The 72,089-nt window shown below is 40.4% G+C and overlaps 1 long non-coding RNA gene across 1 annotated transcript; it reads right to left on the bottom strand.

The window, feature by feature from the left end:
• Positions 1–22,103: 22,103 nt before the first annotated feature.
• Positions 22,104–43,909, bottom strand: LOC132682697 (uncharacterized). The gene is made up of 3 exons (XR_009611815.1): positions 43,825–43,909; positions 40,275–40,492; positions 22,104–22,172 (listed from the first exon to the last, which is right to left on the bottom strand). It is a non-coding gene; the product is annotated as an uncharacterized LOC132682697 (long non-coding RNA).
• Between the last annotated feature and the right edge of the window lie 28,180 nt (positions 43,910–72,089).

The following is a 72,089-nucleotide window of genomic DNA, read 5'->3' as shown; positions in this document are numbered from 1 at the left end:
AAGCGTTTCATAAGGGTGAAGAAAGTGCGTACTGTTCTTTACTCATAGGGATGCTCTGCTAACCCTAGAAAATGTGGAGTAAGCTGAGAAGCGAACAAGAGCTGGAGCCCCGCCAGCCCTTGGTGCTGCTTCCTGATGGCTGCACCAGATGTCTGAATCGACCTCAGCAGAAGGGCCAGGTGTTCTTTTAAATTTGAAATTGCAAGCAGAAACATAAGACCTTTTTTTGTCTTCTTTGAAGGGAAGGGAATTAAGAAGGAAGGCGTTTAGAGGATAAAAAAGCCGTGGTCATTGACCTGACTTGGTTGGAGGCTTCTCAGCCAAATCTCTGATAGAATACCATTTCCCTTTCCTACTCGGAGATAGCGGGGGCCTTATGGTCTCCGACATCTGCCCTCTCTTCCTGACCACAGAGAAGTTCTCAGCCGATCAAAGAGGACAAATGCTCCAAGGAGACAGCTTTGCTTCTCTGACTGGAGGACACACACACCTCCCCGGGGGATTTCCTCTGGACTTTCTCTAGTGGCATGACAGCATCTTAAAAAATGTCTGGACTTAAAAAGGCAAAAAGTCAACATTCAGGCTATGTTAAGGAGGAGAGAAGACAGGCTGGTCAAAATTATATCCACTAGACATGCAGTCAGTGAGCTAGCAGGCTCTTCATAAGCCAACAAACATAAAAAAAAAAAACAAAAAACAAAAAACAGGACGTGATGGTCTCCATTGGCCGGATTAGAAACAAGGACACTGCAAAAGGATTTTCCAAAGGTAGCTCTGAGTGGGTCTACTCTCCTTCCAATAGACTGTTCTGCCTGTTAAATAAATCCTTCAGAGGATCAGGTATTCTAAGTTTTTTATTTTAATGGCCCTTAGCCAGAGACATTCTTGTGGCCCCGATGAATGTTCTGTAGCTAAAATACTTCAGGGATTGGCAAAAAGCCTGCAATATACACCTCCTGGAAGTGTTACTTCATCATGCACTTGCCTGGACTGCAAGCCTGCTTCTCTAAAGAATTTCTGTAACCTTATTGCATTCACCTCCAAGAAGACACGATCAGCAGGGAGGAGACGTGCAGAACGGCTGCTTCGTGCCTCAGACTCCAGACCTCAGAATGAAGTCACCGAAGAAGTTAACATTAGCCTTGGCCCTAGATTTCTCGTTCTCTAGATCAGCACAGTGCCCTTAACTCCCCCATCCTCATGCATAGGCTTGTCCTCAAACACCACACGTAGAGCCTTCTGTCTGTATCTCACGTGCTGCCTCGAGACCCACCTGTCATTTGTTATTTGTCCCGTACTCTTGTCTGGGTTTTAGAATCATTCTTGCCTTCAGTCCGTTTCAGTTCAGACATGACCTTTTAGAATCTATCTCCCTTGCCTTGGCTGTCCATCGGCAGGGTTGTAGAAATGAGTTTTTCTTTTCTCCACCAGCCACACAGGAGAGCGGCTATTTCTGCGTGTTGGAGCAGACTGTGGTACTGGGGAGACAGTATTTGCTTTGGAAAGAGGTGATGGCTATCTTCTACCATGCCAGTTCCTGATAGTCTTTCTTTCCTGAAGAAGGACTAGGTCACTGGTTTGGGTGATTACAACAGGACAGAGCTGAACATGGGGTCCTGAGGCCCAGGAGAAGAGAGTAGAATCCTATCTGCGGTTCGATGCTGGTGTGGCTGAGAGAACCATTTCAAGTCAGAAACTTGAGAAAAACAAAAGAGAGTAGAGCCGTGGGGAGATCAAACAGAAATAGAGGAGGGTACACACCCGAGGAGTGTCTACGGCTTTATTGGCAGGGAAAACCCAGGGCAGTGGTGCATAGGATTCCTTTGGATTAGGAGTTGGAAAGTATAGTTTGTGTCTATGGAGGCGAAGAGCCAGGACAAACCTAGACCGCTCACAATTAGAGCCCGTTTCTATTCTCAGATACAAAATTAGCTAATTTGTCATTTATTTGCTTTTCTCCCAGCCATGTGATGGCCAATTATCACCCATTTTGTATGACTGGGTGGTAATTTGAACATAAATTTAGGGAGGCCCAACGAAAGGAGTTAAGAGTATTCTAGTTATTGGAGCCAACTTGGCACCCCTAATGCCTCTCTTTCCACTCATGGGTTAGTATCTGTTCCAAGATGACTTTCAAAAGTTTACTTTACCTCTCTAAGCCTCAGTTTTATCTTCTGTAATATGCAGATGGTAATGTGTATGTTGCAAGGTTGTTTAAGGTTGAGCGATAGAATGAGTACAAAGCACTGAGCCCCAGTGATGGATACAAAGTACGTAGCGTTCAATACTCCAGCTCTGGGGACTTGTTCTGGCTTCTGCTTCTTATCCTCACATCCTGAGCTGACAGCTCTGCTCCAATGCCTCAGGTTCTGTTAATTTGAACTTAGTTTCTGGGTCAGCCTAGACCTTGACTGTACTCTGTGCTTCCATCTGTCCTATGTCTGGCTTATCCTTAACTTCCCAGGAGTACTCATTCAGCTCTATATTTAGAACTCCCTGGACACAATTTCACCTGTTTATGGCTTCATCGCCCAGATCCTACACAGATGTGGCATCTTGGGGATGCACAATAGCTGGGTTGGGTATGGTCTGGTAGGGCAGCATGACAGCTTTGGCTATGGGTGACACAGAATGAGCCAAATGAAAATGCTCATTGCACAGGCTTGTGAGTAAGATGACAGTCCGAAAGCTGGATGGTCAATTCTGAAAGCACAGAGTTCCTGCCAGAACCTCTTAGGAAGATAGATCATGAGGTATGTGCACTATATACCAGTTTTTCTGATGCTGTTTGGGATTTCTTGATTTTTTAATATACTTCCCTCAGTAAAGGGAAGAGGCTGAAGCCTCTCTTGGACATGGAAAGCACTGGGTTTGTAAATTGGGTAACAGATCTGTGCTCTTGCATTAAACCTTTAGGCTAGCTCCTAGGCCATATGCATATCAGCATGGTGGTGGCAACGGCATCTCATTTTGGTTAATAGTAATCAATAATCCTGTCAAATGCAGGGTGGGATTCTTATTTTTAAGATAGCCTATTGTGGGAGGCTAAAAAATGTGTTCTTGAGTTTTCAGCTTCTAATCCTTGAAATCTGTAAATGTTACCTTATACAGAAAAAGGGTGTTTGCAGCTGGGATTCAGTTAATGATCTTGAGAAAGGGAGAGTATTCTGGATTATCTCGATGGACTCTAAATGTAATCACAAATATCTATATAAGAGAGGGAAGGAGATTATTACTATAGACAGAACAGGAGTAAGTGGTGGGACCTTGGAAGCAGGGATGTGGCCCTAGGCCAAGGCGTGCTGGCAGCCCCCAGAAGCTGGAAGAGGCAAGATATGAATTCCCCTTCAGAACTTTAGGAAGGAGTGGAGGTCTCCAGACACCTTGAATTCGACCCAGCGGTAGTCATTTTGGACCTCTGGCTTCTGAAACTGTGAAAGAATAAGTTTCTGTTTTAAGCCACTAAATTTGTGGTAATCTGTTCCAACAACCAAAGAAAACCAATGCACACGCTATTTCTCGACTTACGACACATGTAAAGCCTTGGGATCAACCTTCTTAATCCATACGAGACATCCGAGCATATCATATATTCAAATGTCTTCCTCACTATAAAACAACTGTGGGCAAAGTATGTCCACATGGCAGAAGAAAATACATACGGACTTCCTGCTTCAGAAAACAGTACTGATTATAAATGACATGCATGGGAGGTTATACAGACAATATGAAATAAAGATGAAAATAAAAATAAGACATGATCCCATCACCCAGAAATAATCTCCAGTTTTTGGAATGTGACCTACATCCTTTCAAACTTCTTTCTCCAGCTACGCACACACGTGCTTGCACACCTACTCACATATAATCATGCTGCATTCTGAAAATTGGATCAATACTATATATTTTATACTGTTTTTTTCTACTGAATGTTTGTGGAGTTAATTTCTAGTTAGCATATGCATACATCAGCATGTTTTTAAAAATCTTTTTCAATGTTTATTTATTTTTGAGAGACAGAGCATGAGTGAGGGAGGGGCAGAGAAAGAGGGAGACACAGAATCCAAAGCAGGCTCCAGGCCCTGAGCTATCGGCACAGAGCCCAAAGCAGGGTTCGAACCAACGAACCGTGAGATCATGACCGAAGCCAAAGTCGGACGCTTAACCGACTTAGCCACCCAGGCGCCCCGCATACATCAGCATTTTTAATGGTTGTATAATTATATTGCTATATCCTATTCTTTTTCAGTGAATGATCATTTTCTCAGACGTTTAGTTTCCAGTTTTTATTTTGATAAGCATCCTCTGTATATGTTTCTCTGAACTGGTCTGAACATTTTTTTCTGGTACAGATTGCTAGAAGCGATACTGCTGAGTCAAATCTATGCATGTTTGTGATACTGACCTATAGTGTCATAGCACGATCTCCAGGTTTGTATCACTTTATTCCCCAAACAATAGCACAGCCTTTCCAACAGTGATTTTTTTTTTAATGTTTTTATTTATTTTTGAGACAGAGAGAGACAGAGCATGAGCCGGGAAGGGGCAGAGAGAGAGGGAGACACAGAATCGGAAGCAGGCTCCAGGCTCTGAGCCATCAGCTCAGAGCCCGACGCGGGGCTCGAACTCACGGACCGCGAGATCGTGACCTGAGATGAAGTCGGACGCTTAACCGACTGAGCCACCCAGGCGCCCCATCCAACAGTGATTTATAAATTAAGGTTCTTTGGTTGCAAGCAGCCAAAAAGAGTGCTATCTAAAGGAGAAAAGGATATAGTAAAAGTGGGACTGAGGTATCTCATAGTTACCCAATGGCCAATGGACCCATGACCAAGGGGGGAAGGGGCTATTCTTTTCTCTAGAGATCTCCCAGAAGGAGATGCTGACCCATCCCCCTTTTATATCTTTGTGATTTAAATTCCCAGAAGGCCTGGCCCCTTGCTCACTCCCTGGACCCAACACTGCCTGCAGGGCAATGCAGTAGTGTATTTTGATTGCCCATTTCCCACCAGAGGCTAGAGCAAAGAAGAAATAGATGAAGAAATAGATGGCTTCCACAGTGTGCACATCAAAGAGAGGCCATCTGGGGGATGAATTCTACTTTATGTCCAACCTTCCCATGGTCCGTTCTGAAACCAAATTAATAACTGGAGCTAAATCTACAGAAAGAGAGCAGTGAGGCATTTACTGCTCTTCTTGGAGCATGAATCACCTGCGGAGATAAAGAATGGCATCGAGACTCCTGAGAATACCAGCCAATAATGTAGACGCTAAGAGTAAAGAATGGTGACCAAATTTCCCTCAGTCATGCCTGCTTGTGGTTTCCCAAATCATGTTCTGTATCCTGTGTAGTCTCCTGTTTGTGATCATGCTTATGTTAGACACCAAATCAGCTATGTGGACTAGAGAAAAAGCACCTCTTACAGAACAAAAGGCATATTTCTTTCTAGATGATCTTCATACTACACTTCATAGGGGATACAAATTGACACAAACATTATACTAAACCTCAACTCCATTGCAAATACTGATAAAAAAAAAAAAAAAAGGCACCTGGGGCGCCTGGGTGGCTCAATCGGTTAAGCATTTGACTTTGGCTCAGGTCATGATCTCACAGTTCGTGAGTTCGAGTCCCATATCAGGCTCTCTGCTGTCAGCATGAACCTGTTTCGGATCCTCTGTCTCCCTTTCTCTCTGCCCCCCCTCCCTGTCTCTCCAAAAAATAAACATTTTTTTAAAAGGCACCTCAAATTTTACTGACCCCACCATTTCCAGACCTATCCTTTTATCTCATTGGATATCAATGCCCTTTACCAAGTAACCTAAGCCCACATTCTGATTTCTTGATCTTTTCTTCACCACCACAACCCATCCATCTCTAGATTCTACTTACCAGTAATGGATAACACATTGATAGCATTTACTATATGTTGACTAGGCCTCTATGCTTGTTGCAAACATTAACTTATTTACTTCTCACCACACTTCTAGAAATTACTATGATTATCTTCACTTTGCAGATAAGAGAACTGAGACACAGCATCCCAAGTCACAGAGCTAGAAAGCGTTTAGAGCAAGTTGTCGCCTTTAGGCAGTCTGGCTCCAGAATCCACACTCTTAACTATTAGAGTTTATGTTCCAGCGATTTTTTTTTTTTAATCTCTCCTCTTTTCTTCATTTTTCTTTGCTCAAGTCTTTATAAAAACTGACTCAGCTTTGATCTTGATTGCGGTGGCCGTGGTAGGAGTCTATATATGCGACAAAAGTTTCATAAAACTATAGACATGAAAAAGCTGATAAAATTTGAGTAAGGTCTGTTGTCTGGTCAATAGTATTGTGCAATGTCAATTGCCTGGTTTTGTTAATGCATTATTGTTAAGTAAGTTGCTACCATTAGGGGAAGCTGGTTTAAGGATATATGGGATTTCTGTATTATTTTTGCCACTTATTGTGTACATATGATCATTTCAAAGTAAAAAAAAATCTTTTAAAGTTTAAAAAAATAGAAGCCTTCCTGTTTTTCATCTCTGTGTCCCGTTCTCCCTATCTTTTCTCGCTGTGGCCAGATGTAGCTTTCCGATTTCATCCCATCATTTCTACCCCTGGTTCTTCCACATGGCCCATTGCTCTGAAGGATGAAATATTCATTCCTTAAGTTTTTAATTTTTTTATTTAAAAAAAATTTTTTGATGTTTATTCTTGAAATAGAGAGACAGAGGGGCACCTGGGTGGCTCAGTCGGTTAAGCGTCCGACTTCAGCTCAGGTCACGATCTCGCGGTCCGTGAGTTCGAGCCCCGCGTCGGGCTCTGGGCTGATGGCTCAGAGCCTGGAGCCTGCTTCCGATTCTGTGTTTCCCTCTCTCTCTGCCCCTCCTCCATTCATACTCTGTCTCTCTCTGTCTCAAAAATAAAAATAATCGTTAAAAAAAAATTAAAAAAAAAAAAAAGGAAATAGAGAGACAGACTGTGAGTGGAGGAGGGGTAGAGAGAGAGGGAGACACAGAGTCCAAAGCAGGCTCCAGGCTCCGAGCTGTCAGCACAGAACCCAAAGCAGGGCTCAAACACCTGAATCGTGAGATCATGACCTGAGCTGAAGTCAGACACTTAACCAGCTGAGCCACCCAGGCGCCCCTCATTCCTTAAGTTTTTAAAGTTTTAAAGACCTGGCCCCAGGCTAGATTTCTAATTCCATCCCCTTGCCAAGCCCTGCATTTAATACTGAATTCTCATACTGCACTTCCTGCAGAAGTAATTTTTTCTTTCCTGAATGTATCCTGGAATCACTGCTCTGGGACTTTGCTCCTTTGCTTTTCCTCATGCCTGGAGACCTTTCCCAAGACTCTCCTTCCCTCTGCTGGTGCTGCTTCCTCCTTCAAGCTGAGTGGGAGTTCAGAATTGCCTTCTCTGGGATTCTTTTCCAGACCACCTTTCTTTCTCACCTGAGTTGAGTTCGACCCCTCCGAGGTCCCCGTGGCACCTGATAAGTGCCTCCAGCCTGGCATTTCCTAAGCTGTGTCACGTCTACCGGTTAGTCATCTGCCTCCCGGCACATTCCCTGGGGACTAAAATAAAGCTACCTCACATATAAAACCCTACCACATAGTGGGTCCAGAAAAAGTATGCTTCCCGAGTGAAAGAAAAATAAATAGATCCCGGATTGACCACTTCCTACCTTGTCAAAGGTCTTCATTCACATGATACTAACTCAAATTCCTTTTTTTTTTTCCATCACAAAATAATTAATGTACTTCTATGCTGCCATCCTCAGAGCCACCTTTTAATTATTCTTTTTTAAACATTTTAAATGATGTTTGGGAGAATTCATAAACATACAGAAATAATTGCAAGGGCTATCAGTTGATGGGAATATAAAAAGTGTATGGTATTCAGCTTTGATTTTGAATTTTTCTATAGGGCAATACGTCACATTCACATTCATTCGATCACCCCAGGCCTGATTGCTTTATAACATTTCCTCCGTTATGTAGGCTGCCTTTTATGCCAAACAAAATATACGCATAGTTTCAGGATCTTTAAATCCCAACGTAAACTTTTTTTTTTTTTTAATTTTTTTTTTTTCAACGTTTTTTATTTATTTTTGGGACAGAGAGAGACAGAGCTTGAACGGGGGAGGGGCAGAGAGAGAGGGAGACACAGAATCGGAAACAGGCTCCAGGCTCCGAGCCATCAGCCCAGAGCCTGACGCGGGGCTCGAACTCACGGACCGTGAGATCGTGACCTGGCTGAAGTCGGACGCTTAACCGACTGCGCCACCCAGGTGCCCCGATCCCAATGTAAACTTAATTTTTTGTTCGCTTTAACTACTTGGAATTTTCAGTTTATTTTGTCATGTTTACATTCTACAGAAATTTAAGGTAGCTTCAACCTTCAATATGTTCTCATTTTAATCTTTCGGGTATCATGTGGCACGGACTCTGTCCAGGAAAAAAGAACTCACCGATTTGAGGTTTGTCTTCTTTTTGATACACAAAGCATTACTCTTAGGTGGTTGGATGTGACCAAAAGTCACTTACAATTATTTGTATTTGTTCACCGTCTGAGATCCTTCAGTATACAGAGGAAATGATAATTAATGGTAGATTAGTCCAGCCAGACACCTTTCATTCTCAGCAAGTGTCTCCAGTTAGTTTGAGAATGTGGCCTCTTTCAGAACATCCCAAGCACAGTTAGATCACCCTCCTTTACTTGGAAGCCCAGGTACAGTCAGGGAGATTTAGGACACATGTTCCAGATGGGTTACGCTGAAATACGTTTGGTAATTATGGTTACAAATACTTTCTCCAAAGTGAGGATCACGCGTGAAGGAATTCTGAGATGATTTTGTGGCATTTGTTCAAAATAGAAAAGAATGATTTCTTTAAAGAGTAAGGAAAAGAACTCAAAGCCAAGAGTGTTAGGTTGAAACTTAGAACCTACATATAGCTCTCATGAGTCAGTGCTCTGCAACCTGGAAATGCCTTCTGGGGTTGTCAAGATATTGAAAGAGAAGTCTATGCTTTCTACACCGGTGTGCTCTTAATGGTGAAGTTCTAATGCTAGGTTTCCTGAAAAGTCTGCGTAGGTTTAGTCTTCCATTCCTCTGAACTCCTATGGCATTGGTAATAAGACAAACCCTACTACATGTAGGTACTTGCCTAAGCACATTACATATATTATTTCATTTAATCATCCAAACCACCCTTCGAGGTGGATACAATATTGCCATTAACTGCATTTTTCAGACCAGGATGCTGAGGCCCAGAGAGGGTAAATAACTCGTCCAAGGTCACACAGCTAGTAAGTGACAGAGCACTAGACTCAGGCAGCTTGGCTACAGATCATCAGTTCTTAGCCGCCCTGTTCTGTCACTTTCCATTCCACTTGTGCCTCTGTCAGAGCACTGACCCTGCTAGAAAACACTTCATGTCTGAGGATGTCATGCACAGTCTCCTTTGGTGATGTAAAGCCTTTGTCTTATTCATTCCTATATTCCAAATGTCAAAAAAGTACTGCCCATTGTTGGCTACGTAAATAGTTGTTGAATTAGTAAATGCCACTTTTATTGATTCAATCCTTTGGTTTAACAGTAAGACTTAAATACAGGTACAAGAACAGAAATAATGAAAAGGTGAACTCGTTATTGTGTGCAATAGGGAACGGCATACTCAAAGACCCTATGGCAGGAAGGAACATGGACAGCAAGAAGAAAAGAGCAAATGAAGGATTCAGATGATCATGGAATCTCACTGGCTCTGTCCTCTCTCTTGCCAGTGTTCATGGGTAGTGTGGAATTAATGGCAATTGACAGGTTCCTGATCAAATGTGTTCTTTGGAATAAATTACATTGCATTCTCTTCAAGAGAATGAAATCATGTTTCAAATGATTCCCAATTTCTGTCTCCCAAAAGAGACCAGTCTACACAAGCAGGCAATGGAGAGAGTTTGAACAGTCTAATGTCCTTTTTTTAAAAAAAATTTTTTTAACCAAAACATTCTGACTTGAAAACTCCAAAAATTAAGGAACCTTGGGAAAATAGTGGCCTTACTTTTGTACTCAAGTCCAAGGTCTAACAGATGCTATCACTGTGCTACCAAAAAGAGATAGCTGCTGAGAAGTAAAGAGCAATGACAGTCCTTTCTTTTGGAAATTTAAAAAGCTGAAATTCCCTTCCAGGAACAGCGAGGGCTACTTTGTGTTCTACATTACTGCCGCACTGAGAGAATTCTAGGAGGAAGAACAGATCTTGTTCTTTCCTTAGCTTTTAAAAATAGGTCAGGATATCAGAGCTGAAGTACATGTTTATCTTGCTCTCCCAATTTATCCTATTCTATTTTATAGGCTTCCTGTTTGTGTGCGTCTCTCTCGGGGAACCACACGGAAAGCAAATGTCTAGTGAGCAGTTTTTCCTCAGAAATAAAAATGTAAAGGCAGTATGCATTCCTCGGTAAACCTCCCGCCAGGGGACATGGGGTAGGAATGGCAACTTTCAAACAGGTTTTTCCAGAAACCTAGATAAACCGTGAGAATCGCTGGAGTTGTCTCTTGAGGGAAGCCATAAAACGCCATGATGTTGAAATGAGTAAAGGATTTAAGAGACTGTGCAGAGGGGCACAGTCATTTCCCCAGCACATTAACGTACAATGCCACGTTTGCAGTGCAGATGGCTTTGTTCTCCCGGGAGAGGTATGAATGGATAGCAGTGCTGCGGGTGGTGGATGCCTGGTGGGTTTCCTAGAGACCACTGAGATACCTAAAAGGCCCAGTAACTGGAAGAGAAAACAAAACCCAAAAAACATTGATCCTAAGTCTGACACGGATGAGGTTGCCAGCGTATGGCTCGCAAATTGGGTTGCTTTTCTTTGGTATATGCTTTGGTAATGGTAAGCAAGGATATTTAATATTGGCTGGAATTGTGTTCGAAGCAAAATATGACTGAAAGCCTTCGTATTTTATTTTATTTTGTATTTCATCTTATTTTATTTTGCTGGTGATGACTTAGAAGACTAGCGTTGGATTTTTGAAATCATCTAGATTAAAAAAAAATGTTTTTACTGTATATTTATTTTTTGAGAGCGAGACAGTGTGAGCAAGGGAGAGGCAGAGAGAAAGGGAGGCAGAGAATCCAAAGCAGGCTTCACTCTGTCAGTGCAGAGTCTGATGTGGGGCTCAAACTCACAAACTGTGAGACCGTGACCTGAGTGGAAATCAAGAGTCAGATGCTTAACTGACTGAGCCACGTAGGTGCCCCCCGAAGTTATTTATATCTTAACCAGGATTTCCTAAGCTGAGCTGAAAGTCTTTAAAGATGACTTCAGCTTTGGCGTAGGATGTTATCTAATGGCTTCATACCGTGTACTTTACCTGTGAGTTTCATAAATTACCCCCATTCTGTAAACTCACACTAAATAGTCACCATCCTTAAATGGTCATGGGTCTTCATTATTTAAAATCTTATCTGGCATTATCTTTTAAAACTTTTAAATTTTGAACTAACTTCAGACTAACAGCAAGATATCAGTAACGGTACACAGAATTCCTGTTTACTTTCTGCTAAGGTTCGTGCAAATGTCAACCTTTATCACCTTTATTACTTATTTCCTCTCTTTCTCTTTTTGAATTGGACACTCTCCATTGATATCTCCTACCATTTTAATATTAGCTTGTTAAGTTGCTGCTTAAAATCTTAGTTCCCATGTAATTTGCATCGTCTAAAATGTCATGCCAAGAGCGAGGTAATTTATCAATTCTCAGCGAACTGAATATAACGCACCCATCATTTTCTTATCCAGCATATGTAAATAAAACATAGATGTAAACCAAAGAATGTCAGGAGTGGGTCTGATGAGAAATAAGGGTAGGAAAAAAATGGGCCTAATTCCTGCTTCTTTGTATTTGGGTTTCAGAGACATCTTATTTCAAAGAACGCTGAGCATATCTGTGGTTACAGATCTGTATGTACCCTTAGGCCAGGGAAGTGAGAAGCAGTAGGAGGCAGGCAGTTGAAGAGGCAGAATATAAATTTGGTAAATGTAGGTGAAATCAATACCGATGCAGAAGAATAAATAGACTTTTGATTAATGTAATTATTTTTTGAAATCCATCTGCAACATAACTGCTTGTGAAGCTAGGGCTGCAGTATAACGTACCAGCCCCACACCCTCTCACCTCTGCATTCTGTGTGCTCTGACATCTTCACACAAGCAGTGTGTGTGTGTGTGTGTGTGTGTGTGTGTGCGCGCGCATGTGTGTGTGTGTGTGAAACAAACTTCTTCACTGCATGGGGAAAAAATGAAGATACGATGAAATACATGTTTAAATAGGTGCAGTTGTAATATTGGCTCATTCGTGTAAGTCAGGGGGACATCGCTATGGGCATAGTCTATATCCCTTCCTAGACTGAGGGCATTTTGCATTTTTATGATCAGTTGATATCTAGGTCACTTCATGAATAGGAACAATTTGTTATATCTTTTGGTATTGTCAAAGATCAGCCAAGAGTTGCAAGTCATTAAGTTGTCATTATTATTTGTGCATAGTTAAGTATTCAAGAAAATGTTTTAACTTCATTAATTTGACATGTTGATATATTGCCACCAATTGTTAGAGTTGCATGCAGCAAGGAAATCCATGTGGTTTTACTCAGGTCAAGATAAGCATCCTTCCTTTAAACAAGGCTCCTTATTAAATCCTACCATAAAACAAAACAAAACAAAACAAAACAAAAAACAAAAAACTAAACAATATAGCAGTAACGTGATTTATGGAGCACCTACTCTGTACCAAAAAGTGTACCAGGCACAATACGGACCTCATTTTATTGAATCCTTACAACAAACTACTAATGAAGACACTATCATTTTGATATTGTGGTTGAAGTGATCCAGGCTGAGAGGAGAGTAGAAAGCCACTGAATTCTTGGGTGATAAATACAGGTTTTATCCTGTAGTTCTCACTCATGTCAAAGCCCAAGTCTTTATCCATTCTGTTGAAGTGGCTCTCATGCTAATTAAAAGAAAACAAACACAGAAAGAAAGTATCAAAGTCCAATAGGGACCTTTCCCGTCAAAGTTCATCAATTTATTTTGTATCTTGCTAAAACCAGAAGCAGGGCTGCAGCTTATAGTTAGTTGTATGGTTTGTGCACTGCACAAAGGCACTCGCCCAAGAGGGAGAGTGGGAGCTGACCCGCAGCCCTTGCTTGGCCTCTCTCTGGATCCTTCCTTGTCCACTCACAGGGAGCACTTTTACTAATAGGGAGCAGTCAGCTGGAACGAAGGCTGGCACTCAGAGTTCACCCATCTTGTCCACTTCTTCTCTAGACCTCTATTAGAATCTCTTGGCAACTCATTTTGATGTTTTAGACTGACTATCTTTTCTAACTTTCAGGCTAGCTGAACTCAAAAATAGCCTACCCATAACATCCCTCTCTGTCTTCAGCTAACCGGAAGTCCTGCTGTAATGTGCTGTTTGCTCAATCCGGGCTTTTCTTTTCCATTTTCACCTCCAAAGGAAGCCCAAGTATTCAGTCTGCGGTCTCTTAAGTGACCTTCGTGGTCATATGTGTCACTACAAATGATTTTTCTAGCCCACGGCAGCATTTACTTTTTCCTCTGCATTTCAAAGAAGCACCTAGAATCTATCTGCTGGCCACTGTGTTATTTGAAATGAGTATGGAATGACTCTTTAAGCATATGCAAATAATTAATCACAATCACCTTTGATGGCCTGGATGTGAACAAGGACAGCAAAGATTTTAGCACTTGTTCTGAAAGAGCTTCTGTCCCTATAGGTGTTAATAAGATTTAACCAAATTTGAAAACTTGGAATAATTTAAAGTGGTTCTTCCACAATCACAAAAATGAGTGACTTAATTCTTTCAGTTACAGAGCATTTAAATAATAAGTACATGATAAAGAAATTAAAATTCACACTTGGGGTTGAGGAGCAAGAGAAGAAAGTAAGGTGTTTCGGGAGCACATGATATTGAGGCCCAGAACTGTATGGAAACACAAAATTAGAATTTCTCCTGCATTCGCCTTCCCTGCTCCCCTTGTGAGTCTACCATTTGCTCATTTAGTAAATATTTACTAAGTATCTACTATGTTCAGTGAATGAATTGAATTTTGAGCAAGCAATGAACAAGAAAGACATTTAGCATACACACCGTTCTGAGGAGACATCGAATAATTTTTTTTTAAATGATTAATTACCAGGACACTGTCAATAGGGAAAGTATGGGATGTGTGGCAGGTAGAAAGTTGCAGATGGAGTTCAGTCTTCAATACAGTAGAGGCTTCCTCTTCTCTTATATCCTCACCGGGCTTTGGGGATATCAGCAGTTGTGTTTCAGAAGCAGTAGGAAAATGTCATTTGTGAATGTGGAATACTGTATATGAAAATTATAAAATTGGAATACGTTTGTAGTCATTAGGATATACCCACACATGCACACGCACTCTTCACTTCTGTAAACTATTTAAAGACAGACAAGTGCACTGGCTGAAAATGCTAAGCATAAGTTGGGCTGACAGTGTGCCTAGAGGCATCATCACTAACAGCAAGGAGCCCAGCGCTCAGAGCTGCGTGGGGAGACCCCACAGATGGGCAGGACTGATAATCTGCCTGGATGGAGTAGTTTCATGGACCACTTCCCTGCCGTGTGTTCACGAGCACCTTCCTCGTGTTGCTCCCAGAGTAGCTCAGGAAAGCTGTTGGATTTGTTGGCTCATCTGTGACAGCCTCCATCCTTGGAGCCCTTGCCTTTTCAGTTCCTGTTTCCTTGACTTTGTCCTCTGGGAAACTAGCAGAGGGAAAAGGGCACAACTAGCATTTAAGGAATCCACATGTGCCTGCTCTTCTGCTCTTTATTCTTGGTGCCCACTAGTCTTGAGACAAAACTGTCTAATACTAAGGGAACAACTGTAAAAGTTCGTTTTAGAAATTTACACCTAAAATACATGGCTCTTTGAAGCCACTCACACGGGGGTCAGGAGGAAATGCTATTTAGGCAGGAACTTAGGAGCTAGTGAGAGTTCACCAGGTAAAGGAGAGGAAGAGGAGAACATTCTAGGGAGGAGGAATAGATACGCAAACACATTTTGTATAAAGGAGCAGGAAGCATGGTACATTCATCAGAGCAACGGAAGGAGAATGTGGCAGGAGCATGGGAGGAATGTGGGAAGAGTGACAGGAGATGGGGCCCCGGAGTTCGGGCAAAGCTAGAATCCACAGGTCCTTCAGGGCAACCTTTAGCAATTTAGATTGTATTCTAGAGTAACTGAACGCTGAAAAGTAATCAGAAGAAAAGGAATCAGGCCTGTTGGACATGATCAGCAGTGCAAGGTAGGAGGTTCATGCCTTCCATTATCATACAAAATAAACGTTGACCTCCAAACTAATGTTCTAGCACCTTTAGCACTTGAACTTAGTCCACACACAATACAGATAAGCCTTAGGTATCATCCTTAGATTACTTTTGTCTCTTCAGGACTCACCCACACGTCATGGCATTTGTGGAAGAGAGTTTTCAATCCGTTGAGAAAAGGACAAGAAATAGCAACTCGCGTTTCAGAGCCATGCATAATTGGGCAAGATACTCAGTAATTTCAGCCAAAATAATGATGTGCTTATTTTTTTTTTTGTGGGACAAAATATAAAATTCAATTAGAATTTCAAAATCAGTGTCTATTTAGGGAAAAGTCTTTAACATCATTACAAATCTATTTTAGAAAGGTAAATGTAAATTGTCATTTAGATTTAAGTGCTTTTCCATCAACATATATAATGAGCTTGGCTGAGGTTATTTCCTAACATCAGTGTGAACATAATTAATACATGGAAATGTATGAAGAATGATCATGAGAAAAACAGAATTAAATAATGGGAATTCATAATGCAGAGCGAGTTGCAAGGGCTTAACATTCATAATATTCCTCATTTTTAAGGCAACGCTATTATCGAATATGAAAACGATTTAACATAACCTTGCAACTTTAGGCCAACAAAATTGATAAAATGTCACTCATCTGCACATTTTAGATAAAAATGAACATTAACACTCTGACTACCTATTCTCAGAAATGCTTTTTTTTTGCCCAGGACCTAGAACACCTAAGAGCACAAGCAATGTTCAATCTGAGTATGAACTCCCAATGTGATGAGTCTGTAAATCTTTTCAATGACAAGTTAAAAAGGACTTTTTAAAAAAGTGCTATTGACACAGGGCTATGCCTAGTCTTTTTTGAGGTGTTCTGAGAACACAAAAGATGCAGAAAATACTGTCCTTGCTCTCTGGGACCTTAGAATCTATTTGAAAACAGTGCCTGGGGTAAGTGGCCACAGTGCAGGGGTGGGGAGGGAGTTCTGAAATCATAAGCCCTGATAGGGAAATTCTACATTACAGAGCAAAATTGTATTAATTTTAGGAGCTTGTATTTACTTAGCACTTTATCATTCTTTCATTTAGCAATTAGTTATTTAGCACTGACAGTTCTTCGATTTGTTACTTTGTGTCTCACTTGACACCGTGACTAAAGTTCAATGTCATCCATTCAAGGAAGCAGCAGAATAGAGTTAAATCTTATTTCTACCCACCTCCAAAGTCTGGAGTTTTTCCTTACCTAGAGAGTGGTCATTGTTGTTTTATCTGTCCCCAAACAACAATTTCTATCATTTTTGAGTAGCTGCTTCTCTTCCAAGGTTGTGATTCTGCAAGGGGTTTCCAATTCCCAAGCTGCACACCCATGGTCACATGTGTAGGCACGTGACCTAGTGTGAGCCAGTCATTGTAACCACCTCCAGGTGTACTTCTGTTGTTTCAGAAATGGATATGCAACTGAACCAAAACAGTGACAGTTTTTCTCTTAAATAGTTTGTCTTAAAGAAGGCAGAGGAGGCTTCTATCTCCCTTGTCAAGTGGTTGTAAGGTGCCTACGGCCATGTTCGGGTTGTGGGAAAAGATGATGGAGGGAATGAAACTAACATTCACTGAGGCATAGCCAAGAGATGGGGGTGAGAGCACAGGTGGGAGGATAGAGGGAGGGAAGGATGGAGGGAGGGAAGGCATAGGGCTACCCACAGTGTATATATCCATTAGAACTGGTTCTTCTTACTCCTCTCATAACTTGCTTATGAAATTAACACATTCCCTTTATATGCTTAAACTGATTTAAATTATACATTCTGGCTTATATATCACTGGGAATCAGCATATAAAATGGAAAGCATTTGGAGCTCCAGACTGGTCTGGAATCCTGGCCTAAGTGCTTACTAGATGATTAAACTTAACGTCTTGGAACCTCAATTTTCTCATCTGCAAAATGGGGTTAAAATGTTTCTATCCTATGTTATTGAGAAGATTGCACAATGTAATGCATATGGCATATTTGATAAAGTACCCACTGATTAAACAAATAGCTAATGAAGTGATCATTTTTTTTCTTTGTAACCCTTGGTATATTTTTTCTGTGTCCTTCACAGCTTTCCATCATCCTTTCCAACTGGCATTCTTGAGGAATATCTGTTTAGCTAGATCTTACAGAGCGACTTTCAAAGTTTTTGTTGCAGGGGCACCTGGGTGGCTCAGTAGGTTAAGCATCTGACTTTGGCTCAGGTCATAATCTCATGGTTTTGTGGCTTTAAGGCCTTCCATTATTAAAAAAAATAATAATAATTCTGTGTAAGTTTAAGGAATATCACCCTCTCCATATTGCTTTGAAAGGCTGCAAAATGTGGCTGAATCTTTCAAAGGGGCCGATGAAATGCTGGAAATGGTGATGTCTCTTCGAAAGGGGAAAGGTCTTAAATAAAATTAAAAAAAGGCGGGGGGGGAGGTCTGTTTTAATTTCATTCCCTCTGAGCCATGCACTCACTTTCCACGTGTACGTTTTCTTTTTCTTTCTTTTTATTTTTTAGGATCTGATCTGATGTTCTATAATGCCAACTTTGAAAAATATTCCTGTACGCAAGCAACTGGGGTGGGGAGGGTGGCAGGGGGGACTCTTCAAAGCAAAGAATTAGAACTTGGTCTTTCAGTTTTATCTCCCCCTTCTTTCCTTCTCTGTCTTATCTCGCCAACCCCTCCCCCCCAATACACACACTCATACTTTTCTATCAACAAAATTGATTATGCAAATTCTCCAACATATCTCAATATTTTTCTTAGAATCTATTTCAACTCCTTCCTGTTGGGGATGGGCAATTTTCCATAGATCGTCCTGTAACTGCAATGTTATCCACATATCCCAAGCCGGAATTTCATCTTCTTTTGCACATTGAAATGCCCTGTCCATATATTTAATCTTGGTAACAGCAATCATCATCATCACCATCATTTAGATGCTTTTGGAAGGTAGCATTTCATTCATGTAATTTTGAAACAGAGTTTTTTTTTAAATTGGTATCGTGTTTTAAAAGCTTAGGCTCTGGTAGTAGATTTTTCTAGGATTGAATTCCAGCTTCCCCCCCGCTCTAGCTGTGAGTCCTTGGACTAATTGGTTAATTGCCTTAAGCGTCAGTTTCCTCATCTGTAAATCAGGAAATAGCAATACAGTTCTCGTAGAACCATGGGAGAGTTAAATGAGCCAATGGATGGAAAATACTTAGCAAAATGGCTGGAACATAGTACAAGCTGCATCGTGTTAGCTATCCTCCATCATTATCTTCATCCTCATTTTAATGTGGGATATTGATAAAAGAGCTATATAACACTAAAGGATAATATGTACAAGTCATTGCAAGGAGAGCTTTCCAATACTGACTTTTAAGTAATTTAAAGCAGCCATAGATTTCTGTGTCATGATATAAAGCTGCAAATATGACTGCAAACCGGCACCCAGTACTTCTGATTCAACTGATGTTGCAGTGAAAATTTTTTTGACAGAGACACAGTTTACCCGGGATTCACCATCCCTTTCAGAAATAGAGCACGTCAAACAGTGGCTGAGCCAAAGCACACATCAGATGTTTGGACAGGACACGTCTACACTATAAGCTCAACTTACAGTCACCACTTCTTTGGCTGGCGTGGAGAGAAGGATTGAAACCTCCTTTCTAGAGCACGCTGGATTGTGAGCAGGACTGAGAAGCCACAGTCTCGTCACAACTGCTGAATCCACCTCTTCATAGCATCTGCCACGTTGCAGCACTGTGCCTGGTTGTGAGGGGGCTTTGGAGCACCAGGCAGTGTTCCAGCTCTCACGCACCTTGTGATCGTGACTGCTCGGGAGGCAGGAGGGCTCTACAAAAAGGGCTAGCAGTCAGCTTCTGCCGTAGTAATGATGAGACATAAGCTATGTCAAAATCAATGACTTAAGCTAAAAAGGATGTACAAGGGAAACAAAGGAGCATGTAACGCAGAGTTTCTCAAAATTTTGTTCATTAATGCCCACTTAAGGAGCGTTTTGAGAGATTTTCTTCTAATGTTTGCCCCGAATGAAAGTTTCATACCATAGATAAATTGTGTATCTGTTTATGTACTATACGTCTGTGCTTTGTACGTAAAAAATAGTAGGAATCTTTCTCCTACCAAGAGTGAATTTTCATCCCATTGTGGGCAATATCCCCTCACTAAGAATGTAGGATCTAACCTACCTAGGAAGGGTCACGAGAAGCTTCGAGAGACTGTAATACTTGGGTTGCACCTTGCAAGTGGGAGGAGGTTCTCAAACAAAAAGGAGGGAAGAGCACTCCAGCCAGTGGGAATAGCAATGGGACCAATGGCTGAAAGAACCTTCTGTATTTTGGAAACTGCTAGAATGGCCGGAACGTTGGGCCGGAGTCAGGGCGCGGTGTGACCGAAAGCTGGAGGGGTAGGCACGTTATGATTCAGAGCCGTGGTGAGGACCTCACCATAACATCAACATTTCAGTTTGTTCTTGACCTTTCTTGCGTGCTTACACTTGAGTCATGGAAACGACTTTGTTCCGGAGGGCAACTGTCCCTCACTTTAGCCTTTAAAATACTCCCACAGTTGGAGGGGGGAGGGCTCCTAGCAGCCATGAGGCTAGCAACTGGGGCCTGAAACCTGCTGTTCTCCTCCTCAATGGGTCAGCTGGGAAATCAAGGGAAATGAATCATTGAAAACAGCTGTGTGAGTTGACCATGCTTTGGCAGTTGGCCATTGTTTGCCAGTAAAAGTAGCAGCAGAAATCAACCCGTACTGAACGTTACTCGCACATTGCGCTCAACCTGTAGGGAATTTCTTAAAAGCCGATTTCAAGATTCTTCCTGCATTTCACTGTTAATAAGGAAACCGCATCCTCATACCACACAGGTATATACGGACTGCCTATCGATTCGTAGAACTGATGTCAACTTTTCCGCCTTCTGCCTTTGCCGCTTTAGCAATTAAGAAAACCGTTTCAGGAAGTAAAGCACACATTTTCTTTTGCCAAACTTCTGTATGTTCCTATTTTCTAAACCAAAGATTTGGTCACAGTGATGTGACAAACATGAACCTCTCTAAGGGGTGGGGGTGGGGAATAATAACTTTGAAAGCAGGACTGTTCCCAAAAAGTCTGGACGTGAATTTACCACGTTTTAGGCTAATCTGGAACTTAGTAAAAATGATCATGTTACAAAACATTGAAATAATTCCCTGACCTACAGCTAATTACTTTGCTTCAGTTTCCACTGAGACCTCTGTGAACAACAAAAGTCCCTCCACTGACTATTCGCAAAATGGAATTCCAAAGCCTGTCTTCAGGTTTGGTTCCTATAATCTAACATGGATTAGATTTGTGACATGCTCTGATTTGCCTGTATTTCTATAACATATGGAGAAGCAGGAAGCCCAGAACTTTTAGATGCAGGTCAGCATGCAGAAACAATGTGATCATGTTCAGATGTGATATTATTCCTTCTTCTGAGTCTTATTAGAGACACTCTAATTAATTAAAGAATGACAGATGTTGTTGCGTGAATTCTTTATCCCTTAGAGTTACCGCTTCATTTTTTGAGCATGGTACCGTCTGAGTGAAAACAATCCATTAATGCCAGGTTGAACAGAGACAAATAATGAGAGTAAAACTAAACAGGAAGAACTGAGCCTAGCCACGATTCAGAGGTAAAACTGAGTCCAATCTAATTTGTGATGCAGAAGTTTCCCTGTGTCAGAGGCCCCAGTCTGGGTGGGTGCTTCAACTTTCCCAACAGAGGCACCTGCTCTTGGAGCCAGCACCATGAGCGTTATTTAGATTTTAGCACTGTAGCCAGCTGCCCCCTTCACTCTTCTGAGTATTTGTACCTTGCTTGTTTCAAGTGGATAACTTTGAAAGATGTTGGATGGACTACGGATGCCGAATGTACTAGAAAAAGAATCACAAGGGTGCCCGGGTGGCTCAGGCAGTTAAGCATCTGACACTTGATTTCAGTTCAGGTCTTGATCTCATGGTTCGTGAGATGGAGCCCCATGTTGGACTCTGCACTGACAGCACAGAGCCTGCTTGGGATTCTCTGTCTCCCTGTCTTTCTCTGTCCCTCCCCCACCCATGCACAGGCTCTCTCTCTCAAAATAAATAAGTAAACATTAAAAAAAAAAAAAAGAATCACAGAATCATGGAAACTGGAGGCAGCTGGAAGGGACAGGCTGGTCCATATCCTTGTTCTTTCCCTCAGAAAAGATAGAGCCACACAATGACTATATTTTTAAGTCAAGAGTAACTTCAATTCTATTGAATTCTGAAAATTAAAAGATCTGTTCTGTATAGTACCATATGGATTTCTTCCCCCCACCCCACACCCCCCACCCAGCTTGTTTTCGTCAAGAACAGAGGTGGATTTATGATGAAACTAATGAAGCTTAAACTTTGAGACTTTCCCAAAACCATGGGAAAGGTTTTGTAAAGGCCATGTCTTTACAGTCATGTTTTTGTAACATGACTCTAACTGCTCTGTTTCAACTAAAACTAGACCACTCTCTCTTTCCACTCTGCCAGCATCTCCATCATACTGTTCCTTGTAACAAGTGGCTGCAGATTAGGGTTCCAGCTAAAATAGTAATACATATTTACATGATTTGCTGACATAGGTGTGTATTTATTGATAGTTGTACCATTATAGGAATGGCTTCTAGAAAAATCCCATTTCAACTCAACCAACTTACTCAGAGCTGTGGCACGCAGTTATACAGGTTCCAGAGGTTGTATTATGAGTTGAGGGTATCTCATGGCACCTGGCACAAGAAATATATAGGTAGGTGGATCAGTGGGTTAAATGTCTGACTTTGGCTCAGGTCAATATCTTGTTGTTCACGGGCTCAAGCACCATATTGGTTCTGTGCTGACAGCTTGGAGCCTGGAGACTGCTTCAGACTCTGATTCTCCCTCTCTCTCTGCCCCTTCCCTGTCCTCTCTCTCTCTTTCTCTCTCTGTCTCTCTCAAAAATAAATAAACATTAAAAGAAATATGTAGGTAGTGGAGCAGAAACAAGGCTTAATATGTCTAGTACTATAAACTAGTCTATATAAAGAAAAATCGTCCATAGCTTACAGCTCATACAAGAAATATCACACATATTTTCTCAAATTTGATGTCCTTGTCAAGAACAGAGGTGGATTTATGATGAAAAATTTGATCCTAAAATTTGATGACCTTGCCAATAAAAGGTTGTAAAGTTGAGAAAAACTTTGCCAAACTATCAAAAATAAAAAATAAATAAATTTTGATTAACCATGCCAGATGAAAGACTACATTATTTTTCTATACTATCTATAAAAAGATATATAATAAAATTACTGTCATAAAAAGAAATGATCCAAGATTTTACTGTCAAAAATGTAAGGAAAAGTATGAAAGAGTATCTGGCAGTTAATTAATACAAATATTTAATTTTTCTAGATTTTGTCATCATTATAGTTGCACATTTTATTAGATTTACAAGTTGTTGTAATTTGTCTTCTCATTCTAAATATTTATTTTTGTTCCTAATTGGTGTTTGTGATTGTGTGTTCTTTTACATTGAAAGGGCCTCCAAACAGTAGGAGCCTCCGTATGTGTAGAGATTGAGAGCCGTGAAAAATTCTGGGTGTGATTAAGAGCCTCCAAATGGCCCCCGAACGGTCCCAGGCCCTTGGTATTTGTGTTCCTATGGAATTTCTTTCTCTTGAATGTGGCCTGGACTTGGTGACTAACTTTTAACAACCAGGATAGGACAAGAGTGATGGGATACCACTTCAGAAAGTATACGTTAAGAAGAAAAATGGATTACACTTTTCTGTGGGGTGTTTCTACCTCTTGGGAGGAAGCAGCTGACATGTGACCAGCCCTGTGGAGAGATGCACGATAGCCAAGAGCTGATGTCTCTGGCCAATAGACAGATTGGACGTGAGGCCTGCCAACAGCCATGTGGTATGCTTGGAATAGAATTCCTCTCCCTCTGGGAACCTGGAGGTGCCTCCTGACTAACACCTTTGTCATCCAGACCTTGTGAAAGACCTCAGCCACAGGCATCCAGCTGAGCCACACCCAGATTCCTGATGCCCAGAAATGGTGAGATAATAAAATGTTGTTTGGAGTAGCTAAGTTTTCAAGCAATTTGTTACGTACTAACAGATAGATGATTAATATATTGGGGAAAGATACAGATAATGTAATCAGCTTGTTAAATCCTTCTCAGATAGCATGGAAGGGATATTGTCTTGTTTGATGAAATATCCTTTCCTAATACTGCTGGGAATCCTTTTCCTTGTTTCTCTTTATGTTACGATACAGGGTTCATGAATCAGCATAGTATTCACATTTGCCCTTAGTGGTTGATGAACAGTTCATAATGTTAAAGAATTTGCGTTATTCTTAAGTCTATAAGTATGTGGGTTTAGGTGAAACATATATGAAATGTGATAAACTTGTTTTCACTAAAAACTAGACATATACTGAATGTTAGAATTAGGAATTTTTTACTTTTAAAAAAACATTTAAAAATATTTTGTTCTGTACTTAACGACGTTTTTTAGGTTTTTTTTTATTATTTTATTTATTTATTTATTTATTTATTTACTTATTTATTTAGAGAGACTGAGAGAGAGAGAGAGAGAGAGAGAGCTGGGGAGGGGCAGAGAGAGAAGGAAACAGAGGTTCTGATGCAGGATCTGTGCTGTCAGCAGGGCTGGATGCAGAGCTGGATGCAGGGCTCAGACTCATTCATGACCTGAGCCGAAGTCAGACAATTAACCGACTGAGCCACCCAGGCACCCCAATGTTTTCGATGACATTTTTATTTATTTATTTATTTATTTATTTTTTTTATTTATTTTTGGGACAGAGAGAGACAGAGCATGAACGGGGGAGGGGCAGAGAGAGAGGGAGACACAGAATCGGAAACAGGCTCCAGGCTCCGAGCCATCAGCCCAGAGCCCGACGCGGGGCTCGAACTCACAGACCGCGAGATCGTGACCTGGCTGAAGTCGGACGCTTAACCGACTGCGCCACCCAGGCGCCCCTCGATGACATTTTTAAAAGTTATTTAAGTAAATTTCATTGTAAAATCAATATTCATGAATTGTAATTCTATTTTGCTTGTTAAATTAGTATATACTTTTAATAAAATCTGTTTAAAATCATATGTATAATAATTTCATTTTTGAAGGTTTTACATTTATTTTACTTTAATTTTTTGATGAAATAATATTGAAATTTGTTTATTTGGAATACAATTACTTTTTATTTTGATCCTGTAGATGATTAAAACAAAATTATATCAAAATGTGATTATTTACATAAAGATTTTGCTGAAATGAAGAAAAATATAATAAATTTCATGGAATAAACATATCAAATGTTATGAATTGCATATAACTCTATTTTATCATTTACTTAAACATGGCTGGCCATGGGGCGCCTGGGTGGCTCAGTCGGTTGGGCGTCCGACTTCGGCTCAGGTCATGATCTCGCGGTCCATGAGTTCGAGCCCCGCGTCGGGCTCTGGGCTGACAGCTCAGAGCCTGGAGCCTGTTTCGGATTCTGTGTCTCCCTCTCTCTCTGACCCTCCCCTGCTCATGCTCTATCTCTCTCGGTCTCAAAAAAAAATAAATGTTAAAAAAAAAAAAAATTAAAAAAAAAAAAAAACATGGCTGGCCCATCAAGACAACACACAAAAACACACATTGATAGTTAAATTCAGAAATGTTTGAAACTAGGGGCGCCTGCGTAGCTCAGTGGGTTAAGCGTGTGACTTCGGCTCAGGCCATGATCTCACGGTTTGTGAGTTCGAGCCCTGCGTGGGGCTCTGTGCTGACAGCTCAGAGCCTGGAGCCTGTTTCACATTCTGTGTCTCCCTCTTTCTCTGCGGCCCCCCCCCCCCCCCCCCCGCTCATGCTCTGTCTCTCTCTGTCTCTTAATAATAAATAAACGTTAAAAAAAAATAAATGTTTGAAACTATCTGTCAAAAAAAGCCATAACTTTATGTATAATTTTCAAGTTTGTCATTATGATACACATTTCAGAGTAAGAGGATGGAATATATTTTACTTAATAGTTTGTTATTGTTATTGGTAATTTTAGAATGCTTAAGTATATAGCATGTGGACACCATTGGTATTCCTGCTCCGGGTCCTACAAGTATGAGGAATAGATGTGCGCTTTCTGACAACTCTCTATAAAATTTCAATATCATCCATACTCTCCATATATACTTCTTGCCCTTTCTAGTTTTACTTTTCTTTAAAGCCCTTATCGGTATTTTACATGCTATACATTTTGCTTTTTATTTATTGTTGCCTTTTTTTTCTTTACTAGAATCTAAGTAAGCTTAATAAGAGGAAGGATTTTTGTTATTCTTTTCACTGCTGTATTCTCAGCACATAAAACAATGTCTAGAGCGTAGTTAGTGGTCATGTATTAATTGATTCTTCAATCACAAAAATATATATTGAATATCCCTTATGCTCCCGCCACCGTTGAATTCTATTATTTGGTACCCGGAAAGTAAAGATAAAAAAGGACATAAGAAAGTCTACTGTTTTTAATTAGAGAAATGAAAGAATGAAGTTATCTCATCCCAAGGTTACATAGTTTTCTTGAATGGCAGTAGAGTATAAACCACCAACTACTCCCATTTCCCACTAGGGGATTCTGTTCAACCACTGGTTTCAACGTTTCAATTTAAAAATCATAACATTATTTCTTCGTCACTTGTTTGTTGTTGTTGTTGTTGTTTGTTTTGTTTTGGTAGCCTGTTTAAGAATACAAGAAGTGATTCATAAATTCTTTAATCCCTCCTGGCAGCAAGGTTGTTTCTGGGTCCACATAGTTAATTGGTTGCCTCATTCCAGAGTAAAGATGGATGTGAATCAGCCTTAAATGGTAAGTCCCACTGTTTTAAACTACAAAGGCTTTTATGTGACTAAATTCTTTTTCCCCTACGAAGGGAATTCACACACACACACTGCAGACATCAAAGGCTATTTGCAATTAAGCAAGATCTTATTGTGAGGCTACTCATGTACTTTTTGTCACACAAAATAAAAAACTGAGCTTGGTTCTGAAGCTCCATACAGTTTTGTCATCATCTCCCGTCTTAATAGTAGCACAAGCAGTGTTACTTTTATTTGTTTGTTTATTTATTTATTTAAAGTATATTTATTTTGTTTGAGAGAGAGAGAGAGAGCAAGTGAGAAAGCACAAGCGATGGAGGGGCAGAGACAGGAGACAGAATCTGAAGTGGGCTCCAGGCTCTGAGCTGTCAGCATAGAGTCCAACGTGGGATTTGAACCCAAGAACCATGAGATTATGACCTGAGCTGAAGTCTGACGCTTAACCAACTGAGCCACCCACGTGCCCCAACAAGTACTGTTACTTTTGAAAATGCAAGTTCCTCCAAAAGTTAAAAACAGAACTACTCTATGATCTAGAAAAGACACAGATTTGAAGGGGTACATACACCCTGATGTTCATAGCAGCATTATCAACAATAGCCAAACTATGGAGAGAGCCCACATGTCCACCGACTGATGAATGGATAAAGAAGATGTGGCATCTATACACAATGGAATATTGCTCAGCCATCAAAAAGAATGAAATCTTGCCATTTGCAAGGATGTAGGTGGAGCTACAGTGTATTATGCTGAGAAAAATATGCCAGTCAGAGAAAGACAAACTCCATGTGATATCTCTCATATGTGGAATTTAAGCAACAAAACAGATGAACATATGGAAGGAGGAGAGAGAGAGAGAGAGAAACAAACCATAAGAGATTCTTAGAGATAGAGAACAAACTGAGGGTTGATGGAGGAAGGTGGGTGGGGGATGGGGTAGATGGGGGATGGGTATTAGGAGGGCACTTGTTATGATGAGCATGGGTGTTATCTGTAAGTGATTAATCACTGTATTCTACTCCTGAAACCAACATTGCATTCTATGCTATCTAACTAGAATTTAATATTTTTTCTCAGCGATGTTATTTATTTTGGAGAGACAGAGATAGATAGAGCATGAGTGGGGGAGGGGCAGAGAAAAGGAGACACAGAATCTGAGGCAGGCTCCCGGCTCTGAGCTATCAGCACAGAGTCTGATGCGGGGCTCGAACTCATGGACCCGAGATCATGACCTGAACCAAAGTGGGACACTTAACTGACTGAGCCACCCAGGTGTCCCAACTAAGCACAATTTGAATAAAAAATTGAAAACAACAGCAACAACAAACAGACTTAGGATCCTGAGTTTTATTTCCTGCTCTGCCACTATTAGCTGTGTGACCTTGGGAAAGTTACTAGAGGTTATGTATGCAAAATGACTGACTCCATAATTGGTAGAGAACTTTTAAGAGCTTTCAAAATTGAAATATATATTTGTAAATTAATCTATTTATACTTTTACTGACTATGCCATATATTTAACATATTTATAATTCAATATACTTATAATTTATATTCAGTGTATTTATTTTACATATATATTTCCTAATTTATACAGAGAAAGGAAAGAAGGAAGATATAGGGAAAGCAAAGCCAGCTTAAAAACATGAGAATCGATCGTTTAATCCATATTGATTGATAGTAAATAAAATAGATGAGAGGAAAAAGCCAATCTAATTCTATATTTAATTGTCCATTCAGTTTAGTCAAATATCATTTGACCCCCACGTATGGACACATAGAAGACCATCTGCCACGAGGTCTGTTGAATTCCCTGATTGCCTGTAGCGTCGGGCAACAGCCTCTGCCTAAGGACAGAAATATGTGCAAAGAAGAGATTTGAGAGTCTGATAGTTAATCAAAGGCCCAGATGGATGGGCAAGGATGGATAGATTGCTTATCACAGCAAGAAATGGGAAATAAACAAAATACCTATTAAAAAGAATTGGTTAAATACAACGTAATAATGAGATATATCCATATAGGGTGATCATTAAGGATGATGTGATAGAAATAAATGTGTTTATATGGAAAGATGCTTATGATATATTGGATGAAAAATTAAAGTGAACGTGAGTGTAGCTGATGTGATTCTGTCTTCATAGTAGAAACATTACATGTGAATACAGGCAAATATATTTCCTTTCTCTCTTCTCTCTCTCCACTCCTCCTCTTTGCACATGTGCACACATGCGTGCACACACACATGCACATACACCTACAGAGATACACCAAAATCTTTACAACATTTATCTTTGGATGGTGGGATTATGGATGATTTTATTTTTTTTATTTTAAATAATGAATATTATTATCTGTACACCAATATTTAAGTAATAAACAAATAAGGAAAGAAGTCTTGCTCTGTCCTCAAGCACTGAAGTTTGAGAAATCTTTAGAATTTTCCAGGTCAAGACTTACATGCCTAATAGAGAAGAGCGGATTCATCCTTTCTTGCCAATAGGGTGTTGACCACTTAAAGATTCTCCTGGCAATCCAGTTACTGGGGAAGTTAAATACTAGCTATATAATAATTATTCCTTTGTTTGACATATTGTTGAATAATCCAAAACACTCGTTCGTGCCTTATTCCTTGATTCAGCCATCCAGTAAATATTAAATACCAAGCATGTATTTTAATATCATTTTAATTATTATTTTTATTAAGTACATAGTATACATTAATTATATATTATTTGATTATTATATTTGACTCTTATGTATTAAACATCAAGCATTTATTAAACACAGGTTTGGTTCAGTGCTAGGCAATAGGGTTATAAGGGGTGGGGAAAAAATAAAAGCTAGGCATTGCCTTTTCTTCCATGAGAAGCTAAGAAGATCATTCCCTATTTTGAAGAAGATTAAACCACAGCATAGAAAATTTAGGTGACCTGCTAAGTTGCTCAGCATTCAAAAGATCACAGATCTTTTGAATTTTATGACAGGGCATTTTCTTGTATGCCACGTTCAAATAAAACGAACACAACCAAGATAAAACCCAAATAGTCAATTTTCTCCTACTGTAAACTAGAACAAAATTAGGAAAGTAAGAAAAAGAGAAGTTCGCCATCCTTAGCTAACCACTGTTAACGAGGTGGCATGCCAAAAACTTCTCTATACTTCTATACGGACAGTGTGCTTTTGTAAAACACAAGCAATTAATTCAAACATGAATACATTAGCATAAGGTATACAATAAAATGCATACCAATTCACTTTGTTTCCATTAACATAAGGCTAAATCTTTTTCATAGATAACTTACTTAATTTTAAAAACTCAAGGAGTTATTAATAGTTCAGTAAGCAATGACACTCCTCATATATAAGGGGGTTTCATATATAAGCTATGAAATGTATCATTTCACTACTCATATTTTTACAATTAAGATGAAAGATAAATATTGTCCATTAGCAGTACAATATCTTCATCATAACTGGAATAATATTTGGCATCTAGGTTTCTCTCTACACTCTTCACATTGACAAGGTTATGAGATTTTGTAAGAAAGAAGGCATAATAGTTTAAAAAATTAAAACAGACTACAGTCTTCTCTCGTCTTCTTCCTGCCATCTGGTTTCCTCAGTGGTGTTGATAGACAAATGAGTTGGCTTCACGTCAGATAATAAAAGCCAAAGGTAGATGTATGATAATTTAAGAAAAGTGGCAAAAATATAACCCTGACTATATAGGACTATATAACGTGTGACTTGATTTTTAAATGCCATCAATATATAGTATGTTTTTTTTATGAGAGTTTTCTTAAAGAAAAGAGATTCACCATGACGTTCTAAGACATAGGGTAATTAGGACGCACACACACAGGGACGTTAGATTTCAGTGGAAGGTCACTTGAACCTTTAATATTAGGTACAACTGGCTCAACTGTCTCCTGTTCCCTGGGTTAGGGAGGTACAGGTAGAGAGTCCTCACTGCATCGCTGCTTTGGGCTCCAAAGGTGGAATTGATAGTCTCAGGGCTACTGCTGCCTCCCATGTCCTTGGATCTCATATACTCTCTCCGCCGCCTGTCCACATCCACTTGACTTCAAGCTCGATTCATTTTTTTTTAATCTCTAAAAGGAATTCATATGCATCAAACTATTCATAAGCGTAACAGACTTTCCTGGGGAAGAAGAGCATAGTTTAGAACACCAGAGTAGGGATTTGCTTTTCAGCAACAAAAACAGCTTTTCAAGGAGTAAGTAGGCATCATTCCTCCTTAGTGGCATTTTGCTGGCCACACCAAGTTGCAGCTTCTCTCCTGTCTTTCCTTCTTGGGTTTCTCAGATTTCTTTCTCAGTCCCTCCCTTCTGCATTGCTCTGGAGTTCAGATTCCATCTGTGATCACACAGAGCATCCCCATCCCAGTCCTGCAGACTTGGTATCTGACCAGACCCACATCACACTCTGTCTCCCATTTCACTCAGCCTTATCCAAGTATGTCCCAGATCAAGATAACTTCTCTCCCAAAAGATGTCCACTGTGCAAAAAAAATTTTAAAAAAGGCATTTTTCTTTCTGCACAAAGCTTTCTCTTTTTTTTAAATGTTTATTTTGTGGGAGAGAGCGTGTGAGCTGAAGAGGGACAGAGAGAGACGGCATCCCAAGCAGGCTCTGCACTGTGAGCGCAGAGCCTGACTCAGGGCTCCATCTAACGCAACATGAGATCGTGACCTCAGCTGAAATCAAGAGCCAGAAGCTTAACCAGCTGAGCTGCCCAGGAGCCCCAAGTTTTCTCCTTTTTTTATTCGAAGATGTACAATTCTCATATTTTAGCATTCCTGAAATCCAGATGACTATGTATATACGGTAATAGTGAACTATTTTGACAATCAAAGACTATGGGTCTGGAGCTAGAAGGTAGCGATAATGACTCAAATAACATTTTTCAAAAAGAAAAGTAAGTTTGCTTTTGCCTCTCTGCCTCAAATGGCCAATGAGCTTTGTAGCAAAGCCAGGCTGGTTTCTCTGTCTCGGGAGGATAGTTACTTCTTATTTCAGGGGGTAATTAATGGTAGTCTTATCAACTGCTGGATCTTCAGCTCTGACAGGTCTTATGTGGCCACACATAAGATGGGTATTATCTGTACCTACCTGCTCGACCACTGTGGCTTGGTGAGAATATGGGACCGTGTGGACTACGGTTCAGAATTCCAGCTGCCTGATAACACAGGTCCGACACACCTTAATGTGGCCATTTCAGAGAGAAAAGGGAATGAACTTCAGGACAGCGAAGCTTCTATTAAACAATCAGAAATTAATAGTGCAGAAACTCACTTTTAAAATGTCAAAATAGAATGTGCAATCCTTTTGGAGGTCATGGAGAGGACGTGACTTCTGTGTGACCCGCAGGCCGGATCCGGGCAGTCGGAGACTCCTGACCCCCTCCTCCGTCCTTGGAATGTACATTCCGCCCACTGTTTCCACGGTGGGAGCTGTTTCAAGGATACAGCCTTGAGAGAGCAATGTGGCACTGAGACTATCTGCAGGGGACACATGACTGAGTGCAGTTAATGCCTCTACATAAACTTTTTAAGATCCTGGAAGTGGGGACAGACATCTGCTCATCTTGCGGCCACTCAAGACAAGCCTCTCATCTAAGTTCCCTGACTTCTCAGACCTGCTGCCTACCAATCTGGAGTGGGGGGCCTCTTTCTCCTACCTCTCCCCGCCCTCTGTGGACAGGGGGCAGTTTGTAAACCAACAGATCCAAACATGCCCAGAGCTGCTGCAAAGAGATTCTGAGCCAGAAGTGGCTCCCAGGCGTTCGTGATACCGACTGTAACACAGAAAACTAGCAGCGACACGGCCATTGCAGGAAGGAGATGGAAAGGCAAGAGATGAATGTTGTAAGAAATGTTTATGAATGGTGAGAAGGAAATTTGCCATATTCTCTGAGCTAAGGCAGACCTGGTGTGGCACCATCGGTGCTCTCGCCACATCCCTCAGACAAGCTGGTTGCTCATACCAAAGTTCATCAGTGTCTGTATCTTTGTGCACGAGGGCTTATTTTCTCAAAACCACAGAAGACTGTTCTAGCCAGAGGCATAGGTAGCAAGCCAGAAATGTCAGAAAATTAGCAATTTCTAGGACCAGCACTCAACCAATGACTCTCTGTAGTGAACGTAATTCCAAGGTATGTGTTCTCCACTCCCCAATGTTTCTTCATGGAATTAAGCTCCAGATGCCCAAGTGATGGGTGGATGGCTCAATAGCCACTTCTTTCCTCTCTCACTTCCCCAAGTGCCTGCTAGGGCTCCCTGGAACCCCCAGATAACTACTTACACTGAATTCTTGCTTCACGTCTGCTTCTGAGGAACCAAACTATGGCACCCACAATCCGACTTGGAAATTTTGGGTCTCTGTACATATCATTAAGATTCTTTGTTGATGACCTTGACTACTAAAAGTGATTTGTCATTAGTCTTTGCAATTCCCATGTGCAGTACCAGAGAGTATGTTATGAAGAAGTGAAGTGGAAATTAGCTGATGATGTCATTTTTTGTCACATTATTTGTACTTGGCATTTGGGTTGGCCTATGAACATTGTTGAGAGACTTCAGTGTTTAAACATACTCATTTTTGGTTATTTCAGTGTCTGTGGATTTATAACTTTGGCAAGTGATTTGCGTTTATTTTTAATGGCAGATGTCCATCTGAAAGTTAAAATTTTAAAATGTTGACACATCCACATTGTGTAGAAAATGACCATTAACTTTTAACCAAGGTATGATCTCATATTATTACTTCTCCCTTTTAATGAAAAAAAAAAAAAAACAACCTACATTTTTATTATTTCCTTCAAGAACAAGTTATACATTTGGTTGAGATAACAAATAATATATAGAAATAAAATAATAGTGATTTTTTTTCAACTAAGAAGCTGTTAACTTTATGGTGCTCTTATAATCAACGATGTCTTAAAATTCAGGAAAATCGTGCATACATTGTATTAGCAATATGTGCTCATTATAAGATTTCCTGAAATAAAAACCCAAAAATATAAAGAAAAAAAACCATAATCTCAACACTCAAATATAAACATTTTTATATTTTCTTAAAAAATTAACTTTTTATATATTTTTAATTTTTATTTTTTTTAAAAAAAGTGTATTTATTTTGAGAGAGAGAGAGTGCGTGTGCACATGTGCAAGTGGGGTAGGGGCAGAGAAAGAGAGGGGGATAGAGAATCCCAAGCAGGTTCTGCAGTGTCAGCATGGAGCCAGAGGCAGGGCTTGATCTCACAAACCGTGAGTCAGACACTGAACCAACTGAGCCACCCAGGTACCCAACATTTTAAAGTATATCTCCAAACATCTCCTGCTCTGAGCTCATGCTCATATATATTGGCATAAACAAGATCACGTAAGACATATTGTTTCATTAAATACAGTTGTTACATGATAATGTTTCATGAATGTTTTTCCACTTATTCAAGATGCCAATATCTTCCTTGACAAGAACAGATGCTATGCAGAGGTTGAATCGATGAATCAGTGTATGATACTGATTGAGAGTACTTCCCTCTTTGAAGTAGAGTTCTTGGCCAATAGCATTTGAAGTGTCCATCATTGTATTAATTATTTTCAGTGGCTACCTTTTTGGAGAAGACTATCCAAGCATGTATATGCAAATAGTACCCAAAAATATCCAATTAACGCTCTAATGCATCATTACATTAGGTTACATGCAGGATTGTAGAGAGGGAAAACAACCCTGTCCTGACCTTTGGAGCAAGTAAGACAGGCTCAGGCAAGTCCCCCAAAGTGGAGGACCTAGAACAGGTAGGGAGCACGAAAAACCAAAACCAAAACCAAAACCAAAAGTGGAACCATTCTTCCTCTAACTTACTGTGCAATTCTGGGAAAAATTTTCAAGTTCTCTGTGCATCAGTTTCACCCACTGCAACTGGAGGCCACTGAATCTTCCTTGCGATCATTTTGCTAGCCAAGACTTTATAAATTAATCAGTCTTTGAGTTCTGGCACACTGTAGTAGAACTGCATGGTTTCTGTCTGACCAGCTTTCCTTCCCCTGTTAACACAATCCATGCCTTCTTTTGGGGGAACTGCACCTTCCCCATTGCCCACCAGGAAGCTTGTGTGGGGCTGACCCCACCTCTGGCTCCAGGGCTGGGCGAGTCCACCAAGATACCAAATCCCTTTAATGACAATGATTGGTTCAGGGGTTAACATATGACTCAAGTCAGCCAATGAGCAACCTGCTTGGGAGGGTCTCCACCTGGGTTGCAAATCTGGTAGAAGATAAGTCTGGAGTTACTGACTGGCGGTTCTTTACTGCTTGGGGGGAGCTTATAAAGTAAGCAATAGGAAAATACACAGGAAAGCAGATCCTCTCTGTACTTATTTCTGAAAGTTTTTCAACAGAAAGAGGGCTAGGGGCTCCAAGAGCAACAGTGACTCATGAACCACACTGGCAGTTATTCAAGGTGGTAAACAGACTTCAGGGAGGCAGGACCCCGGGCAGGAAGTTTCCAGCCTCAGTGATGATTCCCATGTTTCAAAGCTGCCATGGAAGCAGAGATCCACCACAGTGGCTTGGATAATGAGGATGTCAGAGCATTTGGGAACTGGCTCTTAGAAGTCCTACTCCTGCTGTCCAGACACCACATAAACCTCCTGGATTGTGGTGAGGGCTTGAGAGAGGGGGAAGGCTCTAAAATGTCTGCATTTATATTTCCTATCCATTTCAGTAAAGGCTTGATGTTGGACTTTAATTAGACTTTAAAAACTGTAAAAAAAAAAATACAGAAATGTGACATGTCTTGCACACCTGAATTATTGGGCTGAGAACTCTGCCAGCTGCAGAGCAAGCTCCTTTCTCCTTTCCTTACATAGCTGTGTTGACTCTGTAGTGCCTGACACACTGTCCTGCATGAAGGTGGCATCAGTGCAGGTGTGCGTGTTTAAAGGAAATGAGAAGAGGTTCGTGTTGTGAGGGGCAAACTGCTAAGGGAGTAGAGCGATGGTTGTGACAAAACCAGGGTTTCTGCTTGGTAGGGGGAGAGGTGATGCTTGGCTTGTTTTGTTTTTTTTTTTTAATTTTTTTTTTTAATGTTTATTTTTGAGACAGAGAGAGGCACAGAGAGAGAGGGAGAGAGAGGGAGAGAGAGGGAGAGAGAGGGAGAGGGAGACACAGAATCGGAAGCAAGCTCCAGGCTCTGAGCCATCAGCCCAGAGCCCGACGTGGGGCTCGAACTCGCGGACCGCGAGATCGTGACCTGAGCCGAAGTTGGACGCTTAACCGACTGAGCCACCCAGGCACCCCTTGGCTTGTTTCTTAAAGCATTTGTGGGACTCAGCTCAGGCAAGCACAGAGGAAAAAGACATTGCATGAGAAGAGTCACAACACTGACATGTCACAACACTCCGGAGAATGGAAAAGACCCCATAAGCCAGTGTAAGTAGAGCTTAGAAAGGAGTGGTGGGACATGGGTTGATTTTAAAGGGTCTTGAAAGTTGGGCTAGATTCTGAACTTTACTCAATAAGTTACTGGAGCCCATGGGAGTTTCATAAGGAGGGAGTCACATGAATAATCTTTGGTTTACAGTAACTCTGATCATATGGTCGAGGAAAATGGTTCTTAAAGAGTGATCCCAGACCAGTAGTGTTGGCATCACCTCTAGGAACTTGTCTGAAATGCAAATTCCTGGGCCACACCCAGAGCTACTAAATGAGAAACAGAGCAATCTGGGAGTTAATAAGCTCTTCAGGTGATGATGCACACCCAAGGAGTAGTGTGAAGGGGAACGTGCCTTTCCTATGAGTCACCTGATGAAACTTGAATTTATTGCCTTTAGATGTTTTAAGCCAAAGGTAATTCGCCCTACCGTATGTTAATAGGTTGCCCACCCCACAAGCAGAGAAAGTAGAATTTATAATTTGTGTAAGGAACATATTAAAATGCGGCATTTCTTTCTCCTTCTTTACTGAATTCCACATGAACTATACAAAACACACACCAACCTCAACTATTTTTCTACAGAAATAAAATAGGAGAAAGCAGCATAGGGCAAACATTTAGCCACAGGCTCCTCTTCTCCCCACATTCTCCTGATTTCTAACTGGCTCACAGGGTTTCACTATAATAGCCCTGCTCTAGAGGGAGGTGGATACCTTCATGTGAATGTGTCACATTCAGAGAGACATCAACTTTGGATTTCTCCAGGGCTGGTTTCAAAGCTATTTCTCAAAACCTTCTCAAAATGTTCTTGATTTAATGCCCAGGAAATATTGGCAAGGATAAGGGGCACATTCAGGAATGCTGGGACTGCCAGAAGGCAGGCAGGCTTAGCAGAAGACCCTTCTTTGAGTCTTGCCAAGCCTTCAACCTGCTCTTTGGTGCACCGTGCTGCTGCTATAGAGCCCAAAGTTCTCCTATACTGAGAAGCATCATGTGCTGGTAAGAGTCAACCAAGACTGTGGCCTCTGACCACTGGTTTTCCCACTCACTGGCTCATGCACATTTTGTTTCGTAGATGTCTTGGGAATGCAATCAGAAACTCCTGAATTTGGAGGGAACTCTCTAGGCCATGAAAGACTCTTCTTACTTTCTTTCCTGATAGATGCTCCTGTGGTCTCTTGAACATTTCCAGAGAGGAACCCACATTATTCTGAAGAGTATATAGCACCAGAGTATGAACATGTGCACATGCCCACATTCTATGCGTGGTGTTAGATTACCAAAGCAGGAATGCAAAGGAGTTCCCTGAGAACCAGTCTGGAGACACGGGATTGTCTATCTCACCTTATAAAAGGGATCAGAGGTAGCCTGAGTAGTGGGGGGGGGGGCATTTCCTTAGAGAGGATTGGAGGATTGGTGTTGTTATGCTGGGAGTCCCACATTCCTCTGTGACATAAAATGTTAGTTTCATTGTGGGTAAGGATTCTTGGTTGAGTCAATTATATTATGTGTCTAGATTAGGGTTTCTGCACCCCAGCACTAATGACATTTAGGGCTGGATAATTCTTTGTTGTTTGGGCCTGTGTGTGCATTGTAGGATGTCTTGCAGCATCCCTGGCCTCTACTCTAGATGTCAGTAGCATCCTACCCTCAACTGAGATAATAAAAAATGTCTGGACATTGCCAATGTGCCCTGGAAGACAAAATTGTCCCTGGTTGAGAACCACTGAACCAAACTCTATTGTCTCCAACAATGATTGTGTACATGTATGTGGGGTGTGTGTGTGTGTGTGTGTGTGTGTGTGTGTGTGTGTGTCTACCTGCTTACTGACCAGGAAAATGAGGACACTTATCTTTATTTCACGTGACTGAAAGACTTTGCAAAGCTGTTTGTTGAGTTGGAGTGTCAAAGATCACTTTGCTTTGTCTTCTGCAGCGGCCCCCTTGCCTCAAGCCCCACTCCCATGTGCTATTCTAGACTTAACTCAGACATTCAGAGCCACACTGTCGGAGGTCTGGGGAGCTTTGTGATCTATAGATTATACTGGTGGGAGTGGGGGAAGGAAGGAAACAGACTGTAGGGCCAGGCTTCCTGGTGGCAGGCAATGGTTTTCTCTGAGTGCTGAGTTTCACATGATAGAAGTTTTTAAGAGGCAACATTCTATAAGAACAAAGTTGAAGGTTGGCCTTCCATTCCAGAGCTAGGTATTATAAGTGGGGGCCTGGTGAAGGATTTCATTTTACTTGTTGCTGAATTATTTCTCCTTGAGTTATGGGGACTGTCAAATTCAATGTAAACAGTAAATGTTCTCCATACGTTAGTTCTTGTTAGTTACCCCATTTTCTTAGATCTACTACCCTTATATGTTCTGGGTGGTGGTGCTGTGGGGATAAGGAAGGAAGCAGGAAGGGCTGTGCTGGTGAACAAAGCCATCATCTCTCAACTTTGTACACTCCTTTCTTCCATGGCACTGTGGCTGAGAACTTATTTCTGCTTTGCCAGTGAGTTTCTTGTTAGCCTCTGACAATAGGGTCCTAGAGGGATTCAGAGAGACCTCAAGGCTGGAGGAAGGGCTTTATTCTTCCTGTTTGCTTCTTCTCTGTGTCATCTGGGCTGTGGTTCACCATCAGCAACAGTTGGCTTAAGGAGCAGCAGTTAGTCTCTATTTGCAATTCTTGCCTTTGTCCCTGAACCAATGCTATGGTGGAAACACTCCACCCCTACCAAAGAGATCAGTACCAGCTGGCTGCTGCTATCACCTTGGAGACCTGTGCTCTGATTCCGTAGGGGACCTCATCCAAGCTCCGAAGGCTTTGGTGCTGGCGACAGCACCCCCTTTTCAAGGCTCTGAGCCCCAACCTTCCAATAGCCCAGTTTCCTCCCTTTATCCCCCCCTTGTCTTAGGCATGGCAGCTGCTTCCTATGGTTATTATATCTGTATTACCTCAGTTTCCCTTTTTTGACTTTTTAGTCCTCTGTACACATTTAACCAACTCCTTATATTACATTCTCTTCATTAAAGTAACCAGTATGGTATCTGTTTTGCTGGCTGGACCTCAAAAGAACTAAGAGACTAGGGGTTTGTCTACATCATCTCTCTGATGAGACCTGCACAGTGACTGCAGTTCTGCCTCAAGCCATTCAGTGATTCTGAGTGTATCCAACAAGACCAGCAGGAGAGACAGCAGAGGACTTTGGAGATAGGCTGACCATGGCAGGAAGGAGCAGGGGGATGCCTTGGGGACAAGGAGATAAGCTGGGACACCCAGGAGAAAACCCCCCCTTCTATCCCAAATCTATGCGAGATTAGGCTAACTTCTTTGTTCTTCACAACAAACTAGAATCTAATCAGGTAGATTTTCACATGTAATAAGGAAAGAGAGTAGCTCATGAAACTTTTGTTCAGTATCACATACATGCATGTGTGTGTGTGGACTGGCATGTAATTTAAAATGATTTTCTTTTATTGATTGTGTGTCTGGAAAAAAATGAAAGAGCAGAGGGAGGTTGACATTTAGGATTCAGGTAAAGTCACATGAGACTTCTGTGCAAATGACTGTACCATTATTCATTCAGACTTAAAGGCTCTCTATACACTGAAAGGACTCTCGGTAGATCGTCCCAGGGCTCCCCTAACCTGGGAAATGGAGGGCCCAGGAAGGCCTGAGGATACATGGCCAGTCTGTGGTCCTTGGACCCTGCCTCCATTTCTTGAAGCTTCTGTACCAACCCTGGCTTTCCTCGTCTCTTGCCACGCTTGCTCTATTTTGGGGCCATCAGGCCATCCCACCCCTGTCCACTAAAATGAGTGCAGAGTCGGAACTTACCATAGTAACTGAAGCAAAATCATGTCTATAAAAACTTAGAGACATATCCTTTGAAATACTTTAGGCCCTGTGATAAGTACTGTTAGACTTCACCCAGTCTGGTGTTTTCTAGACTTTAGGGATGAGTGTTCTCTTTCTAAAACTTGTTCTATTCCTAATAGCTACACACACATATACACACCTTTTTGAACAATCCCAGGGGACAGGTATCTGAGGTTAGGATGCAGGTGACCTCTCAGACACCAGCACCAGCGGGTGGCACCCTGTCACCTCAGGAGTCTGGGTCTTGTCTAAAATGTCTATTCACAAACTGGCCATGTTTGGGCAGGAAACTGAAAGGGAGGTCTCTGAATAAAAGGGCCTAGACCACCCTAAAAATTGAGAATGGGCCTTTCTTCTAGAGTTTATTTTATTTTTTTAATGCTATTTATTCGAGAGAGAGAGAGAGAGAGAGAGTACATGCAAGTGGGGGAGGGGCAGAGAGAGGGAGGCACAGATTCATAAGTAGGCTCCAGGCTCTGAGCTGTCAGCAGAGTTTGATGCGGGGCTTGAACTCATGAACCACGAGATCATGACCTGACCTGAAGTCGGATGCTTAACCGAATGAGCCACCCAGGCGCCCCTAGAGTTTTTGAAAGGAATGCTATTACAAAAAGACTAGTGGCAAACTTACCTGTCTCTGAGGATCCACGTTCCTGTTGTTGTAGGATGTTTTTATCGAGACGCTCCTGCTCAGGCCACTGCCCTAACTTAGCAGCACCTGGCCCTGTGATTATACTGTGTGTTCCTTGGAGAGCTTCAGAACTTCCTTAGCACTCCATCACTCATGCTTCATTGTGGGGCTGAGCTGCACTGTGTTGCTGAGCTTGTAGAAGCTCTTTCATGCTAGGGCTAAGAAAGGAAATAGTTGCCTTAAGTGTAATTAATGAAGGGCTCAGGAGATTCCACTCACAAAAGAACACAGTGGGGAAAGATACTGTTTGGCCGTGATTTCACTTTGTTCTTCTAGACTCCCTAAATCTTCGGCCACTTTTAAAATTCCAATTCTGTGTTGAAACTTGGGTTAGATACATAGAGATTGCCTGATCTCACATTACAGGCAAGGAGAGAAGAAGGAAGGCGTTTAAATGACTTATCTGAGCTCATTTAAGTGGTTATCAGCAAAGCTATTGGACATAGCATTGATTTCCAATAGATAATTTGTCTTAGGAACATCAAATATAATCCATGGGTAAGCAGCACGCTGTATGGCAGGAGAACTGCAATTTCACAAGCACTGACTTGGCATTGAACACTTAATTTAAAAGTCTGCATCAACTGGAAAGCCCCTAATGGAATATCTGGCTCAGGCTTCAAATGGCTTTACCCCCACAATGCACTGCACTGATGAATAGGGACGTTGTTACCCAAACAGTTACAGACACACAGCGTTGTTTCCTTGCTTAGGTGGCAAATGAGCAGTTGTGGATACAGTTGTATTTGCATAAAAATGGTAATTTCAACAAGTGAAGATCACCTTAGGCCCATATAATATCTTAATAAATGGCGTGATCCCTCCACCCCGTTGGTATTCAACATACATGATTTCAAATGCTACGTGTGTTAATGCATTGTTCACTTGGAGAAATGGGATGCTAGACTTGGAAGTAGAGTGTTCCTCAAACTTTATGTGAGCTGGAGACCTTGTTAAAAATGCGGGTTTGGGGGCGCCTGGGTGGCTCAGTCGGTTAAGCGTCAGACTTCGGCTCAGGTCATATCTCATGGTTTGTGGGTTTGAGCCCTGAGTCAAGGCTCTGTGCCGAAAGCTTGGAGCTTGGAGTCTGCTTCTGATTCTGTGTCTCCCTCTCTCTCTGCCCCTCCCCTGCTCTCTCTCTCTCTCTCTCAAAAATAAATAAACATAGAAAAAAAATTCTTTTGAAAAAAATGTGGGTTTGGATCCAGTAGGTCCGAGTAGGACATGAGATTCTTTGTAACAAGTATCCAGCTGAGGGGGACAGTGCTGCTCTGTGGCCCACACCTTGAGTAACAAAGATGTCGAAGGCTCATCTACGAAGGTGAGTAGTGGAAAGATTATAGGGCCTAGAGACAAAACTGTAGGTCCCTTGTTTCTACCACTCACTAGATGAATAATTTTACAAAACCTTGATCCAGTTGAGCAGTAGTTTTCCAATGAACCAAACGAGATCCTACTGATGCTACTTGTTCCAAACAACTGGGAAAATCCATGGGCAAGTGGTTTTGAAAAGCCAGGCTGTGTAAATAGTTGCTGGCTGTGGATACCATCCGACCATGCACTCCCATCTGAACTCGTAAGGGAAAATATGGTTGGTAGAGAAAAGTTCCTCAGTAAAATTCAGAGACTGGGTTTCTCTCCATGTGCACTTTGTAATAGCTTGGTGGAGACGGCGTCCTGTGGGAAGCGGCTAGTGTGCCGACAAGTACAAGAACACCTTTAACTATCATGCGTCGCGTTTGGTCTTGTTGAGATTTAATTCAACTGGTGACATTCGTAGGCTGCACTATAAAAACAGCCTGGCAGTCAGTAATGGCCACGCACACTGTTTACTTTATTATGGACTCAGGACTCTGATGGGCTTTCCAGACGATGGTGGGTCTTGAAAAGCTGCCACTGTGGGCTGTGCAAACACACAGTGTGCCCAGGTGAACCTCTGTTTGGTTAATAGGAATCTCGCAGCTGAGCAAACCCAAGGGCTCTGTTTGTAAGGTCTTCCTTCCCTTCCATGGCAAACCAAGCAGGAAAGCGAATTCCTTTGGGCTACCCCAAAAGATGCCTCTCTCAGGTAAATAGCAGATTTGTGAAAAACTGTGTCCACTCCTGACCTATTTACATCACAGATGGCTTTCCTGGTGCATCGTCAGCTGCCCATGTATGATAATGTAAAGGATAGATTAATCTGTTAGATAGTGGTCTCATTTCGACCCCGTCTCCTTCCCCATCCACCTCCTAACCCTGACTAAACACTGGGATATCATCTAAATAGAGACAATAAGACCACATCAGTTTACAGTCCGTCCCATTTAAATGGAGTGGGAATGATTTCATAGTAATACCTTTCAACAGCCGATATAACTAACGGAAATGAGGCCATACTTTATTCTGAGTGTCCAGGTAACAAGTTTTTACTCACAAGAAAGTATCTCGGTGATGCAAGCTCATATTGAGTGTTTATTCTACGGAACCACCTTAAGACTAAAAGCAATAATAACAATCTCCTTAAATTAATAAAGAGAGATTACCTCTACCTCTAGCAAGTGCTTTACAAATATTTTCTCTTATAGGCTTATCAGGGAAGAGTGTATCCACAGAGTTTTTCAAACCCTAGCTCCTCCTCATTCTAGTTTGTGATCTTGGGTAATTAGCTTACTGTACTTCAGCCTCTTCATCTGTGAAATGGGGGTAACAGTAGCTCATAGAGTCATTATGAGGCTTAAATAAGATATTGTACATGGATGGTACTTAGCACAGGACTTGGTACGTAGTGAAGTTCAAAAATGCTGATAATTCTTACTGTAATTGTCTCCATGCTAGCCTGCTGACATCACAATATTACCTATAGCTTAGCAGTACATCTTTTCTGGGTCCAGGAGTCTATAGAAGCAATTTTTAGTGTCTTATAGGTGTCTGGATTCTGTCAATATTGGTGCTTAAAATCTTGAAAGCTACCATTAATTGGGCAACATGGCACCCGTTTATGAATTACCGGTATGAATTATCAGGGCAACCCTAAAATGTATTCTCTTCATACGCAGATGAGGAAACCAAGGTTTAGAGAAATACTCGGTTAGTTATAGAATTGGGAGTTGAACCTCTGGATGTCTAACCTTTGTGCCCCGTAGTCTGACGTGCTAATTATAACTAGCATGTGTACTAACGCCCAGGTGTCTCGTACCTGCTTAGACTCACTCATACCCAACAACTATACAGTGCTGGAGTATTTGGGGACTTTTTAAGGGAAGGACATTTTTCCTCTAAAAAACAGTAGAATTTGGAAAAAAATTAAAAAAAATAAAAAATAAACAGTAGAATTTAGATTGGTTACAACACCTGCCTATATGCAAAGAATCCCTTCTTTCTCAAGGGGATGTTTCTAATAGTCTCTCAGATATGCCTTGAATTGTAAGAAGAAAAGATTCACAAGCCGGTTTCATTTTGTCAGGGAAAATGTCTCTGTCTTCTTCAAACATTTACCTGTGAGTCTTACCTTCATCTGTCAGGGCAAGTACCCATAGTGTGATCTCAGAAGGCTCCCATGGCCCTCAGGTCAGATCACCTCAACCTGCTCATCAATGCCCAAGTTCCTTCAAGGTGGCGCAAACCCATTCTGTCATCATAAATTATGTTAACCCATGGAAAAGCAGCAAAATAGCATGTCATAGAGGCAGCATTTGTGAGATCAAACAAATCAGGCTTTTGAGTTCAGTAGACTTGAGTGTGCAATCTGGATAAGCATGGACAAATTTCTCTTACCTTCCCTAAGACTCTTTAAAATAAGTCTAATAATAATTATCTCACGTTAACCATTGCAAAGGTTGAATGAAATAACATTTCTAAAGCCCTTAACTCAGCACTTGGAGTATACTAAATGTGATAACAGTAGCTATTGTTATTTCTAGTTACTTTCCAGAGAGTAATTTGGAATGAAACAGAAGGACCCTAGATACCTGTGAATGTGTGGCATGCTTTTGGGTGGAAGAGATAGGAAGTGGACAGAAGGATCACAATAGGGAGAGGTAGGCTTCTGAAAATAGTTCACCTTCCTCCTAGGACTGCTCAGGTGTGCCTTGCTCTGTACGGTCCTCAAATTTGATTGAGGACATTCTTGGAGTGTGCAGACCTGATCCCCCTTAAGCCACATCTCTAAAAAATCCAGGAACATCAACCTGTTTAATGAACGGAAAGTTCATCTTGCTCAGCAGCTTCTGAATTGACATTTTTCAGAAGCATCGGAAATAAGAAAACTTATTTTTCACCTAGATGATTTTAAAAGTAAATAGAATAAATGGGCCCTAGAAAGATGGTAGGAATAGGCAAGAATTTCTTATAACTTGAAAGAGTGACTGTGTGCTTTTCTTCCCAGACTACTTAGTAAATGCCCACTAGATGAGCGATTAAACTGGCGGGTGACTCAAGGTTTTACTTAATAGTCAATGATGTAGGGTGCTGAATTTTGGGTTGTTTTCAGGCTTACTTTAGAGTTCCTTTCCCAGAATATATTTTTTCAAAACATGGTTAAAAAGCAATTACTCCCTGAAGAACAACACTCTAGATCATTCTTGGTTATTGACTTGGTTTTTTTGGGGGGGTGGGTGGGGGGATATCTGCTAATATCATGTTGGGGCTCAGAAGAAGGTAATTTCTGTTTGGAAGATAGGAAGAGACCGAGTCAGAGAACACGTCGCCCTAATTACAAGTGTTTACAGTGGTGGGTACTGAGAGGGGCAAGAGAAAAGAGAAGTGCGCAACAAACACTATGTTAAGGAAGACGCTAAGTTTACTTCTTAAAGACTCCATAAGAATCACCTAGAAGGCTTTTTAAAATGCAATTCCTAGGCACTATACTCTGAGAATTTGATTCAGTAGGTCAGGATGGTGGCCAAGAATTTGTACTATTAAAATGCTCCCTGGTGATGCTGATGCTATTTGAGGTCAAATCAAGTGTCACTGATAAAGATGTTGGGCTGGTGTGTGTGGGAGGGAGTCTAGGTGGTAACCATGACTTGATCTCACCAATGGGAGGGGTGTATTTCATTGCTTAGTTTTATTGAGACCATATTTTGAAAATGACAAAGTCAGAAAACAAAGGAACCTATGTCCCTGAATCACCATGGGGAAGGCAGCCTGCTGAACCCCACTGGATGTGATATGAGTAAAAGATACCACATGGTGTATTAAGCCGCTAACAAGTGGGGATCACTTGTTAGAGTGGTTAGCCTTTCTAGCCTGGAAAAATGCTATTACAGCTAGAAAGTATTTAGATAAAAATTAATCTAATAGGAAAATACTAGCCTCGGAAAGATTATGTGATTCCTCTAAGAAAGAGTTGCCAGATAAAATACAAGATGCCCAGTAAAATTTTAATTTCTGATAAACAGTGAATAATTTTTAGCATAATATTATGTGGGATATACATATACTAAAAAAGCCTTTATTGTTTATCTGAAATTAAAATTTAACTGGGCATCCTGTATTTTCATTTGCTTAATGTGGCAACCTTCGTCTAATGAGACTTTGTAACAAAGACTTGAACCTAATTTCAATGACCAACTCAATTTCCTTTCTATCCATCTATCCAGAAAATCACTGGTACAGATATACATGAACCTAATTTCAATGACCAACTCAATTTCCTTTCTATCCGTCTACCCAGAAAATCACTGGTACAGATATGTCAGGAGGCAAAAACCCTCAAATTTTTGTTTTCTATCTTCCAAACTTTGTGAACCAAATTCACAAACCTAGAGAAGTCATTCTTCTAGCTCTTTCTCCCCAGAGAGAACTGTGGTTTGAATTTGGGATCTGGCCTATGACTGTATCTAATTCTGTGTTCTGTACAGCTCAGCCGTAGTATTAATATCTAACAACTTTTCGTGACCAGTAGAAGTAATTATAACTAGATAATCCCAGCGATAATATGATAGGGTCAGTTTAAAGGTCAGTTCTGAAATTTAAAAGTGCTATAAAAAATTCGTTTGTTCTTGATGATCATTTTCCACCAGAAATCACAGACCTCAGTGGGGCTTGGGTCACCATCTCCATGGCAACCAGTTACCATCTTCATCATGGAATGAAGACTGAAATAAATCCCCAAGAAAAGATCTAGTGTTTAAGGATGTGCTTGCTTTCAAACAAAACAAACAAGCAAGCAAAAACATCAAAATAAATACTCACAAATGGGTAAATCTGAAACTGGATGGCTGTGAAAATATGTTCTATTTTTATGAGGCCACAATCACTAGGACAAATGAATTGCTTTATGAATCTCCAAGATCCCAAGTTTTCTTCTATAGCAACCTGCACTCAATCATAACAATTTTAATTCATTAAAAGTAAAACAGTTTTGAAATGTGAGGCAAAATTTAACTTACAGTCAGATGAGCGGAAGTTTGAAATGACTCAATAGTTGCTATAACACATATTTTTTTTTCTTGCAGAACTTTTCTTGTATACATTTAAAATGTAAAGGTTTTACATTAATTTTAAAGGATTTTAAAAGTACTGGGCTGTGCTTTAAATCGGGGCATTGGCAAAATGTTGTGTACTATCTGTTTTTTTGTTGTTTTTTTTTTTTTTTTTTTTTACTTTAAAACATACCCACACCCATTTATTCATGCATCCTTTATAGTCGCTTTTGCTCAGCAGAGGCAGAGCTGAAGAGTCATGACAGAGACCACTGGGCCTGCAAAATCTAAAATATTTGCTATCTGGCCCTTTAAAGAAAAAGTTTTCCTTCTTTAGATCCCACAGGATGTGTTGCAGGACACTCTTTTCTTTAAAATAATTTCACTTCAACATTAAGGCCTGTGTTTTTAAGTATGTGTTAGAAGACGTGACAAAATGCCCCAAAATGTTGCTCAGATTCTACTGAAGTTACAGAAACTGGATGACAAAATCAAGTCCTGTCATGAACTCCTGAGCTAAAGTGAGGAAGGGACTTCTCTCAGTAGGATTCTGAACATAGATGATTAATTTTGAAATCAAAAGTGTGGGAGCCACCAAGGGAGACTGGAAAGAGACAAAGGTGATAAATGGGGAAATAGAACACACAGGACTGGAGTGAACCTCCAGGCAATGATGGTTCACCACTTGCCTTCAATCTACTGGCATCCCATTCACGAAATCAACTTTCATGATTGAGCCTAACATCAAACAGTAGGGAAGTGATGGGAAGAAGTGCAAAATCACGTTGCTAAGGCACCACAGGCAGAATGGAGAAGAAACAAAGCTAGTAACTGACTCTTCCAACCTGACACAACCTGTCTTGCTAAAGACTTCCTTAGATACATATCTTGCTCAGCTCTCTCCTATAGAAACTCTTGCAGCTGGATATGTCTACTCTTTTCCATCTACTGATCAACTGAGGATCTAATTTGTGGGAAATACTCTGCCCATTCACTGGGAGATGGGTATTTCCATCGAAGTCTTCCTAACTGGATGGGGTTAGCAACTCCCTGATTATAAAGTAAGAATTGATTGACTCAGTGCCAACCAACTTGCAAAAATTGTTAGACTTAAAATTTGCTCGAGTCTATTTTTTTTACGGCTGAACCTAAAAGCCTTATAAATTTTGACTTTATTACACCTTTTGGCAAAGCTTTAGGAATTCAAAAAGTAAATCACATGCCTCTCTTTTACACCTACATTCCTGCATTGTGAGGTTTTAAGGATTGATGCACTAGGGGAGGCTACCGTGGAAAACATTTCAGGTTTGAAATGGTGTCTCTTCACACGGGCCGTACTACATAGTTGTGAAAATGTCACGCTACGTGTGGAGGTGGGGAGGGGAGGAGACAAGAGGGGAGGAGGCGGGAGAAAAGGAAGACCTTCATTTAGCTTGGGTGAAAATGCTAATTTTTCCATGCTTCCCAGCCAGTGGCCGTCTTACAATCATAATTTACTGTGGGACTCCTGCTGGCCCGGCCAAGTGCCAAATGACTACAAAATTATGTAGTTATCTTATCAATTTATCTCTACTTTGCGCAGTCCCTTCCCATCAGCTGCCATGCCGCATTGATTCTCATTTGGAATCAAACCAAAGGCAATCATCTGTCTGTGGGATATGTCCAAGTTTATGCCCTTTCTTGAGCTGAGAGCTCTGTGGTCTAACTTGCAAGTGTCCTGCTCGCCCAACCAGGAGGCATGACATGGTCCACCAGTCTCTGCATAGAACAAAGGGCAGGAAGCCGCTTGAGTGACCCTGGCAAAGTGAACCTGAACACCGAGAAGCCAGGCTAGATGGTTCCTCTGCCTGCTGTCAAGGAAAATGAGCCTTTTGTTGTCATTTTAAATTACTCATGTGGTTCAAGTTCAATAAGCCTTATGCTGTCCCTGTATAACCACAGTATTCCATGATTTTATTGGCCCTGCAGCTGAAATTCAATCAATTTAACTCTCTCTGTTCTTGAATGGCCCTCTGGCAAAAAATGCTGCTGTTCACGTGAGCAGCAGGTAAGGACTTTGCTGGATACTAACATGAGATTTCCTTGAGGTTGAAAGACAATTAACTTTTTTTTTTTTTTCACCACCCCTCTTATCCTAATCTCTGGGATTCAACTGCTGAGGCTGACTGACTACGTGCTAGAGGCAAATGAAGTTAGATTCCCTTAGCTCTTCGTTAATTCATTCGATGCTACTCTCCTATGTGTGGTGAGGGAAGGAATGAACCTGGTGTTGTGGACCTTGTCTCTGGGGAGCTCAGATTCTCCTAAGAGAGGTTAAATACAAACGCATAAAAGAAAACCAAGATTTAAGAGGCTGCCCATGTGAGAACAAATTCATACTCTGGAAAATAACTTTTGGGAAGAGTTGGATTATGCCAATGTTTTTCACATACTTTACATTCTGTAACAATGTTTCTTAAGTGTAATTTTGAAGGGTGCGTGCCTGGGTGGTTCAGTCGGTTAGGCGTCCAACTTCGGCTCAGGTCATGATCTCGCGGTCCGTGAGTTTGAGCCCCGCGTCTGGCTCTGTGCTGGCAGCTCAGAGCCTGGAGCCTGCTTCCCATTCTGTGTCTCCCTCTCTCTCTGCCCCTCCCCTGCTCATACTCTGTCTCTCTCTGTCTCCCCAAAATAAATAAACATTAAAAAATTTTAAGTGTAATATTGTAGGAAATCACTAGATACAAAATAGATAAAAATAGCTTTCCTTGAAATATCTTTAAGCTTGCCCTTCAAAGTGTGAATTATTGAGGCACCCCCAGTTCCAGAGTCCAGTGCCATTTTGTTACACTCTATTGGTTATAATCCACAACTGTAATGACTACATTATGAGTTCTGGGAAGGCCAGCATCGTCCCTTAACCTGTACTCCTAAGGCAGGAGGCAAATGACACACATCCACATCAGAAACACATGTCACTTACCGACCCCAGAACTTTTTTAGTCTGAGCTTCGGTTTAGCTTGCAAACCCTCATCCCAAGGCTCCAGGTAGCCATAACCAACCTACTGTGTTGGCAAAGGAGAATAAATTGACTTGCTTTTCGTGTCCTATCATTGAACACAGTTCTGAAAAATGGTTAGGTGTCCTGCAAATGTTAGATGAAGTGATTTTTTTTTTAATGTTTATTTTATTTTCGAGATACAGAGCATGAGCAGGGGAGGGGCAGAGAGAGAGGGAGACACAGGATCCAAAGCAGGCTCCAGGCTCTGAACTGTCAGCACAGAGCCTGATGCGGGGCTCGAACTCATGAACTGTGAGATCATGACCTGAGCTGAAGCTGGACACTTAACCGGCAGCCACCCAGGCACCCCTAGATGAAGTGATTTTTAAATAATACGTCTTTTATTCATTGAAGGTTAACCAAAATAGAGTCAAAATTTATAAAAGATCTGATGTGGTAAGCTATAAACACAAAACATTTCTATGTCTCTACACATCCTCTGTCCCTGAGACCTTCTATATCCTTCAGATCATTTCCCCTAATGCTGAGAATTAGAATCATCTGCCTGCATATGAAGAAAAACTGAATATAGATAGGTTTTTATGCACATAAATGCTCCTAGCAGCCATTATGAGACTCCTTTGCACAGCTATAATCATGTACAACTTTTTTTTTTCACTGTCAATTCCAAAACCCTGTAAAAACAACAGAGCAATGGGTTTCTCTCTGTTTTTGGATAACAAACAACAGTTGGATATTCATGTTACTCTTTGTTTATAAATGCTAGCTGAGAACTCAGACCCCACCAATAGCAATTTATTGAGCAAGTATTAAGTGCCAGGCACTTTGCAATATTTTTAGTGAATGAATGAAAGAAAGTATACATTATACCAAGTTGTATATCTGTTCATTTTTGAAAAGAACTCATAATCGAACATAGTTAAATCTCTAATGTCTGTAGTGTACTTTTCTACGTCTTTTCCCTTCTTTCATGCTACTCTCTTTCTTGGTCTTAATTGCCTTTCCTCACCTCACTTACCCACCTGGCGTAATGGTTTTCATTCACTGAAGCATAATTCAATGTTATCTTCTTTATGGAATCTTTCAAATCCATGCCTACTAGCAAAATTTGATGTCATCTCATTTGTTCCCTTAGTATATTGTTCATATTCCAATTATTGCACAGGGTACCCTTAAATATGGTTAATAATTTATATTTCCTTTCCCCAGTCACATCATTCAGGGTGGAAACTACCTTTTCTCCATTTTTTTTTTTATTACTAGCATTGAGAGTTGGCACATATTATACCATAGTCTGGGTTTCCCAGAAATCAAAGCCTATGGCAATGGCTTATGTGCATTTTTATTGGAAAATGAAATTTCAAGGAGAGGAGGGAAAGGCATAGTGGGACATTGGAAAGAGGAAAAAATGTTATGAAGCTGGCTTTCTACCTGCTATCAAATGTGAAAGATTGCTTGATCTCACAAGAGAGTCTTTTGGGAGGTCATCTGAATGAGAGTTTTTAGGACAATCTTTCCTTGAGGAAAGGATGGAAAATTTTATTTATGAATTTTTGTCTTCCATTGGTGAGTTTTGCCCCATATGGCCTGAAGTGGCTCACCCTTCTGGATTTTGCATGTGTGAAAGCCAACTAAATTCCTAAAGTATTTAATGCCTGAGCATCTATAGGGAAAACCCAGTGCAGGAGGAGAGAGGGCTAACCATGGGTATAAGATGAGGCTCTGGAAGATCCTACTTGCTGAAGGTCTGAAACCACACAGAGCTGGTCTACACAGCAGTGACTGGACCAGGGGACGAGGACGTAGAGGATCTGAAATGCCTCATAAGTGACGTGTGATTCATGGCATGTAAGTGATAGTATTTACAATTTGAATATAAGGTAGCCTATGGTGACAGTCATAATGGAGGTATACATCATGTAGCATGGGAACAATTAGCACTGCAGAAAGGGCTCATGGCAGGACATTTCAGACAGAAGAAATTTCATAAGAAAAATAATATGGAAAACACATGGAGAGAAGGAAGTAGAGGGAAAATCACTGAACTCGGATTATAGCCTGATTCTAAGAAGGAATGAAGTTAGAATGCATATTAAAGTCCTTGAATTAATTCATCTGGCAAATATTTTACTGAGTACCTACTGTGTGATAGGCACTGGAGAAACAGCAATAGATGAATCCTAGGCTAAAGGGTTGGGATTTAATTCAGGGGAGGGAAGAGAGCCAGAGAAGTTTTTCTTTCAAGCTAAGAAGTTGAAACTTCTGCTATGCTATGAGGCACAAAGCAGTGAAATGGTGATACTCTTCCCTGAGCTTCATGTAAAGAAGGAATAGCAATCATGTTGCACAGAAAATTCTTTGCGGAGGGATACTTATTTTCAAATCAGATGTTGATCTGGAAGTGACTTTTCCTGCCACAGAGCCTATGTAACTCTCCTACTCTCTACTGCCAGGTAGTAAGTGTCCTCTTTGCTGCAGATAATAGACACAAGGCGGAGAATTCCACTTAGCAAGTGAGTTGCATAAACAGTAAACAGACAACATTTGAAATCAGGGTGAACATTTAAAAAGATTGTCTGCCTGGGGAGCCTGGGTGGCTCAGTCGGTTAAGCGTCCAACTTCAGCTCAGGTCATGATCTCACAGTTCGTGAGTTCGAGCCCCGCATCGGGCTCTGTGCTGACAGCTCGGAGCCTGGAGCCTGCTTCGGATTCTGTGTCTCCCTGTCTCTCTGCCCCTCCCCCGCTTGTGCTCTGTCTCTTTCTCTCTCTCAAAAATAAATAAACATCAAAAAAATTAAAAAAAAAAGATCATCTGCCTTTGACAAAGAGTATTGAAGACATAATCATCCTTACAAGCATAGTGATCAATCAAAAGCTATGTATTTAAAATAAACTTTGAGCAAATATAAATGTAAACACTAAGGTTGTTCCATACATTCAATAATGACCGTAAACCAGGAGCTAACGAACTGCAGACCAGACAGAATGAGATGAAAACAATGTAGACTACAGAAAAAGAAAAACAGCCCATGGAGAAGGAAGAAGGGACACTGGACCAGAATACCTAAATAACACTTACAATTCAACAATTAAAAGAACAACTGACCCAATTGAAAAGTGGGGAGAAGATTTGAATAGATGCTTCTCCAAGGAAAATATATACATGGCAAAGAAACACAGGGAAATATGGTCAGCAACATTAGTCATTAGGGAAATGCAAATCAAAATCACAGTGAGATGATTATAATGGTGATAACAAAGATGGGCGATAACAAGGGTTGGTGAGGATGTGAAGAAATTGGCATGCTCATACCTTGTTGGTGAGAATATAAATTGATAAAGTCATTTTGGAAAACACTTGGGCGGCCCCTCTAAAAGTTAAACATAGAGTTATCATAAGCTTCCATATTTCCACCCTCAGGTGTGTGTCCAAGAGAATTGAAATCATACATCCACAGAAAAACCTGGACACAAATGTTCATGGCAACATTAATCATAGTAACCAAAGAGTAGACATCAGTACAGCAAAAAAGTGGTAACTGATAAAGTGTGTCACCGTACAACAGGATAGCATTCAGCCATCCAAAGGAAGGAAGCTTTGATTCATGCTACAACATGGATGCAACTTGAAAACATGTTAAGTGAATAAAGCCAGATACCAAAGGACACATATTGTACGATCATACATGCATGAAATGTCCAGCATGGGCAAATCACACTGAAATGTATGGCTGGGGGGGGGGGGGATGGGAAGAGCAACAACAGCATTGACGCCAGTAAGCCTTCTGTCCACCTATACATTTGAAAAGTCCTGCCTCCATATGTTTATATCTCTTTGGTAGGTTATCCACAATGATTTATTTTTCAAAAATCAGTAAACTTTTCAGAGTGAGAATGGATGTTATCAATAATCATGTATGGAAAAGAATCTAAAGCTGTATTCAGTGGTGGTCATCATTGCCCAGTTTCTTCTTAAGACTCTGACTTTGAATTCTGCAGGCACCTATGTGCAGGCTGTGCACTGCACAAGCCTAAGGAGTTTCATTCATTTAAGGCACCACAAATTCATGAAATTATTAATGAAATTTCCTGGCACATGGCAGTAAAGTACTTATTTAAATAAAATCAGTATACAATTGAGTCTTCAACGATGCAAGGAAGTCAGGACTACCAGCCCCCTCCACACAGTCAAAAATCCATGTATAACTTTGACTCTCTCCCAAAATTAACAACTAGTAGCCTACTGAAGCTTGAGCCCTCTATCCTGTTTGGGTCCGTTTTCAACATCTATCATGAATATACGCAATTCTCAGTGAAAAGCGATGTATTTTAAGGGTCTGATGCTTGAAAGGCTGATTTGTGAAGTGAATTTTGAGTTCCTAGCTGTGGATTCATAGACAATATAAAGCTAGTTCTAATGGTGCCTGGTGATAATTATGTCCAGAGATACTGAAAGTTTGCTGCTAGGATATGTTTATTTTAGATTGTGAAATAAATGGACACATTTCCCAGAACTCCTTAGATGCTAACAGTGAGAATGCTTTGCTGGTTTTAAATTATCTTTATACGTGACAGTGCTAAAGCCACTTCCTGAACATGATATCAGATTATTGCTGACCCTCAGGTCCATCTGTTTGTACTAAAATTATTAAATTTTACAACTTAAATAAACTTGAGGATGTGTTCCATTCACTTATTGTAATGAATTCCTTCTTAAAACAAAAACATTGCAAGCCACTTAGGGGTAGATACATCAAAATGAGTAGTGGTTATTAAGGAAAGCCCTTTTGAATTGTTTTTTTTTTTTTTTCTTCTGGTACCTTCATTCATTCGTCAAATATTTATTGGCTCCTTACTAAGTGTCAGGCTCTGTTTTTGTTTGCTTGTATTGTGTTTTATTTAAAATTAATAACTGAGCAGATAATATGTTTGCTACGCCATCAGGTTGCTTTATTTTCCTTAGTTTTCTTGAGACCACTATTATGCTGGTTTTTCATGAAGACTTCACTATACATACTTTGTTTTGTTTTGTTTTGTTTGTGAAGTAACACCATTAATTGAATTAGCCAAACTAAACCCCAGACGAGATTTTTAAAATTCTAGATGAATACATATTAAACTGGGATAACTACAAATATAGTCCTTCCTATAAATATTCCTGTGACTTATGTATATATGTTTGCAATAATAAATCTGATGAGGAAAACTTAAGACTTGCAAATTCTCCATCCAACTCAGCACAATATTTTAGGGTTCAAAACACTAAGCCCTCAGTGAGGGTGGGGGGGCTCGGACACTCAAAAGAATAGTAGCTATGAAAGGACACTGGCCCCCTTATCCCTCCCTCCGCCATGCCCTTGAAGGGGACTGGATGGATCCCGCTCAGGGTGTCTCTACCCACCTCAGAGCAAGACCACGTTACAACACATCACATAATAGACACTGCATTAATCACTTAGAACAGCAGGTCTCAACTGGGGGCCTGTAGATCGAATTCAGGGGTGTTTGTTAACTTGGTTGGAAAAAATCATCTCTTAATTTTTGCTAATCTCAAACTGATAGTACTTCCTTCAATTATGAGTGCTGCTAAGAAGTCACAGTAGTATTTGCAGTATCTATGACTTTGTCACAGGTATTTTTATATTACATTATAACTGTTGCAGATATTCCCAAGTAGAGTTGACATTTATCGCTACTTCAATATTATGAGAGGATTAGACCTGCCTCTCGATCTAATGATTCAACGCATGAATATAAAACATATATATTACTATATTTCACATTCCCCCCTCTCAGCTTTACCAAGATATAATTGACAAATAAAATTGTAAGATATTTAAAGTGTAAAACATGATGATTTGATATATGTATATATTGTGAAATTAGATTAATTAACTAAATTAATTAACACATTCCCCATCTCACAAATTCACTTGTGTGTGTGTCTGTGTGTGTGTGTGTGTGTGTGTGTGAGAGAGAGAGAGAGAGAGAAAGAGAGAGAGAGAGAGAGAGAACATTTAAATTTTCCCTCAGCATAACACTCTCTAAATGAAATAAGTCATACAGAGAAAGACAGATACCATATGTTTTCACTCTTATGTGGATCCTGAGAAACTTAACAGAAGACCATGGGGGAGGGGAAGGAAAAAAAAAAGAGAGAGAGAGAGGGAAGGAGCCAAAGCATAAGAGACTCTTGAAAACTGAGAACAAACTGAGGGTAGATGGGGGGTGAGAGGGAGGGGAGGGTGGGTGATGGGTATTGAGGAGGGCGTCTTTTGGGATGAGCATTGGGTGTTGTATGGAAACCAATTTGACAATAAATTTCATATTAAAAAAATACAAAAATAAAAAAATAAAAAGATAAATAAACTTCACAAAAATAAATAAATTCGCCCTCAGCAAATTTCAACCACACAATATAGGTTATTAACTCTAGTCACCATGTTATGCGTTAGATCCTTATACTTTGTTCATCTTATAACTGATCATTTGTACCCATTTATCAAGCTCTCCCTATTTCCCCCACCCCTCAGCCCCTGGCAACCATTGTTCTACTCTGTTTCTATGGGCTAGACGTTTTTTCTGAAAGATTCTACATGTAAGGGATACTATGAAGTACCTCACATTCTCTGTCTGACTTATTTTACTTAACATAATGCTGTCTGAGTTTATATTTTGTAAGAGTTTAGTAGCGTTCTTTTGCATACAGCTGTCCAGTTTTCCCAACAACATTTATTAATGATACTCTTATTTTATTGGGTATTCTTGGCTCCTTTGTCATAAATTGACTCAGTTTATTTCTAGGCTCTCTCTTCTGTTCCATTGATCCATGTGTCTGTTTTTGTGCCAATACCCTTCTGTTTTGATGATTGTACTTTTGTAATATAGTTTGAAATCAAAAGGGTAATGCTTCCATTTTTGTTATTTCTCAAAACTGTTTTAGCTAGTTGGAGTATTTTGTGTCCCCATAAAATTTTAGTATTATTTATTTTTGTGAAAAATACCATTTTGATAGGGATTGCATTGAGCCAATAGATTGTTTGAGTAGTATGGACATGTAAACAGTATTAATTCTTCCAATCCAAGAACACAGAATATCTTTCCATTTACTTGTATCTTCCTCAATTTTTTCCTCAGTGCCTTAAAGTTTTCACTGAGCAGATTTTTCAACTTACTTGAATTTATTCATAAATACTTTTTTTGATGCTGTTATAAATGGGGTTATTGTCTTAATTTCTATTTCTGATAGTTTATTGTTGATATATAGAAATGCAAATAATTTTTATATATTTATTGTGCAGCCATTTTTGTGTGGAGTCTTTTGGTTTTTTTTTTTAATTTTTTTAACTTTTTAAAATTTACATACAAGTTAGTTAGCATATAGTGCAACAATGATTTTGGGAGCAGATTCCTTAATGCCCCTTACCCGTGTAGCCCATTCCCCCCTTCCCACAACCCCTCCAGCAACCCTCTGTTTGTTCTCCATATTTATAAGTATCTTATGTTTTGTCCCCTTCCTGTTTTTATATTATTTTTGTTTCCCTTCTTTATGTTCATCTGTTCTGTGTGTTAAAGCCCTCATATGAGTGAAGTAATATGATATTTGTCTTTCTCTGACTAATTTCGCCTAGCATAATACCCTCTAGTTCCATCCATGTAGTGGCAAATGACAAGATTTCATTCTTTTTGATTGCCGAGTAATACTCCATTGTATATACACACCACATCTTCTTTATCCATTCATCCATCGATGGACATTTGGGCTCTTTCCATACTATGGCTATCGTTGATAGTGCTGCTATAAACATGGGGGTTCACGTGCCCCTTTAAAACAGCATACCTGTCTCCCTTGGATAAGTGGCTAGTAGTGCAATTGCTGGGTCATAGGGTAGTTCTATTTTTAGTTTTTTGATGAACCTCCATACTGTTTTCCAGAGTGCCTGCACCAGTTTGCATTCCCAACAGCAATGCAAAAGAGATTCTCTTTCTCTGCATCCTTGCCAACGTCTGTTGTTGCCTGAGTTGTTAATGTTAGCCAGTCTAACAGGTGTGAGATGGTATCTCATTGTGGTTTTGATTTGTATTTCCCTGATGATGAGTGATGTTGAGCATTTTTTCATGTGTCTGTCGGTTGGCCATATGGATGTCTTCCTTGGAGAAGTGTCTATTCATGTCTTTTGCCCATTTCTTCACTGGATTATTTGGTTTTTGGGTGTTGAGTTTCATGAGTTCTTTATACATTTTGGATACTAACACTTTATCTGATCTGTCGTTTGCAAATATCTTCCATTCTGTTGGTTGCCTTTTAGTTTTGCTGATTGTTTCCTTTGCAGTGCAGAAGCTTTTTATTTTGATGAGGTCCCAATAGTTCATTTTTGCTTTTGTTTCCCTTGCCTCTGGATACATGTTGAGTAAGAAGTTGCCGCGGCCAAGATCAAAGAGGTTTTTGCCTGCTTTCTCCTCGAGGATTTTGATGGCTTCCTGTCTTACATTGAGGTCTTTTATCCATTTTGAGTTTATTTTTGTGTACGGTGTAAGAAAGTGGTCCAGGTTCATTCTTCTGCATGTCGCTGTCCAGTTTTCCCAGCACCCCTTGCTGAAGTGACTGCCTTTATTCCATTGGATATTCTTTCCTGCTTTGTCAAAGATTAGTTGGCCATACATTTGTGGGTCCATTTCTGGGTTCTCCATTCTGTTCCATTGATCTGAGTGTCTGTTCTTGTGCCAGTACCATACTGTCTTGATGAATACAGCTTTGTAGTACAGTTTAAAGTCTAGGATTGTGATGCCTTCTGTTTTGGTTTTCTTTTTCAAGATTGCTTTGGCTATTCGGGGTCTTTTCTGGTTCTATACAAATTGTAGGATTGTTTGTTTTAGCTATGTGAAGAATGCTGGTGTTATTTTCATAGGGGCTGAATTGAATACGTAGAGTGCTTTGGGTAGTATTGACATTTTAACAATATTTGTTCTTCCTATCCAGGAGCATGGAATATTTTTCCTTTTTTTGTGTGTGTCTTCTTCAGTTTCTTTCATGAGCTTTCTATAGTTTTCAGTGTATAGATTTTTCACCTCTTTAGTTAGATTTATTCCTAGGTATTTTATGGTTTTTGGTGCAGTTGTGCATGAGATCGATTCCTTGATTTCTCTTTCTGTTGCTTCATTGTTGGTGTATAGGAATGCAACTGATTTCTGTGCATTGATTTTATATCCTGCAACATTGCTGAATTCATGAATCAGTACTGGCAGTTTTTCGGTGGAATCTTTGGGTTTTCCATATAGAATATCATGTCATTTGTGAAGAGTGAAAGTTTGACCTCCTCCTAGCTGAACTGGATGCCTCTTATTTCTTTGTGTTGTCTGATTGCTGAGGCTAAGACATCCAATACTATGTTGAATAACAGTGGCAAGACTGGATATCCCTGTCTTGTTCCTGACCTAGGGGGAAAGCTCTCAGTTTTTCCCCATTGAGGATGACATTAGTGTTGGGTCTTTCATATATGTCTGTTATGATCTTGAGGTATAATACTTCTATCCCTACTTTCTTGAGGGTTTTTATCAAGAAAGGATGTTGTATTTTGTCAAATTCTTTCTCTGCATCTATTGAGAGGATCATATGGTTCTTGTCCTTTCTTTTATTGATGTGATGAATCACATTGATTGTTTTGCGAATATTGAACCAGCCCTGCATCCCAGGTATAAATCCCACTTGGTCGTGGTGAATAATTTTTTTTTTAAGATAACCAGTCTACTGATTGTTTTATTTTTATTTTTTTGAAATTTATTGTCAAATTTGTTTCCATACAACACCCAGTGCTCATCCCAAAAGGTGCCCTCCTCAATACCCATCACCCCCCCTCCCCCCTTCCCACCCCTCATCAGCCTTCAGTTTGTTCTCAGTTTTTAAGAGTCTCTTATGCTGTGGCTCTCTCCCACTCTAACCTCTTTTTTTTTTCCTTCCCCTCCCCCATGGGTTTCTGTTAAGTTTCTCAGGATCCACATAAGAGTGAAAACATATGGTATCTGTCTTTCTCTGTATGGCTTATTTTACTTAGCATCACACTCTCCAGTTCCATCCACGTTGCTACAAAGGGCCATATTTCATTCTTTATCATTGCCACGTAGTACTCCATTGTGTATATAAACCACAATTTCTTTATCCATTCATCAGTTGATGGACATTTAGGCTGTTTCCATAATTTGGCTATTGTTGAGAGTGCTGCTATAAACATTGGGGTACAAGTGCCCCTATGCATCAGTACTCCTGTATCCCTTGGGTAAATTCCTAGCAGTGCTACTGCTGGGTCATAGGGTAGGTCTATTTTTAATTTTCTGAGGAACCTCCACACTGTTTTCCAGAGTGGCTGCACCAATTTGCATTCCCACCAACAGTGCAAGAGGGTTCCTGTTTCTCCACATCCTCGCCAGCATCTACAGTCTCCTGATTTGTTCATTTTGGCCACTCTGACTGGCGTGAGGTGATATCTGAGTGTGGTTTTGATTTGTATTTCCCTGATGAGGAGCGACGTTGAGCATCTTTTCACGTGCCTGTTGGCCATCCGAATGTCTTCTTTAGAGAATTGTCTATTCATGTTTTCTGCCCATTTCTTCACTGGATTACTTGTTTTTCGAGTGTGGAGTTTGGTGAGCTCTTTATAGATTTTGGATACTAGCCCTTTGTCCGGTATGTCATTTGCATAATATTTTAATGTATTGTTGTATCCGGTTGGCTAATATCTTGTTGAGGATTTCTGCATCCATGTTCATCAGGGAAATTGGCCTATAGTTCTCCTTTTTAGTGGGGTCTCTGTCTGGTTTCGGAAGCAAGGTAAAATGGCTCCATAGAATGAGTTTGGAAGTTTTTCTTCCATTTCTATTTTTTGGAACAGCTTCAAGAGAATAGGTGTTAATTCTTCCGTAAAAGTTTGGTAGAATTCTCCTGGAAAGCCATCTGGCCCTGGACTCTTGTTTTGAGAGATTGTTTGTTACTAATTCGATTTCCTTACTGCTTGTGGGTCTGTTAAATTTTCTATTTCTTCCTGTTTCAATTTTGGTAGTGTATATGTTTCTAGGAATTTGTCCATATCTTCCATATTGCCCATTTTATTGGCATATAATTGCTCATAATATTCTTTTATTACTGTTTTTATTTCTGCTGTGTTGGTTGTGATCTCTCCTCTTTCATTATTGATTTTATTTATTTGGGTCCTTTCCTTTTTCTTTTTGATCAAACTGGCTAGTGGTTTATCAATTTTGTTAATTCTTTTAAAGAACCAGCTTCTGGTTTCATTGATCTGTTCGGTTTTTTGTTGTTGTTGTTGTTTGTTTGTTTGTTTGTTTTGATAGCATTGATTTCTGCTCTAATCTTTATCATTTCCTGACTTCTGCTGGTTTTGGGTTTATTTGCTGTTCTTTTTCCAGCTCTTTAAGGACTTTTTTTTTTCCCTTGCTGCTTTTATGATTCTCTCCTTGCCTGAGTATTTTGTGAATTTGACTATGATATGCCTTGTTGATGGTCGGTTTTTGTTGAATCTAACGGAGGTCCTCGGTGCTTCCTGGATATTGATGTCTGTGTCTTTCCCCAGGTTAGGAAAGTTTTCCGCTCTGATTTTCTCAAATAACCCTTCTACCCCTATTTCTCTCTCTTCCTCTTCTGCAACCCCTATGATTCTGATGTTGTTCCTTTTTAATGAGTCACTGATTTCTCTAATTCTTAAATCATGCCCTTTTGCCTTAGTCTCCCTCTTTTTTTCTGCTTCATTATTCTCCATAAGTTTGTCCTCTATATTACTGAATCTCTGTTCTGCCTCATGCATCCTTACCACTGTGGCATCCATTCAAGATCGCAGCTCAGTTATAGCATTTTTTATTTCATCCTGACTAGCTTTTACTTCTTTTATCTCTGCAGCAAGGGATTCTAATCTATTTTTGACTCCAGCTAGTATTCTTATTATCGTGATTCTAAATTCTGGTTCAGGCATCTTACTTGTATCTGTGTTGGTTAAATCCCTGGCTGTCGTTTCTTCCTCCTCTTTCTTTTGTGGTGAATTCCTTCATTTCATCATTTTGAAGCGAGAAAAGGAATTAATGAGGTAAAAATATTTTAACTAACATTAAAAAATTAAAATTAAAAAAATATTAAAAATTAAAAATTAAAAATAAACACATACACAAACAAAATCGAATAAATGATGCCAGATCCTAGGTGTGTTTTGGTCTGGGTGTTGAAAGGGGCTTGAGAGGTTAGAGAAAAAAGGGGAAGTAAAGAAAAAAAGAAACAAGGAAATCATTTGAAAATTTGAAAAAATGAATACACTGAAGTAAAATAAAATAAAATGATGGAAGTAAAATAGAATTTGAAGAAATTTACACAAAAGTAAAAATTATAGTAGAAAACATTAAAGAAAAATATTTTTAATAAAAATTGAAAATAAATTTTTTTTCTCTTTCTGTATTCAAGAAATAGAAATGAAAAAGAGAAAAAAGGAAAAAAAGGAAAAAAGAAAGAAAATTGAATAGTTGGGCCGGCTAACAGACTGAAATATGACTTAAATAACTTCGTTTTGCCCTAGAAGTCAAAGTATGAAGGTTAATAGTCCATAAACTAAGCAGGCAGAGACTCCTGTTCCTGAAGAGTGAGGCTGGCCCAGTTGCGTGGCACTTGGTGTAATGGTTCCGTTCTCCACTAGATGGCGCTGCTTAGCTTACTAGGGCGGACTGTTGTGGCACTTGTAGGTGTGTATGCGCATGCGCGGGAGTGGTGAAAATGGTGTCACCCAGCTTCCCAGTCTCTAGTATGGGAACTCTGTCCTTCCCCATCTGCAGTTGCACACCTGTCCTTTGTTTTCAGCTTCTGTCCACTCTCCACTTTTACAAGGTCCGTGACAGAGACCCAAGCAGCACCTCCCTCCTGAGTTTTATCTCAGATGCGGCAGTGTTTCCCAACCTCTCACTTCTGAGGGACTGCGGCTTTGACCCGCTCAGACCCTCTGTGGGAGGGTCTCACCAAGCAATGGCCTGGTGCTGGCCACACCCAGGAACGTTCGAGGGACCATGCTGCTTCAATGGCCAGAGACGGCTGCTGGGTGCCAGCCCACCCCAGAACAAGTTCACGTGATTGTGTAGGAGCAGAGTTTCAGGGATTATAGTAAGTCACAGCACACATCTGGCACCTGGCTTCACCCACAGCGACCTTGTTCCAGCACCAGCTAATGTGGTTCTTCTCCGGGTGTCCTCCCAACAGGGGAGCGGCCTCTCCCCATGTGGCCCGAGGAGTTTGAAGACTTCAGTCTCTGCTCCTGGGGATTCGCCCTTCCCACCAGAGCACTGCCAGGTATCGAGCTGCGGAGTTTCAGACTCTGCGCTCCACCTGTTTATAGAGTCTTAATGGAATTTAAACCCTCTCCTTTCTCCTTTCCCCATTTTTAGTTCAGTCCCTGTGGCTGTTTCCACTTTTCCACTTTCTCTCCACCTACTTTTTTGGGGGGGTGCTTTTCCCATATTCTCCCCCCACCCCACCCCCATCTCCGTTCTCTCTCCACAAGCAAAAATGGTTCCCTGCCCTTTGCAGCTTCTCTCTCTCCCCCAGTTCACCTCTCTTGTGCCATGTACCTACTGCATTCTGTGGTTCAGGTTGTGCAGATTGTTGTGTTAATCCTCCAGTCAGTTTTCTAGGTGTGTAGGATGGTTTAGTGTTGATCTGGCTGTATTTCATGGGCAGGAGACACAAAAAACTTCCATGCTATTCTGCCATCTTGGCTCCTCCCCTCCAGGGTTTTCTTATATAATATCATGTTATTTGCAAAGAGAGGCAGTTTTGTTCCTTTCTGATTTGGATGCCTTTTATTTATCTTTCTTGCCTAATTGGTCTGGCTAGGACTTCCAGTACTATTTTGAATAAAAGTGCTAAGAGTGGGCACTTGTTTTGTTCCTGATCTTACAGGGAAAACTTAGTGTTTCACCATTCAGTATGATAGGTGTGGGCTTGCCATATGTGGCCTTTGGTATGTTCAGGTACATTTCCTCTATAACTAGTTTGTTGAGAGTTTTTGTCATGAAAACTTGTAGAATTTTGTCAGATGCTTTTACTGCATCTACTAAGATGATCATATGATTCTTACCCTTCATTTTTTAAATGTAATATGTTACATTTATTGATTTGCATGTGTTGAACTATCCTAGAATAGAATCATCTCTAGAATAAATCGCACTGTTCATGGTTTAGGAACCTTTTGCTATGCTGTTGACTGCAGTTTGCTAGTATTTTGTTGAGCATTTTTGGCCTGTAATTTTCTCTTTTTGGAGTGTTCTTGTCTGAGTTTGGTATTAGAATAAAGCTGGCCTTGTAAAATGAGTTTGAGAGTGTTCCCTCACCTTCTGTTTCTCAGACGAGTTTGAGAAAGATTAGTATTAGTTCTTTTTACAATGTTTGGTAGAATTCACGTCTCCTTTCCTCTTACCACCATTTTAATGATTGTATCTCAGTATAGTTGGTTTTCTTTATCATCTGTGTTTTATTTTTATTATTTAAAAGCTATTCTTCAGAAGAATTCATAGGTTTTACCAGACTGCTGAAGAGGTCCATGCACACTTACAAATAATTCAAAAGTATACACATATATACGTACATACATACCTCTGCCTTAGAATAAGACAGAAACCAAAACCATATAATTAGAAGTCTAAAAGGAAAAGACGATTTGGCTACTTTTGCTCCCAATATGTGCCATACAGAACCTCGCATGCGATTCTTCAGTGGACTGTGTGGGAGTCACCTGGATCAGCCTGTTAAAATGCTGATTCTGACTCAGCAGGCCTGAGATGGGGCCCAGGAACTTGCATTTCTAAGCTCCTAGTGAAGCTGATCTGCTGATCTGTAGATCACTCTGAGTAGTGAGGGTAAGTTTTAGCAACCTTTATTTTTTTTTCTTTTAAAATGTTTAACCATTCTTCTCTTTCACTCACCTGGTTCTAAGGTACAGATGATATTTGTAAAAGCTGATACAGGTTTATGTCATCAAATTTTAGAAATGGTGTTTTCTGACTGGCTAGCCAGATTACAAGCATTTTTCATAACCAGAAGAGCACATATCTGTAAGAAGCTTTGAGCAAATAACTGTACCTCTGGCCCCAATAATTAGCGTGAGGATTGTTAGCACCTTCTTCTTATGGGAAGGGGCTGTAGTCTGGTGGGTTTTCCTGGTGAGGAATTTCAACAAGAATATAAGGCTGGAGTTGTGTAGCAAAAAGGGTTTTTTAATCCAACTGGATAACCACATCCCTCCCCCACCCTTAGGAAGGTCACAGGATCACAATAGAGGCTTTAAAAATGTTCTGTGTATTGTTCTCCGTTTAGCTAAGCATTGACTTGATCAGGCACATAGGCTTTATGTTTCCACATTTCCTATCATTGGAAACATTTGTGGAGAGGAAAGATCATTATCAAGCAATCGACCATTGTCACAGGTTAGTGGTCCCCTGTGGCTTTTTCTAAACCTGTCCCTAAGGCTTTGGTTTCCCAAAGCAAATTGGGAAACATCTGGTCTATCCAACCCAATCACCCCATGTAGCATTCACAATTACACTCACTTTTGGCCTCAGCTAATCACTAATTTGTTCATGCAGCAGTCCTGGAAAAAGGGGCCCTGGGACTTCTCTTCCAATCCAGTCTCTGGACATCTCATTTCTCTGGTTGTTCATTAATGCTTTCTGAACTCACTCAACAGTCTAGTCTCATAGGTGGAAGCAATTTGCCTCAAGCAAAAAATATTGGGTGGATTCAGAGTTGAAAACAAGATGGAATTAAACCCCAGAAAGTTAGGGATGGCCTGGGCAAGGGTGGCCATTTTCAAGAATTAACATGAATCATCATCAACTCCTTCTTTTATTCAACCATATCTTCAGTAACTCAAATCTTTTTTACCACCCCCTCAGCCCAAACGTCATGTCCCGCCACTGTCCATGTGAGCCTAAAGTCCTCTCTGCTACATTCTCTGATTGTTCTAGAACCCTGCTTAAATCTTTCATAGTCCTCCATGGCCTCCATGAGTAATTAAAGGCCCTCCCTTAATGGGCATCTAAGACCCTTGGTAATCCAACCTTTCTTACCATTTCTTCTGTTCTACAACTCCAGTCAACCCAAACTGCTCACAGTTCCCCAGATGCCACATGTTCCTACGATCATTTATATCTTTGTCTAGACTGTTCCCTTTGCCTGGAATGTCACCCATGTCCTTAACTGCCTAAAAAAATATCTATATCTCTAAGTTAAGGGATGCTTGGTAAAAAACCCTTGTTTGTTTTGGAAAAATTTCCTCATGGCCTTGTCTTATAGCCCTGTATCTCTTATCACAATGCCACACAGGTTGTTCCACTTATAGGACCACTTCGGTAAACCGAGCCACTAGAGCGCCTGGCTTGGGTTTTATTCCTCTTATCCCCATATTCTAGCACAGTGCCTTGCACACAAGAGCCACTGCATCAATGCCTGTTAAATGGTTGATTAATTACTTAGCTAATTTGTTTTCTCTCCTTATTTCTTTTAACTAACTGAAAAAAAATATAACTCAAAATAGAATGCAAAACGTTGGCATGGCTACAGCTTTATAAGATAAAAGTCTGAGTCATTGCTGACATAATGAAAAGGTGTAGAAGTGTTTGTCTGTAAAAGGACACCTGAGCAGTGATTTTTTACTCTCTGCCTGACGTTACTAGATAGAAAAATTTCACTTGATCCTCAAACATTATTTACTTTCCCTAAAGGTGGCTGGACTCTATGTGTAAATACGCATGTAGAGTTTTGGAGAAGTGAATCTTCTCAGATGATTATTACTTAAATGGTTTTACTCAATATTTTTCTCTATAGTCACAGATAAGAAAGGGTCCCAGAGATGAGGGATGGACTTACTGGAGACCAAGAAACCTAACTACCAATGCCGGTCAGAAATGTCCCTTCCTGTGGAGACAGCTCATGGAATTTCCATATTTAAGGCCCCTCATCATTCTGAAAGGTCATTGTCTATTTTGTCTTTAACTTCTTCCTTCTCAGCGTATTGACTCTTTAAACCAGAGTTCACAGAAAGAAGAAAAGAAAGTTGAGTAAGGAGCGCCCTTTCCTATCGCATCTTTAGCTCAGGAGAAAAGCTCAGAAATTTTGTAAAACAGTGTTTTGATTTGAAACTTCATCTTCTTGGCTACTCTGCAGACATCTGGATTTTACATGGTTAGTTGACCCATGCCAAACCCATCACTTCACATATTCTCCTCCAGGCTCTTCTGGTGTTGCTATTTCGTTCCTTCTCTGTTGCTGTTTATTTATTTCCACAAACCAGTTCTGTAGAGTGTGTCACTTAATTGTCCCAATGAAATTACTGTGTGGCAGTAACAAAATGCCACCTAGACAACAAAGGAAATATGTTATCAAATCAACTATTTTAAGGAGTTTTCTCTGGGAGGGGCTGATTTTGCAAATACCTCAAAGGCTTTGAACGCCTATGGACCCTGTGCTAGTTTTGTTACTCAATACATTTTTAAAGAATGGTACCTGTATGCATATCCCACCACGCTTTCTCCTGAGGGATGAACTATTGTCTGTTTGGAGGACAGGAGTGACTATTAAGTTGTTACTTACTCATCTCCCCAGGAAAATAACGTTTGCCTTTATTGCCGTTGACCCTCCATGAGAGAGTCCGACAGCAAATTTTTAGCAATCCATTTTATGAAGAGCATAACTAGAGAGAACAGAATAGAAACAGAGTGGGTGGCATCATGACCATGAAGGCACTAGAAAGCAGGGCTTAGAAAGGAAGATCAAGGTAATTGGAGTTTCTTTTTCTGATGAACAGGCAAAAGAGAAGTGGAACACCATTCAAAGTGGTGCAACAGACTTCTTGGGAAATTGGAAACCTAGGGGAAGAAAATTGTTAATGTATCTAGAATTACTGACACTGAAGGAAAGCAGACTTGACAATTTTTAATTTGCTTACATGGCGATGCTAGGTTAGAGAGGAATGTAGATCACCCAGCCTCTGTTTTCACAGAGGATCCGATGAGAAGAATTTCATCTTGTGCTTCAGTGTAAGAGATTCAGGTCAACTCTTAAGATCTTTCAGGCACTTAGGTTTGCAAGCATCGGATTAAGGTGGTGAACCGTGGCTTTAGAGTTTACTATCATTTGCAGAGAACAGTATAGGAAAAAAGGTAAAAATACTCTGAAGTTTTGGGAAGAAGTAATGCTCTCTTTAGTCTGAGTTGATAAAATGTATCCTACTCAGTGATAAGAAGTGGGAAGAAAAGATATGAGTGTTCTTCTTGTTTGAGAATTCTAGGTAGTTGGTCAAGTGGGCGGTAAGAAGGGAGGGTCCCAAAAAACACCCAAGCTTTGGTCATGGTTGAGTTTCACATGATTCTAGAAATACCTAGAAGTTTGTCTGGAAGGACTTCTGAAATTCCATTTGCCTCTGAGAAATTATTTGAGAGAGAAAGAGAGAGAAACGCCTATAAATTTGACCCATCAGCCAAAACTGAGTCATTAGAAATGAAGAGAATATTCCATATAAAGCATGACAATTACCTCTACTAAGTGTTCCTAGGCCTAAACCTAAAAAGACTTAAGTCTAGAAAAGTGAGATAATATGGATAGGGTAGCAGACAGAGAGAGGACAAATATAAAGGTCTAAGATGTACTTTGATTAAAGTTCCTTTAGGATGTTGGGCCACTGGTAAACTACCTTCATATCCACATGCCTAAAATGATACAAAATAGGGAGAAACATGTGATCCCTGTTTCTGCACTAAACAGGCCGTGGCTTTAGCACCCTCAGGAATGCAGCACATAGCACCCTAGCATGTTGAGTGTTTTCACAACACCAGAGGTACTTGGTGGAAGTAAGAAGGTGGAGGGGGTCAGTACCAAGAGGGAGGTGATCATAGCATGTGGGTGATGTCAGTTGTTCCAGGCTGCTTATCAGGCAGCTGAAGTCCTCACAGCTGACACCGAGGAAGGTCAGAGTTTTGGGGGAAGCACATGTGAGACACCTGGGAAGGTGTCCAAAGTAATTTGAAAATTGTTGCCAATTTGTCAGTAGGTAGGATGGAAGTGAAGCAAAAAGAGTTTCCATTACTCCATTTGTGCCCTGATAGATAGATATAGATATAGATATAGATATAGATATAGATATAGATACATAGATACATAGATATAGATAGATAGATATAGATATAGATATAGATATAGACATATATCACAAGTTCTAATAATGACAATTCCATGAAATCTTAAGACAGATGATTCTGATGCGTCGCAACCAAGTCAGGAAAACAGTAGAGCCAATATTCATGGAGGAGGGAAATGATCAGGCTGGATCCTTTTTTGTTATAAATATTATCCATTATCTATATCTATATATGTCAATCATTATATTTTAATGTACTGCATTTTAGATGAATTCTCTCCTCTAACCTTGTAATAACCTTACAAATAATTATTGTATCTGTTATGATCCGTTCAGGTGTAATTATAGAAGCCCTAGCTAAAAGTGGCATGACATTAAGAATGGTTATTGTGTCATAATAGATGACTGAGAACCAGAAGCCGACTGGAGGAAGGGAGGGGCCAGAGCCGGTGCACTGATTCAAAAATACCATTAAGGACCCAGCGTCCTTCCATGTCTTCATTATGCCATCCTCTGTATATTTGCTTTTTTCTCAGCCTTGTCTGTCATAGTTGCAAGATGGCTGTGGTCCTGGCATCACCATATAGCTACAGTTACTGGCAAAGAACAGGAGAGTTTCCTTCCGTGTATCTCAGAGCTCTGTAAGCAGGCTTTCCCTCAGAGCCCACAGGATTTCAGTGGGTTGAATGACGTGCTCGGGTGCTAGGTGCAAAGAGAGCTGGGAAAGTGAATAATGACATTTTCAAGCTGTACTGCGGGAGCAAGAGTCTGCCGACAAAAAGGAGATTTGAAGGGATGGAGAAGATAAAAAATGTGCCCCAGATAAAAGACCTCCTAAGTGGCTAAGCAGGGTCTAAAGTCCAAGCTCTGTGCAACCATGCTGTATAATGTACTCACTAAAGAAAGTCAGTATGGGATCCAACCGTCTCATGGAATATCTTGGGGATATAAGGTAACCAAGTATGGCCTAAGACTCGGTTATGCTCTCCTGGTATTTCTTTTTTAAAAAATTTTAAATGTTTATTTATTTTCGAGAGAGAGAGAGAGAGAGAATGAGAGAATGAGCAGGGAGTGGCAGAGAGAGAGGGAGACAGAATCTGAAGCAGGCTCCAGGCTCCGAGCCGTCAGCACAGAGAACTATGCGGGGCCCGGACCCACAAACCATGTGATCATGACCCGAGCCTAAGTTGGACGCTTAACCAGCCGAGGCACCCAGGTGCCCCCTTCTGGTATTTCTACTATTACACTCTACCCTTGTAGGTCAGCACCAGGCAAGCTTATCAAGAAGGCAGAGAGTAGGGGCGCCTGGGTGGCGCAGTCGGTTAAGCGTCCGACTTCAGCCAGGTCACGATCTCTCGGTCCGTGAGTTCGAGCCCCGCGTCAGGCTCTGGGCTGATGGCTCGGAGCCTGGAGCCTGCTTCCGATTCTGTGTCTCCCTCTCTCTCTGCCCCTCCCCCGTTCATGCTCTGTCTCTCTCTGTCCCAAAAATAAAAATAAAAAACGTTGAAAAAAAAATTAAAAAAAAAAAAAAAGGCAGAGAGTGAGTTTGCTGCCTGCCCTAACTTCTCTTCCCAGCTTTCCACTTGACATTGGAATATTCCTTTGAGTAAATGGAAAAGTCCATCATTGCCATTCTAAAAACACATTTTAAAAGTCCCTCTTCAACATCAAGGAAGCGTCTTTGATTTTAATACTTCTCCAAGTCTTTCAAAGGTTACAAAAAGGACATTTTGCTAAAGAACTGAAGAGCATCGAAAGCTACCAGAAGAATTTCCTTTGTGAGTGCCATTGTGGATTCCTTAAATCCTCATCACTGCACTTGGAGTGTCCTCTTAGTTTCCAAATGCTCTTTTTGAGCACTGACAATTTGCCAAGACATATCCAAGAGCCGAAAGAAAAAGACATGGAAAATCTGGCATCAGTGATAGGGTGTGTGCCACTGAGTACTGAGGCACATTCCAAAATCCAGCCCGCATTTAACTGGTAGCACTGCACTCACACCTCACCTTCTCCAACAATATTATCATCACAAGGCTGAGTCTACTGACACAGTCCAAAAAACCAGGCAAATAAGGCTTCCAGTTTGGTCGGTGCTGCCATAAACACTCTGGCCATGGAGTAAAATATTGACAGTCAGTCAAAAGAATCAAACTTCTGGATTTGTTAACTGTCACCTGTATTTGGCATTTTAGCTTTAGTCCAGAAAGGTACTCTGACTTAGTAAAGTGAGCATGTGAGAGCTTTCAAGCCCCAAAGAAACCAGTTTCAGTCACTGATAACTCTATGCTGTTGGACCTATCACCCATTATCTCTGAGAATCAGTGTTCTCGGTTGACAAATGAAAATGTTCATGCATTCACAAGAGTTTTGTAAAAATTGAGTGAGATAAATAAATAAGCAAATATCAGTTTTTATGGCAATAACACAGTAAAAGTTACTTTTCTTTCCCCAGAACACTTTTCCTGTTTTTAAGATTTAACCATCATCCATTCATTTATTGCTTTCCCCTCATTCATTCACTGGATATTTATTAAACATCTGTTCTTGCCAAGTTCAAGGCTGATTTCTGGGTATACAAATAATACAGAGTCAGTGCATCGAAGGTCATTTGGTATAGCCTGCAAACTGGAGAAGTAAACCAAGGGTTGCAAATTAGCAACCAGATTAGCAGACTTTTCTTTTTCCTTTTTTTTTAAGTACAATATTGTTGGGGTTTATATATATATATATATTATTATAAATATATAAATATTTATATTTTATATATTTTATATTATACTTTATATTATATATATTATATATATATTATTATTATATTATATTTTATATTATATATAATATTTGAATGCCTTATATAGGACACTTGATCTCCAACTAGCCAAAAGCCCACTATTTCCTGTGTTTTACACCCTGGTTCATCTCCCATTTCTTTTATTTTTTTAGACTCTAAAGAGGTTTTTGTGTGTGGCCTGGATGTAAACAATTATTATGACAGAGTGGAAAAAGAATTAATGGACACAGGTTCAACTTCTTAAAGGAATATTGAGACAGTGTTGCTAACTTTAGAGTAAATGAAATAGTGGGAATGCTCCCAAGTGTATCTTACTGATGGGATTTATTTTGACTTCCTGACATCTAGATACAAATTCTACAAGAGAAAAAAGCAATCACATTCCACCA

Source organism: Panthera onca, chromosome C2 (assembly GCF_046562875.1).
Source record: "Panthera onca isolate mPanOnc1 chromosome C2, mPanOnc1 haplotype 2, whole genome shotgun sequence".
Lineage (NCBI taxonomy): Eukaryota > Metazoa > Chordata > Mammalia > Carnivora > Felidae > Panthera > Panthera onca.
The sequence above is the reverse complement of the archived record's forward strand: the minus strand, read 5'-3'. Positions and strand labels throughout refer to the sequence as shown.